This window comes from Sarcophilus harrisii, chromosome 5 (assembly GCF_902635505.1).
Source record: "Sarcophilus harrisii chromosome 5, mSarHar1.11, whole genome shotgun sequence".
In the NCBI taxonomy this organism is placed as follows: Eukaryota; Metazoa; Chordata; class Mammalia; order Dasyuromorphia; family Dasyuridae; genus Sarcophilus; species Sarcophilus harrisii.
The window spans coordinates 9,984,564-10,044,246 of record NC_045430.1 but is presented as its reverse complement, the minus strand read 5'-3'; the positions used below and the strand labels follow the sequence as shown (position 1 = coordinate 10,044,246).

Here is a 59,683-nt window from a genome sequence, read left to right as displayed (position 1 = left end):
TTGGGTAGCTGACCCCTCTCAGCCATCCGGCTCTATTCCTTGGGATGGGAGGGGGCTATGTCGGGGGCAGGACTCCTTGGTACGTTGCTCCCCTCAGCGCACTCGGGCACATGCGCAGGGACTCCGGGGGCCCCTCGGTTCTGCTTCTCCCGGGATTTGGGGAGTCGCCCCATCCCTTCCCACCCTGCCCTTGGAGGGGGAGTCTTTGGGAGGGGGAGAGGCCCCACCGCGGCCCGGGTGCTGCCCGCTCCTGTGGGCACCAGCTGTCAGCCAAGCAGATGGCCCCGGAGGCTGAACGGCCTCGCTGGCCTGGAGCCCAAGAGGGGCTGGGGCACGGGGCCAGGCCGTCCTGCTGCCAAGGGAACGGGAAGAGGGAAGCGGGGAAGGAGGCAACTTTTCTGGGGGAGGGAGGGGCTCCTCCGGGTGGTCCAGGGACCTGCAGGAGGTGGCGCTGAGATCGGGGGCACCCCTCACTTGCCTGGCATTCAAGGCCTTCTAAACCGGTTCCAGGCAGAGCCTCCTGTTCATCCTTCAAGAACTAGCTGGAATGTCACCTCCTCCAGGCAGGCTGCCCTGACCTCTCTCAGCTAGAAATGGTCTCTGCGTTGTCTGAGCCCTCATCCCCCTGAGGTCCCCTCTCAGCCCTGCGCCCGTCACAAGCGCTTGGGTAACGCTTTTTGTGGGGCATTCTGGTCTCTTCAAGGAAACTCTGAGCTCCAGGAGGGCGGGGGCCTTGCCACTTCTTAGTGCCCCCCCCTTCCTGGGACTGAATTAGTGATGGAGGGGCAGGAACTGACAGGGTGGGGAGAGATGGAGGGACAGAGATGGAGAGAGAGAGAGATACAGAGACAGAGATAGAGAGACAGAGACAGAGACAGAGAGAGAGAGACAGAGGGAGAGATAGAGACAGAGACAGAGAGACAGAGCAGGAGGGAGAGAGACATAGAGACAAAGAGACAGTCAGAGACAGAGAGACAGAAAGACAGAAAAAGAGACAGACAGGGAGACGGATTTCAAGGTTATGCGGAAAGGAGAGGAGTGCGGATCTGAGTGTACCGAGTAGGGGGCTCCTGGCTGGCACTCCCCCCCCGGGGGCTGCGGGCCCCTCTCTCTGGGTGAGACCTGACCGAGAGCCCCCCGCGAGGCTGTTCCCTGCAGGGAGACCCCCAGCTCTGGGAGAACTTGTGAGGAAAACGCTTAGACGCCGCTAAGCTGCCAGCAGCCTCACCCCTGGGGAGGCCGTGTTTATTGAGGAGGGAAGGGAGGTTTATTTACAAAGGAGAACCGGGGACCCCGGCAGCTGCAGCTTTGTGCTCTGCAAAGCCCCCACACCCTCCCAGCCCCTTCCCTCCATTCCTGTGCCCGGCCCCCTCCTCCCCCCTCCCTCTGGGGTCTGCCAGCCAGGGTCTGGCTCCCACAGCGGCAGCTGTCCCTGGTCCTGAGCCCCTCCTGGGGCCCCTCTGGGGCCTGTCCCTGCGGGAAGCGTCTGCCCTCGGGCTGGGGGAGGGGACACAGCCCTTCGGAGGGGGCGCTCCGAGAGGGAAGGCAGCAGTAACCAGGGACTCTCGGGACTTTCCTGGGACCGGCCCCTCGTTCTGCAGGGGAGCGACCCAAGGTTCCGAGGGAGGCCTCCAGGCCGGGAGCAGCAGCCAGGCCATGCTCCCCTCTCCCCTTCCCCAGCCCTTTGCTGTGGCCCCCGCCGGGAGCCCTCACACCGTGACCTCAGCCTTGCTGTTGGTGGGCAGGTGGCGCGGGCCCCCGGGGGGCTGGTGGCCGAAGGCCTCACTCAGCTGCTCGGCGCTGAACTGCCGCTTGGGGCCCGTGGGCCGGGGGCCGCCGCGGGGCGGGGGAGGGCTGGGCCCGGGGCCCGTGGGGGGTCCTGGGGGGCACCCGAGCAGTGGCCCAGCCTTGGCAGGTGGGGGGCCCCGGGCCGGGCCCCGTGGGGGGCCGAGCGCCGCTCCTCAGCCCTTTGGCCCGGGGGCCCGGTGTGGCCCAGGGGCAGCCGTCCAGCAGCAGGGGCAGATCCTTGTGGTGTCGGGGGACCCGCGGTGGGAGGGACACGGTGCTGGGCACGGGCACGTCCACGGAAGGGAAGCGCTTGTAGAATTCTCCAGGAGCCGTCTCTGCAACAGGGAGGGGAGACGAGCCTGGGTGAGCCGTGGACGCCGGGTGGGAGGGGGGCTGGAGCGGGGTCTGGGCCCCTTGTGGGGAGTGGGGTGTAAGACGGGAAGGGACGAGGAGCAACCCCAGGGCTGTGTTCCTTCCTGGAGGCCTTGGGGAGCTGCTGGAGTTTGTTGAGTAAGGAAGGGAGTGACACGGTCAAGCCTGGGCTGGGCCGGCAGCGATGGGGACTGAGCTGGAGCCTTCAAAGCCTGGAGGCCGGCGGGGCATCGGGCCGGGCCAGAGAACCTGGGGGCCTCGGGAAAGGCAGTGACTGGGGTGGTCGGGACCGAGCCCTAGAACTGGCTTAGGGGAACAGATGCAGCTTTGTGGGGCGGGATCCAGGGTCAGGGCAGCCAAGGCTGCCGGGCAGGGGTCGTCCCCAGGTCCTCATGGGCTGGGAAGGGGCCGACCGCACCCGGTGGGACACTCACCGAAGGCCTTCAGGGAGTTGTACTTGGGGTAGTCGGGCTGCAGGGTCAGGCTGTTGCCCAGGTGCAGCCGGGATCCGTGGGAAGGGCCCAGGCCCAGCGTGGGCAGCATGGGGGTCCCCAGAGGGGCGTTGTTCAAGTGCTTTTTGTCTGGAGCGACAGAAGAGGGAAAGAGGGCAAGTGGTGCTGGGGTCCTTCCTTTCTGGGGTTCTCCCATCGGGTCCTCCCCCGGTTTCCCCGCTGGCCCTCGTCCCCAGGGTACACTGGTCAGCCAACAACCATTGCCCCTTTTGTTTGTTTGGAAATGGGGGTCGTGATCCCAGGGTCACCAAGACTGAACTCCTACCTGGGGCCACTGGCCCCTCATGCCCCTCAGGGGCATTTTCCACCGGCCTCTCGTGCTAAAACGATGGTTCCTGCCCTCGGGGAGCTCCCATTCTAATGGGGGAGAACCACATTTACACAGAGTCAGGGAGGAGCGACCTCAGAGGGAGGGCTTGGAAGATCTGGAAGGGCCTCCTGCGGAAGGTGGGGGCTGCGGCGGCCAGCCTAGGGGGGCAGCCCCGAGCCCTGAGCCCCGAGCCCAGAGTTGGAGGGTGTTATTCGCAGAGCCGCCGGGAGCTCTGGGGCACTGGGCTGGAGGGTGCATTTGGGGAGTGGGGGGTAACAAGATGGGGGAGGGAGAAGGGGTAGCCCCAGGATTTTGTATTTCTTCCCAGAGCCATGGGGAGCTACTGGAGTTTATTGGCTTTGGGAAAAGTCACTTTAGTGGCTGAATGAGACTGCCCAGCCTCAGGTGGGCAGAGAGGGAGAGCCTTGGGGCAGCAGCGCCCAGCGGCTATAGCAACCACTCAGGAGCGAGGTGATGAGAGCCTGCTCGGGGTGGGCGCTGGGTCAGAGGAGAGGATTATGGGAGTGGAAGGTCCAATGGACAGGACTCGGTAATGGCCTGGATACTGGGGGGAGGCGAGAGAGTGAGGGCACCGGGGGAGCGCCCCGTGTCAGCCTGGGCACCGGGAGGGCGGCGACGTCCTTGAAAGGAGAGGGAGGGTCTGGGAAGAAAGCGCAAAGCTTCTCTTGGGCCTTTCCGCGGTCCGCGGGTCAGCCCGCTGGGGACGGCATTAGGCAGTGGGAGGTGGGGCAGCAGAGAGAGGAGGGCAGTAGATGGGCACAGGAAAGGGGCCGTCTAACCCAACCTTCTCGTCTTCCAGATATGGACACGGAGGCCCTTTGGAACTGGACCCTCGGACCCTGACCGCGGGGGTTTCTCTCTGGGACCTTAGGGAGCGCCAGGGGCCGGCAGGAAAGGGAGCCGCGTCACCAGCAGCAGATTTCCAAGAACGACCTTTCTCTGCCTTTCCCATCGGCCCTGACGACCAGCTCTGAGTGACCCGCCATCAGGACACCCCGCGAAGGGCAGCCGGGAAAGTGCCGACCAACGGGTCCTTCCGCAGGGCAAATAGTCCCCCCCACAGCGCGTCTGCCCGTTCCTTTACACACCATCCCCAAGCCCGGGATCTGAGGGAGCCAACTCCTCCCCTCTCTGTCCCCCCACCCCGGCTCGGCTCCCCTCTCCGGCCTCCCTCCTCCCCGGGTGGAGGCGCCTCCACCCTGCGCGGTGGGGAGCGCGAGGGAGGCTGTCCGCCATCTGCATCTGCACACTGCTCCCCAGCGGTGGGGGCAGTGGGGCCGACGGGCTCTGTCCCGGCTGTTTCAACAGGTCGGTCAGAGTCCTTGGGGAGAGAAAGGTGTGGGAGGTTCTTGGAAGTGGTGGTGCTGCCTCGAAGCTCTTCCCCTCCTCCCTCCTTCCTCCTTCCCTTCCTCTCCCTCTTCCTTCCTTTCTCTTTTCCATCTTTCCTTTTCCTTTTTCTTCTCGTTTCCTTTCCCCTTGTTCCTTCCTTTTCTTTGCCCCTTGCTGATCTCCCTCCTTTCCTCTTCTTTCTTCTCCTTCTTCCCCTCCCTTTCTCCTTTCCTTCCTTCCTTCTCCTCCTTTGCATTCCTCCGCCCTGAATTAGAGAGGTTTGAGCAGAAGGAACCTTGCAGAGTGGAGCCCAAAGCCCTCATCTTAACATGGAAGAATGGAGGCTCAGAGGAGGCGCACAGGGAGTAAAAGGTTGACCTGGGATCCACAGGGATCCTTTGACACCAGGCCCCGTCAGCCCCCACTGCCTTTCTCATGGTTCTCTCACTAGCTTTGAGTCTGGCCTGGGGAGAAGACAAGCAGCTGTTCCTTCAAGCTCAGCCTGAGCAGGTAGAAGCCCAGGCCACTGAGCCTCAGTTTCCCCTTCTGTAAGATGTTGGGGAGGACGGTCACTCCTGCCTTTCCTACTTCGTAAATGGAACGGGAGCAGAGAAACAAGTTTCCTGGGGCTTCCCCAGCTGCCCCTCTGGGCTTGGGTCTGGGGCTACCCTCCCGATGTAGCCGGCAGTTGATGGAGGAGGAGAGGGGAACCCAGAGAGGCTGGGGCTAAGGAGAGGACCCCGGGGGCATCCGATGGGAGCTGCTCTGATTGGAGCAAGTGGCTGGTATGGGCTGAGTGACTTAGGGATGTCTGCTCTAATTGAGTAGTGTATTGTGTGAGGTGTGGTGTGTGGAGTGTGTGTGGGTGTATGAGTGTGTGTATGTGAGAGTGTGTGTGTGAGTGTGTGTGTATGAATATGTAGTGTATGTGGGTGTGTGTGAGTGTATGTGTGTGTGTGTATGAATGTGTGTGTGTGAGTGTGTGTGAGTGTGTGTGTGAATGTGTGTGTGAGTGTATGTGTGAGTGTGTATGTGGGTGTGTGTGAATATGTAAGTGTGAGAATGAATGTGAGTGTGTGTGAGTGTGAGTGTGTGTGAGTGTGAGAGTGAGTGTGTGTGATTGTGTATGTGAATGTGAGTGTGTGAGTGTGTGTGTGAGTGTGTATGTATGAATGTGAGTGTGTGAGTGTGTGTGTGAGTGTGTGGCGCCGAGGGAGCCTGTCGAGTCCTGTTCCCGGCGGAGGTGACGGCTGCTCTCGCCTCTCCTCCCAGCTGCTGCCCTGATTAGAAACCAGTGATCTGCTTTGACACTCAGACCCTTCTCTCCTGGCAGATGGCACCCGAGGCGGAGCGGGAGCCAGGCGGGGGGAGGCAGGGTGCCGACATTCACAGCTCGGCCTCCACGCCCGGGCCTGGGCCACGCAGGCTGGGGGGAATCGCATCCAAGCCCTTGTTCTTGAGATGAGGGCACCGGAGTCCAGAGAGAAGGCGAGAGATTTCCCCAGATGGCAGGGCTAAGAACTGGCCGGAGAGTGCGCAAAGCCGGCCCCTCTGACCCCACACCCCGTGGCCTCCCCGCTCCGAGCTTCTCTGGCATATTGTACGCCCGTGCTCCCTTTTACACACCTCCCTGGGCATCCGTACACACATGGATGCAAATGTACATCCGTGTTTGTGCGCATTGCACGTGGGTATAGTGCATACAAATTATAAGTGTATATAGTATACAAATATTCTAACTTCAAATGTGCAAAAAGATCAGATTTTTTTTGGAAGATCAATTTAACAGAGTTTTAAAATCAGAGTCGGGTAGCAGTGGACAGAGCCCCAGCCCTGAAGCCAGGAGGACCCGAGTTCAAATCTGACCTCAGACACTTAACGCTTCCTGGCTGTGTGACCCTGGGCAAGTCACTTAACCCCAATCGCCTCAGCAAAAAAAATAATAATAATAAAAATAAGAGCCTACTACATGTGAAATAAGGGCACAAAGACAAAAAGGAGCCATCCTTTGCCCTCAGTGAACTTACATTCTACAAAGTATAACGAAGGATTTTGTGCCAGAAGGGACTCGGTCCAAACAAACAAGAATCCCTCTCTAACATCCCTGACAAGAGCTCAGCCAGCCTTTGCCTGAAGATGTCAAATGACGGGAAGCTCACTACTTCCCAAGGGAGGCCATTCCACCCTTAGGCAGCTCTCATTGTTAGGATTTTTTCCCTGATAGTAAGCTAAGATCTCTGCAACTTCCCCACACTGGGCAGTGCTGCTGTGACCCAAAGCACATCTGGGTACTTTGCCCCATGCCCCGACTTCACTGGCTTCCTTTGTGGAATTATGGGTAGGGCTGGAGCCCCGGGAGGGAAGAGGTTGTTGGAGGGAGTCGCCCCAGGAATCCTGGGGCAGGGGTGGGGGTGTTTTTATTTTTCAATGCATGGGAGAAGAGGAACATATCCCAAGGGGAGCAGCCTGGAGTGGGTTCAGCCCCAGAATCCATCCTCCCAAGCCTCCTTTCCCATATTCTCTCTTGACTTTTGGCTGACATTTTCATCACGGTGGCTCTGATCCAAACTTGCTACTTCACGTCGTCGTAAAAGATGTCACTTTCAGAGAGAGGATGCTCAATAACCAGGAGGAAAAAAGGGGGGACAATTAGTGGGTATCTAGAAGAACCAGCTAGAATTGGCCTGAAGAACTCCCCCAAAGGGACCCCCCCCTCTCAGTCTTCTGGCCCGGGGTTCTCTGCCCCACTGGTGATTCTGGATCTAGTTGCTTCCAGGGAGAATGTATGGGTGCGGTCATTATAAGGTGTTTTCTGGCAGGTCACTTCCTCCTGAGCTTAACACAAAGCTTCTGAGGACCAGACTTTCCTCTCGAACCAGGGCTGCAGCTGATGACCCTGAGGCCGGTCTCTAGGAAGCTGGCTTTATCAGCAACACCTCCAATATTTTACCAATATTAGCTCAATTTGATTCTTATAACAACCCTGGGAAGCAGATACTTAAGCTCTGTTTGCCTCAGTTGTTTTATCTAGAAAACAAGGATAATAAGAGTCTGTTTCCTGGGATTGTTTCTGATTCTATGTGACCCCATTTATGGTTTTCTTGACAAAACTATTGGAGTAGCTCACCATTTCCTTCTCCGGCCCATTTTACAGACGAGGAAACTGAGGCAAACAGGGATAAATGACTTGTCCAGGATCACAGAGCTAATAAGTGTCTGAGGGCAGATTCGAACTCAAGTCTTGCTCACTCCAAATCCAGCACTCTATTGACTGTACCAGTTAGCTGCCAGTATTTGCTTAGCCACAAGTAGCTTGGCACAAAAGCCTGATGTTTAACACCTAAACTGGCAGATCAGTGCTGAACGGTTCGGGTCATTAAAAATCAGTCCATCAGGATTGCTGTTTTCCCAGTTAATGCACCTGGAGCCAGGACAGGTCTAGATTAGCAGTCTCATCGGTGCCCAACCATTCTTTCTGCCAGATACACTGCTTTGACAGAGGCTCAGTGATGGAGCTTATTCGCCCCAAGACGCTCAGGAGACAAATCTCCTTAGTGATGTGTTGAGCAAAAGAGAGCATTTGTTCATCTCTTTAGCCTGAGGGGATGTGGCAAGAGTTGAAAATGCTGCAAAACCCAAGGGGTTTTTGGTTTTTAATGGTTTATTATTTTTACTTTAAGGGAACAAGTATTTTTTTTTATCAATCTGTCCCTCCAATTACAAATTTAAAAACAAAAACAAATGCCTCCCTTTGTAGCTACATAATCTGGCTGTTTAATCTATCTATCTACCTATCTATCCATCCACCCATCCATTCACCCTTCCTTCCATCCATCCATCTATCTATTCATCTATTTATCCATCTATGTCCATCTCTCCATCCATCTATCCTTCCATCCATCTATTCATCCATTCATCTATTTATCTATCCATCTTTTTGTCTATCTATCCATCCCTCCATCTATCTATTGATCGATTGATCTATCTAACCATCCATCTATTTATCTATCTTTCTATCTGTCTGTCTTTCTCTCCATCTACTGCCTGCCTGTCTGTCTATCCATCTCTCTACCCATCTATTTATCTATCTATCCATCTCTTTATCTCTCTATCAATCTATTTGTCTATCTGTGTCCATCTGTCCATCCCTCTATCCTTCCATCCATCTATCCTTCTATCTATCTGTCTGTCTATCTATCTATCTATCTTATTGTTTGTGGATTTTAATGCCCAGATCTGTTCAGGAAGAAGAGGAAAGTCATTAATTAATTTAGAGTCACTTTAGAAAAAAAATAATGGGAATTTTTCAGTAATAATACTTTCCTCAGTTATCTAATTGGACCCTTTGAGCAGAGTTTTTTCTCTTTCTTCTTGAACTAACCAAGAAAGAAAAGGAAAAAGAAACAAGGAAAAATGTAACGCAAAAATGCTTAGCCAGAAGGTCTCTTTCAATCTCAAGATTTTGTTGCATTGGACATAAAATCATGAAACGTGATCTATGAGACATAGATTTCCAAGTTATTCTGGGAATAAATTATGATGCTTGCTTTTATTGAATTTCCTGCGGAATTTTTTCTTTTCTTTTCTGGATATGCTTCCCCTGAATTGTTTAACTGGGAATTAAGAAGGGAATTTGTGCAAAAATGCACCAAAATCTGAAAGCATCCTCTTCTTATTCTCCTCTTTTCTCTCTTTCTGCTGATCCCATGAGTTCTCACTCTGACAAGGAGGAAGTTAGGGAGTCGAGGAGGTGCTCCGAACCTACTGTCTTCATATCACTCCTCTGCAGTAGAAATGCATTCAGATAGTCAGCATTTCCCCCTTCCGTGAGCCAAGCATCCAGAATGGAAAAATAATTTTATCTCAAAGCAAAATTGAATGGGAGTGTGATTTGTGAATAGAACCTATTTCTTTTATTTATTTATCTATTCATTCATTTCTTTGTTTGCTTATTTATTTATTTATTTGGAATAGAACCTGTTTCATGTTCATTCTCCTTCAACGCAGCAGCTATAAGATGAAGCTGATTTCTATTTTTCTAAAAATCATTTGTATATTCTAAAGTGCCTAACCTACTGTGAATATCTCTGTTGTCTGATACTTAATATTATTATTATTATTATTTACAATTTTTAACTGTATCAAAAATTTTATCACAGAGCCTGGGCAATTAAAGTAATTTCCGGCCTTCCTTCCCTGGATCATTCCCAGAGATTTGGGGAATCTTTAAATGATAATTTATTTATTTATTCATTTGTGTATTTGTTTTTGCTTAAGCTCAAAAACACCTCAATCCTGAATTCTTTCTTGTAGCCATGGCCTGATCAGAATAGTCGGGAGGGGTGACAGGACCAGCCCGGCACCCCCTGGCTCTGGCAAATCATTCGGATTTGCATTTCTAGCTTCTGGTATGTCAAGAGTAAAACTGTTTTGGGGAAAAATACAGAAGCCCTTGGAAAAATTGAATGTTTGGAGGAGTTTCTATAAGAGGAGGGAAAAAAAAAAATCATGTAATCATCCAGAGACCCACATTTTACTGAACATTTCAATGAATCTCTGAATAAAATCATTTGAAAATTGGGCTTTGGATTTTAAAGTTCCTGATTGTGCCGCCATGAATTTTGTATACTTTCATACCAGATTTTGAGATTGGTTTTTTGAACAATTTCCATCCATATGAAGAACTTAAAAGAGTCTCACACATAACCCACAGCAAACCACTCGTAGCTCTACCTTGTAGCTACCTTGTAGCAAATGGGAGAACAGTGTTTCCATAGCAGTTTATGGAGGGATTTGGTCCACATTTGACTAGTTCTGCTGATTCTCTGTCTGTCTGTCTTTCTCTGTGTTTTTGTCTATCTGTTTCTGTCTTCTTCTAACTCTCTCTCTCTCTGTCTTCTCTTTTTGTCTGTTTCTCTGTGTGAATCTGTCTCTGTCTTTGTCTCTCTCTGTTTCTGTCTCTGTGTCTCTGTGTCTGTCTCTCTTTGTGTCTCTGTCTCTCTTCTCTTTTTGTCTGTCTTTCTGTGTGAATTTGTCTCTTTCCTTGTCTGTCTTTGTGTCTCTCTCTCTGTGTCTTTGTCTCTCTCTGTCTCTGTATGTCTCTGTCTCTGTCTTCTCTGCCTCTGTGTGAATCTGTCTCTGTCTCTGTCTGTCTGTCTCTCTCTCTATCTCTTTCTCTGTCTGTCTTTGTCGCTGTCTCTGTCTCTCTGTCTTCTCTGTCTCTGTGAGTCTGTCTCTGTCTTTGTCTCGTTTCTTACAGAAATCTAACTCTCCATCTCTGTCTTTGTCTCTCTCAATCTCTGTGTCTTTGTCTCTATATGTCTGTCTGTCTCTGTCTCTCTCTCCCCCTTTTTCCTTTCCTAGGATACAACATCTTAAAACTGGGGTCTATGAATTTGTTTTAAAGAAAGATTTTTATAATAACGTCAATACAATTGCTTCCCTTTGTTAAGCTTCTGTTCTCAGTTTTAAGCCTTAAAAGCCTGATTCTGAGAAGGGATCCAGAATCTTCACCAGCCTGCCTGCACAAGGGGTCCAGGACTGCTGTAGAACAGAAAAGGGAATTCTTGGGACTTCAGAAGGTGATCCATGCTAACAACCACTGGACACACTCAGAGCCCAATCCCAGTCCAAAGTGAATCCCCATGTTCTCCAATGGGCAGTACCTGCCCCCTACTTCTGACTGTCCTAGCCAAAGATAAGGAAATGTTTACTGGGATGGTCAAGATTGACAAGGCAAGGAGACCTAGAAGATTTATTGCTATCATGTCAACAGAATTGCAACTTGTCCCTGGAAGTCTTGACAGAAACGTAGTAGAGGGACAGCCAGTTGGTGCAGTGGGGTAGAGCACCAGCCCTGAAGTCAGGAGGACCTGAGTTCAAATCTAACCTCAGACACTTCACACTTCCTGGCTGTGTGACCCTGGGCAAGTCACTTAACCCCAATTGTCTCAAAAAAAAAATGTAGTAGTAAACCACCTTCCATAGCCCTGGGCATCTCCCTTCTGCTACTCAAAATATCTTCTTCCAAAATTTAAATATTGTTTCACTTGAAATGTTTTCCTTTCCAGACCAGACGGAGCTGGAACTGTTAAGCAGAGACCAAGATAATCCAGATGTGGATTGAGACAGAGGACAGAGGGAGAAGAGCCGTGGGAAATGAAGAACACAAGGAATCTCTTCCCTGGGAGTTTATGGGGACATGGCATCTCCATTTGTGGCGTCTGCTCCCCTTGCTAGCGCTATCAAAAAAAAAAAATCTTTATCTTCCCCAGCTAGAAGTAAAGCCTTACTCAAAACAGCCGGCACTTCCTAAAACTTCTTACACTCTGAACACGGCATGTTTTATAATGAGATTAAGTGTTTTGTGATACATTTCTTACAGAAAACTAACTCTACTTTAGCCCATAGAAATGACTTTCCCCCATCACTTTCTATGTAAGATTTCAGCATCAACCATGTTTCTAACTGCCCATTTATGAATCTGTTGTTTTCATTGGACCATGCTGTGTGAGAATAGGGAGGAGGGGAGTCGGATGCTTTTAGAAGAGACTTTGTATGAGCTTTGTGGGTAACAAAAACGGATATTTTCAATGATTATTATGTATTGCTCTCCATCTGCAACCTGATTTCAATACCAAGTCATATGTAAATATTCACTTAAAATTAATAACTACTTTTTGATTGACTTGTAAGCAGTAGAACTTATGGTGGGAGAAGGAATATCTTGAGATTCTAGAGTTGATTTAGCCGTTGCCTACAATCTTTCTTTGCATTCAGGTAAAAAGTTGTCAAATTAGTGATCTACCACATGGGAAATACTAAGAGCTGTCTATCCGGAGCTCTGTTCTAGCACCTCCAATGTTGCATTAATTCCAGCCTGATACTGATTTCTGGGAGAGTTGGGAAGACTCAGTTTTCTCATTTTTCTTTTCTTTTTTTTTTTTTTTTTTTTTGGCTGAGATTAAGTGACTTGCCCAGAGTCACACAGTTAGAAAATGTTAAGTGTCTTATTTGAATTCAGATCTTTATGATTTCAGGGTTGGTGCTCTATCCACTGCACCACCTAGCTGCCCCCATTTTTCTTTTTAAAGAGAAATTTCCCACCTGCTAGGCCATGAATAATTTGAATAATGAATTCCTTGAATAATGAAGTGTTCTGGCTCAGTCCAAAAATATCGATGATCTTTACCTAAGACCAAACAGAGCTCTGGATTCTTGTCCCATCATTCCTAGAATGACTTTTAGACTCAGGGTGGACAAAAATGCTGGATGTTGTTAGAACCACATCTCTCTTCTTCATCCTTTGGAAAAATTCTCCTAACCATAGTAACTATGATTGCTCTTAATGCTTCCATCACTATACATCACTGAATAACCAACGATGGAGAGAAAACCCTCTAATAATTATCCATTTCCTAGTAATTGCCTGTATAAATGCTTCAGGAATCCTGGGTGAGTCCATATGGTGCTGCTGAGTTTGCAAAGAAGACAGCCGAGAGCATGAACCGATTCAGAAGCCCCCCCAGAGTCCAATTCTGGTTTTCCTGCTCTCTCGGAGGACCCACGGGTGGTCTACCTCATGTCTCCTAACAACTACCGAATGTGTAAAATGAAATCAGGACATACGGGGAGGGGTGGAATGCTGTAGGGCCTGTGACTGCTGGGATTCATTCCCGACATTCGTTATTGGTTCTGTGACTTTTTCTTCTCTACTTTACAAGGATATATTGACTTTTTATAATTTTGTAATCAAAAGTGCATCGTTCTTATTCTGGGGAGTGTACATTAATTGCTATGTCTTATACACATAATTATATATGAGCATAATTGTACCTATGTTATTTTCATATTTGCATATATGCAATTATAGATACATAGATACAATTATATGTGCTCATATATAATTATTTTATATGTAACTGAAAACATGTATTTCATATATCTTCAGCATTTATAGATATGCATCTATGTATGTGTGTATCTATTTACCTGGGGATACATGAATAATCTCCATAAATTATGTATATATGCAAATATGCACATATGTAATACATAGGCTCACATATACATGCATGTGTGTATATATATGTGGAGAGAGACAGACAGACAGACAAACAGACAGAGACAGAGAGACAGAGACAGAGAGAGAGACAGAGAGAGAGAGGAGGGAAGGAGAGAAAAAGAGAGAAAGAGAGAGCGCCTTTCTTAGTATTTTTGTGCATTAGAAATTTTCTTTTCTCTATAGAACCTGAAATGGGTTTTCCCATTATACAATCCCAAGGGGAAAAGCGAATCCACATCCAAAGCCAATTTCCTGGCATTAACCAGTTAATTCAAGAGATAAAACTATCTGGCCATAAACCTTATGCCAATATTAATTGGCTAATATCCTTTAAGTGTTAATAGTTTCTTGATTTCACCCCAAAACTCAGGAGGAGCCAAGAAGGTTCCTTGCTCTTTCCCTTAATAATAGCTTTATAGATGAGTATCTCCTTGAACTCAAACAACCTCCTATCACCTGGAATTATAGACAAAACTCTCCAGAATCTTCCCTGCCCCCTAAGTTCTTTGTTAGCTAACCTTGAATATCTCAGTTATATATTCTCACTTCTTTGAACCACCATTGCCTTTGATGATCCCAAAGCAAGGATCAGAAGCTGAGATAACACCTCTAGCTCATCAACTGCCATTCTAGAACTCTGAAAAGAAAGGGACACCTTTGCCACTCAGAGATAGGAATTTTCCTCTCCAAAAGGGGAAAGCTAGGGAACCATCTTTGAAGGAGCTCACATGCCATCACATCATCCCACAGCCCTGCCTCCTCCACCAACTCCAGCCAGCTGTCCTTTATTATCCTTTAATAAATTATCTTTGGGGGAATAGAACTTCCAGACCTCGAGCTGTATTATAAACCAACAATCATCAAGACCATTTAGTACTGGTTAAAAATAGAAAAAGCCGATCCGTGGTACAGGCCGGGAAAGGAAAATATCAGAAACAATGAAACTCAATCACCCAGCATTTGACATGCCCGAAAACATCAATTACCCGGGAAAGAAGCCCCTATTTGACAAGAAGAACTGCTGGGAAAACTGGAAAATAGTCTGGCAGCAATTAGAGTTAGATCAACATTATGTAACAGTGCACAATAAATTCTAAATGGATACATGGCCATTAAAAAGAAAAAGAAAACAAAAACTAAAAGAAACTATCTCTCGCAACCCCATATGGGTAGGATGGATTTTTGACCAAACAAGGATTATAGGCAATCACAAAAAATCAAATAATTTTGACTACGTTAAGTTTAAAAGCTTTTGAACGAACAAAATTAATGCAACTAGAATGAGAAGGAAAGTGGTCAATAAGAAAATCTTTGTACCTAATGTCTCCAATAAGCATCTGGTATCCATGATAAATAGAAAACGTACAGAAATATATTAGACCAAACCCCATTTCCTAATTGAGAAGTAGTCAAAGGAACGAACAAATGATTCTCAAAATGGAAAGAATGGGCAAAGCAACAAGAGTATGAAAGAACGTTTGAAGTCAATAATAAGAAAATGCACATCAGAATGACACATGATGCTCAGGAAATTGTCAAGGATGACAACAATGAGAATAGGTAATGCCAGAGGATTTGTAGAGATGGTGGACACACAGATGCATTGTTGGTGGAGTTGTATATTGATCTAACCATTCTGGAAAGCAATTTGGAATTATGCCAAATGAGCAGTGAGGTAGTATAGTAGCTAGAGCACTGGAAGACCTGAATTCAAATCCTGTTGTATGACCCTGAGGAAGTCCCTTAATCAGGTTTGCCTCAGTTTCCACATCTGCCAAATGAATTGGAGAAATGAATGGCAAAGCACTTTGGTATCTCAGCCAAGAGAACCTCAAATGGAGTCACAAAGACTCAGACACGACTTGACTGATCAATAACAAAGAAACTGATTCAAATGTCCATAGCCTTTGACCTGGACATTCCACTGTTAGACAGATATAAGGAGGCAAGATGATTTTTTAAAGCCCCTACACGGCATTATATTTATAGTAGAACTTTTTGTGATAAGAAAGCCCTGGAAATAATGACTATATCCATCCATCAGGGAATGGCTAAACAAAATGAGGTACATGAATGTGGTAGAATATTACCACGGTGTAAGAAATATACAATTTACAAATTAAGAAAGAACATTAGCAAAAAAGTTGGGACTGACTGCTAGGAAATGATAATGAACAAGCTTAGCCCCACAGGAGCCCATAAATCTTTCCCTTCTTTGTACAGGCCGGCATGGAGGACTGAATTGAATATCGAACTAATCTGAGATGTTGGCTAGTTTTATGATTTTTTTCCCTTTGTTTCTACCTTTAAAAAAATTCTTGGAGCAGCTGGGTGGTACAGTGGACAGGGCACCAGCCCTGAAGTCAGAAGAACCCAAGTTCAAATTTGACCTCAGACACTTAACACTTCCTGGCTGTGGGACCCTGGGTGAGTCACTTAACCCCAACTGCCTCAGCAAACAAAACAAAACAGATTCCTTTTAAATTGGGCATGGAGATCCCTGCCTGTAATCCCAGCTACAGGGAAGACTGAGATTGGGGGATCTCTTGAGTTTGTAAATGCAGTGAATGAAGCCAGAAGGGCGTCTGTACTCAGTTCAGTATTAATTTGGTGGGCATCCAAAGGGAGGGAGGCACCGAGTCACCTAAGCAAAGGAGAACCAGAGGCAGCTATATGGTGCAGTGGGCAGAGCACTGGCACTCAAGTCAGGAAGAGCTGAATTCAAATCTGGACTCAGACACTTAATCCCAATTGCCTTGCAAAAAAAGGAAAAAAAAAAAGAAAAGAAAAGGAGACCCAAATAAAGTCAGAAACTGAGCAGACTCTGGGGCCAATGAATTGTGGATAGGGCCTTCGAGTATCACCCACCCCTCCTACCTGGGTCAGACAGAGAGTTTGTCGTCGAGTTATATCTGACTCACCACGTTCCCATTTGGGGTTTCCTTGGCAAAGATACTGGAAGGATTTGCCATGTCCTTCTCCAGCTCATTTTACAGATGGGTAAAGTGAGGTAAATGTGGTTAAACAACTTGCTCAGGGTCACACAGCCAAAAAAGATAAGTCTTCCTGACTCAAGGGCTCTATCCACTAAAATGAAGGAATTGAAATGGGTGGAAGAAACCACACACTTTTCCTTTCATTTTTAAGCAAATAAATTTTGCAAAACTAACCAGCATATTAAAAGAACTTTTTAGACATTTTAAAAATGTATTTTAATATGTATTATTTATTAAATTGATTATATTTATAGTATAATAATATTTAACCATATAAATATTCAATTCATTTTTAAATATTTGTTTAATGTTTATTAATTAATTAAAATTAATGTTATTCATTTTAATATTTGGTTTTTATTCATTAATATTAAATAAATCTTTGTTTATTTTGCTAAATATTTCCTAATTACATGTAAAAAATTCGTAATCAGTTTTTAAAATATTTAATTCCAAATTCTCTCCCTCTCTCCTCTTCTTTCTCTTTCCTTGAGAAGGCAAGAAATATGATCTAGGTTGTACATGTGAGGTCATGAAAAACATAGTTCCGTATTCATCATTTATGTGCAATAGGCAAAGAAGGGAGAAAGGGGTGCATGTTTTCCTTTGGACCCAGCCTTGGTTATTATCGTTTTTTTTAAATCTCTTTTGGACATATAAGTCATGGATATCTTTTTTTTTTCCCTGAGGTAAATTGGGGTAAAGTGACTTGCCCAGGGTCACACAGCCAGGAAGTGTGAAGTGTCTGAGGTCAGATTTGAACTCAGGTCCTCCTGACTTCAAGTCTGGTCCTTTAGTCACTACACCAAGGTCATGGATATCTTGAACCCCAACCGATCTTCTCTCCCTCCATCCCAATGTTTCCTAAATCTCTTCTCGTTGTTTCCTTTCTAAAACTTTAATGCTTGCAGCAATCTACCTCTGACCCCTCTCCGGGTGAGCCTGAGCAGAAGAAAATATCCTGCCTCTAGGAGTCGCTCAGCAGGGATGAGAAAGCTGGTGGTACCTTTGCCAGAAGTAGGAAAATCAAGAGGGAAAAAGATACTACATTGTGTTTTTGACATGTTGAATTTGATGCAGGTGGGACATCATCCAGTTAGAAATACCCTGTAGGCAGATGCCGATGCCTCCCTGAGGTTCGGAGCCGGCGCAAAGAATTCTGGGAGTCATCTGGATAGAGAGAATGATTCAACTCTTGGTCTCTGATGAGATGGAAAACAAAGTCTTGGCTTTCAAAGCCCCTGGCAATCCCCCTCCAGTCTGCCTTTACAAGCTGCTGGTAGGATATTCCATCTCCATCTCCCTGCCTTTCCAGACTGTCCCCCATTCTTACAATGCACTTTCTCCTTCCCACTACCTTACACAGTCCCTAGCTTCCCTCTAGGTTCAACCAAGAGCTATCACCTCCCTGAAACTACCGATTCACCAATGGAAGCTCCTTGAGGGCAGGTTTTATCGTGAAACCCCAGTAGATTAGTACCTGACATCCAGTAGGAGCTTAATAAATGCTCATTTAATGAATTAAAAACCCTCTCAACTCTACATTCTAAGTTCTTAGTTCTAAGGACCCCTTCAACTCTGACATCCTCGTAGGGATGAAGAGGAGAAGGAAGAGGATGAAGATGATGAGGAAGAGGAGAAGGAAAAGAAGGAAAAGGAGGAAGAAGAGGACCAGGGAATGAAAAAGAAGAGGAAGAGGATGAGATCTATAAAGACATTCTCTGGCCTGTGTTTCTTGTGGGCTGAGCATGCATTAAGTACCTAGTGTGTACCTGGCAGTGTGTGTGTGTGTGTGTGTGTGTGGAGAGAGAGAGAGAGAGAGAGAGAGGGAGAGAGAGAGAGAGAGAGAGAGAAAACAAGAGAGAGAGAGAGAACAAGAGAGAGAGAGAGAGAGAGAGAGAGAGAGAGAGAGAGAGAGAGAGACGAGAGAGAGAGAGAGAGAGAGAGAGAGAGAGAGAGAGAGAGAGAGCCTTACTGCAGTTGGGAATCAGCACCTGTTCTACACCCCTGGTTGCATCTTAGGGAGTGGCTGGGATTCAGGTCAAGCAGTCTGTCCTCCAGGAACTTACACTCTCCCTCAGCATCAGCCGGCAGCCCTGAGCCTTCCAAGCCCGGCTGGAGAGGCTCCTTCCTACCTTTTAGAGGTAGAAGTGGGAAAATGAGATTATAGGTAAACTGAGGACTGCCCTGGGGATTTGGGCAAAGGGAAATCCAGAAGAAGCCCCTTCTTCCATCCCTGTCATTTCCACAGGAGGTGTTTCATCTCCTCCCCCACCCCTGGTGATTCCCTACTTTTAGCTGACACCAGCTAACTCCCTAAATGACCTTGGGCTTCCCCTCCCCTTCCCAAAGCTCACTTACTTCTCTGTAAAATGGGTTCTCTCCCTTCTTCCCCAGGAGGGGTGTTGGGAACATTTTGTTACCCCAAGCATCCTCCGTGAGGGCCGGCCCCACCTGCTGGGTGATCTTGAGTCATGTCACCTCCAGGGCCTCGTCTCCAACGTGAGGGGGCTGGATTGTATCATTGCCGAGGTCCCTTCCGGCTCTGACATAGCTTTAATCTATTCTAAGGCCCCAAATGATATGGAAATTTATGTAAATTGCCCGGCTCCTCTTGAACTTTGGGAAAGGGGAGTGGGGAGGAGGACTTTGAAGGAAGAGAGATTTCCAAGTGGAGTTAAGCCTCGCTAAGCCTCCCAGCCTAGTAAGGCTCAGTCCCTGCCTGCCTCAATCCCTATGTTGAGATGCTGGGATGGAGGGATCCTGAATCCATCTTCCCATGGGAGAGAACAGCAAAGACCCCCCCAGAGAACCAGGCTCACATCTGCTCTTGTCTGCCCCATCCACCTGGAAGTTGTTTCTCTCCCCCAACTCCCCCAGGATGCAGTAGGGCTTGTGTGTGAGCTGGGAAGGGACATGAAAAGACCAGCTGGACTCTTACCTGGTCCAGGAAGCCTTTCCTTTCCAGCCTAAAACTCCACCCCAGGAGAGAAATGGTTTAAATCATTTTCCTGGCCTGGCACTGAGTCCTAAAGACCACCAGAGAGCAAGACAGTCTGTTTGGTATCATATCCGCCGGTGCTTAGCAAAGCACCTGGCACATAGTAAGCCTTTAATAAAAGGTTTTTTTTTCCTGTTTACTTGTTTATTCGTCACCGTCCAATACAACCTACACAAGTTTAACCAGAAAAAAAAAAACTAAGACAGGAATGGGGATTAGTGTCTTCAAGTATCAGAGAGCAGAAGCAAATCTTATAGACTCAATGTCTAGGATTGAATCTTCAGAGACTTAAAGCCAACCCAGCATTCCCCCAGTAGGGAAACTGGGGCCCAAGTGGAAGCGAGAAAGAGACAAAAGCAGGGATGGGTGGGGGGTTCCTGACAGTGAGAATCCCTGCCTTCATGGGATTTCATTTGACTCTCATTTTTACCAAAAAAAAAAATTAAGAATTTTGACAAATTTCTCAAAGAAAGGAACTAAGTTCTCCAAAGTGACAAAGGTGTAGAAAGCAAAACCAGGATTTGAACTTGGGCCCCTGACTCAGGAGTCAGGACTCAGTCTGCTACCCTAAAATGATCAGTTCTATTTGAGATGTTGAATGGGCAGTGGAGACATTTAGGAAATGGTGTCCCAAATGCAGCTGGGGATACAAGTCCGGAGCTCAGAGGAGAAGCTGGGCTGGAGACAGGGATCTGAGGATTTCCCAATAATTTCCCAAGAAGTAGTAGTTTGTCATGGGACAGAGTATAAAGGGAGGAGACAAGAGGGTCCAGGGTAGAACCTTAGGAAATATCCACGTTAAAAGGCTGGGAAGAACACAGAAGAAGGACCAGATGGTGAGGAAAGAAGTAAACCAGGAGAGTGGGTTATCTCAGCCAGCATTTGAAGAAAGAAGGGTAACTAGGAATATGGGGGATGGTTTTGGAATGGAAAAGGTGGAGTCATTAGCTTTAGAAAGATCAAGGAAGCTGAGAAAAGGTCATTAGATCTAGTAGGTTAGGAAGTTCCTGTTCATCTTTGAAGGAGCAGATCTTCAAGCACTTCAAGGAAGTATAATAATTTATTAAGCACCAACTGTATACAAAGGCTTTTGCTCAACGCAAAGGTTACAAAGACAAAAATGATAGGTTTTCTTTTTTGTCATCCTGTCATACGGTGTGGGGACTGGAATGTTCACGGCTAAAACTGATACAAGTTAGAATATAAAGGGTCAAAAAGGGGGAGATGTCAGTCTAGGAGGGAGAAATTCTTATGAGGTTGGGGAAAATTGGGAAAATCCTCAAGGAAAATGGGAGGCCTTCAAAGTAGAGTGAGATTTCAATAATTAAAAATGAAGAAAGTGTATTTCAGGTATGGGAAAATGACCATGGCTGGGGGTGGGGAGGATTTCCATGGGGGAAAGCAAATGCACAGATTTGGGAGAGAACAGGAAAAATTTGAGCAATAGCTGGTCATTCACTTTGTCTGAAACAGGGATTGTGAATAAGGCCCAGCAGAAAACAGAGTGGATGGGGCAAAATCTAAAGCAATAGTATAATTATGGTTAGAAGTTAAGAGGGAGCTGTGACCTGACCTAGGAAATATGCTGGGTTTTAACCCCACAAGAAATATAAAATGAATGAAGGTATATAGCCTACGAACCAGAAAATAAAATTCAAATAGAAGAAATGTAAAACAACAATAGTAAAAAAAAAAAAATCTCAGAAAAAGCACAGTAAAAGAAAGTAAATAAAAATAATTTGGAGAGGAGGCAGGAAAAGAAAATTTTGAACCAATCACTTAAATGGGTATGGAAAGAAAAAGGACAAATGAGAAAGAGAAATAGATAACTAAGGAAATGAGAAGTAAATGGGAATGGGGAGAAGATAGTCTCTGGAGATAGCGTAATATCAAAGTAGTTTAAAGAAAACTAATTGCAAAGGCAAAGTATGAATTTTGAGGAAAAATAATTTTTAAAGCGTTACTACAGAAGCAAATGAAAAAAATATGAACCTAACAATCATAACATCAAATGTTAATGGATAATAAAACAAAAGAGAATGACATTAGAAACCTAAAGAAACAAAATCCATTGGTCTGTCGTATACAAGGAACATATTTAAAAATTAGAGACATATAGAATCAAAATGAGAAGCTGGAACAAGATCCACCATGCATCGGATGAATCCCAGAAAACATCAGTTATAATCATACTATTTTTTTAAAAGGGAAAAATTAAAAGTCAAAATATGAATAGAGATAATCAAGGAAATGGCATTATGCTTAAAGGAACCATAAACAATGTAGCCATGGTGATACCAAAAACATGCATCAAATGGCATAGTGGGTAAATTCATAAAAGAAAAGTTAACTACATTTTAAAATGTATAGATAGTAACATAATAATAATAATAACCCAAAATCTATAGATAGTAATATACTACTAATAAGAAGAAGAATAATTTAATATTCTATCAGAATTGGATGAATGTAACAGAAACATAAATAAAAGGGGAAATATGGAATTGAACAAACTGATAAGGAACTTGATGCTGAAAGACTTATGACATATTCTGATTGGGAATATTAAATAATACATTTCTCAACCCACAAAGAACCCTTTATAAAAAGCAGATAATTTGCTACAGCACAGAGAAATTATAAAGAAAGGTAAAAATAAAAAAGGAAGCAATACTAAACATATTTTTAAAATTCACTACTAGTAATTAGTATAGGTAGTATAGGTATCAAAAGATATAGACCTAAGTGAAGATTTAATAATGACAGATTGAATAATGAATGGATTACAGAATAAATCATAGGAATAATTAGTAATAATGTGAAAGAAAATGATAATGATAACATACAAAATTTATGTGATACAGCTAAATCAGTACTAGGAGGAATAATTATATCCCTGAGAATATATAAATATATAAAAATAACAAATAGAATACATTTCTGAGAAAAACAAAATAGTAAAAGATAGGATTAATGAACTAAATAAGAAATAGTAGAAAATTAGAAAATATACAAATAAAGCACACAATAATCACAAAGTAGAAAGAAATTGGAAAATAAAAAAGATATAGAACTTATAAAGAAAATTAAAATCTGGTTCTTTGAGGGGGGAGAAACAAAATAAATTATAAAGCTTTGGTTAACCTGATTAAAAAGAAGAGATAAATCAAATGAACAAACTATCTAGCCCTCACTTCAAGAATACATTAACTTTCCCCCAACTACTTTACTGCTAGGTCCTATAGACCAACAGTATCTAGAAGGTGAATGAGTCAGAGTTTCACAAATTCCTTGAGCCATGAGAGACTGAAGGGGAAGGAGGAAAGAGGGAGTTGGGACAATGCCCTTAGAGACTCCATTCTGGACTATCTGGACATGGAACAGAAGGATGGTCCATAGTTATTGTTTAATTAATGACCATATGTGATGGGTTGTGGAGATCATCAGATTGTGAAGCCAAGTTGTTGATCAAGTTCGAGCAAGATATGAGTAAACTGTATTTGGCCAAAGGAACAAAGAATGGATTAAGCCTAAATCATACCTAGAGGCTGGTGAGACTGACAATCTCACCGTTTCTCTGCTACCTTCTCCAATCTTGGAGCAAGAGAAACTCTTCCCTTTAACACTTTTTCCTATTTATCTCTGTTTTTAACTACTTCTATTTTATTTCGTTTTTTTCTACTACTTGTTCACCATTTCCCCATCTAAATGAGTGGGAGGCAAGCTCTTGTCACCTTTGACAGCTAAAGCAGTCAAATTTTAGGAGTTTTATTTCCTTAATTAGAAGTTGTGTGGCTTGGTAGTTAGGGAACTGACCTCAGAATCAGAAAGACTGTCTCTGTCACATATTGTCTCATTTCTGCTGGAAAGAACCTAAATTCCTTCTCCACTCTGACCTTTAAGCTTGATCTTGCCTTCTCAATGGTGTCTCCTCCAGTGTCCGGACTCTATGAAGTAGATACCCATGGGTACTCCAAAGCATCTTGGGTCCTGCCATCTGCTTCCTGATGTGCCCTTAAGACTTCAAGTTCTTTCCATTTACCCTGCAGCTGTGCCATCCCACATATGATATCTCCCCAAATGAAAGTGTGAACTTATTGAGAGTAGAAACTTTAAAAATTATTATTATTATTATCCCCAACACTTAGCAATGTTCTCTCTGTATGTGTGATACTGAGCAAATTACTTAACTTCACGATGCCCCCAGATAGCTCTGTAAGATTATAAAGGTCAAAGTAGCAATCTTCATAGATTGCTCCTCAGGAGTTCCTTGGGGAAATGAGATCACGCAGGTGGGGTGACTCCTTTGAATGGCTGTCTTTGTCTCTAAAACTGTCAAGATGAGCAGGATGGTGGAGTAAAAACCTGGAAAGATTTCTATGAACTGATACAAAGTGAAGCAAGCAGAACCAAGAAACCACTGTACACAGTAACAGCACATTGTGCAATGATCATTTGTAAATGACTTAGCTATTTTTAACAATACAATGATTCAAGACAAAAAGATTTATGATTTAAAAAAAATACTATCCATCTCCAGAGTAAGAACTGATACAGTCTGAATGCAGATTGAAGCAAACTTTTTTTAGGTTATTTTTCTTGTGTTTTTTTTTTTAATTTAGGTGGGTGCTTTCTTTCACTACACGACTAATAAGGAAATATATTTTACTTGACTACATATGTATAATCTATTGAAATTGCTTGCCTTTTCAAGAATAAAATAGGGGAAGAAAAGGGAAAGAATTTGGAGCTCAATATTTTAAAAAAATGAACATTAAAACTTGTTTTTACATGTAATTGGAAAATAATAAAATTTGACAAGAAATAAATCTGTTGAGCCTGAGCTCTGGCTACTGTCATGTGCAGTACCCAGAGGTCAAATATCCTAATTCTCCCATGGCATGGACATCATAAAATGAACTATTGAAGGGGAAAGATATCCTTCTTCTGCTTTTCCTCTTTTTTTCCTAGCTCCAAGAAATGCACCTGTTGTCTTTTTTCTGTTGTGTGTTACTTGTTCTTATTAATTTCAATGTTGGGGAATGACCTCCATAGACACTACCATGAGCCAGAAGCCAGGATAGTAGGTGAGATAGTATGGATAGTCAGCCTGGCATGAAAGTTCTGAGGAGTTAGGGTACCTAAAAGTCAAGCCTGAGCTGGAGAGTGGACTTGGAATTAGGACTGTGCTTTAGCCAAACTATGCTATGAACCCAATTCTCTTTTCCTCCCCTGAGCCTAAGGTGGTACAAAGGACAAGATGGCGGTGGAGGAATTATGCCTTCCACAGGTTGAGAGAGTAAGTTGTGTATCTGTGATTATACCTTCTGAAGTAAATATTTCTGTGTAAAAATTAATCTGACTGCTAGAGACTAATGAAACTGGAACTACCCCCTGTATTTGAGGGAACAACCTCAGTGGTGCTGGAGCCACTTGGATCAAGCCTAGATACTCCCAAATCCCAAAAGTACTGGAGAATCCTAGGGGAAAACTAAAATCAAAGTTACTTAGCCTCCCAGATGGTGAGAATTATGGTTGAATCACTATTACAGAGTAATTAAATAAGTTATAAAGGAACTACCAAATGAAAAAAAAAAAGAAAAAAAAACTCTAGTCCAGAAAGATTTATAGAATAATTCTATCAAACTTTTAAAAAATAATACTTGTGCTACAGAAATTATTCTTAGAAATTGAGAAAATACTTTATTAAACTTATTTTATGAGAGAGATATAGTTCTAATACCTGAACCAGGAAGGGATAAAATATAGAAAGAAAACTATAGGCCAATAAAATTAATGAAAAGTAATTTGAAAATGCAAATGAAATTCTGGCAAAAAGACTATAATAATATTTCCAAATAATTACACATGTGGTCAAGTTGGATTTATATTAAGAATACAAGGGGGTTAAATATTAGGAAAACAATGTATTGTCTTATGTTAAAAAACAAAAACATATCAAACCATATGATTATATCAAAAAGCAGAAAAAGCCTTTGATAAAGTAGAGCCTTCATTTAAGCTAAAAACCTCTACAAAGCATAGGAATATAAGAAAATCTGATTAAAAATATACAAAACAAAAACTAGTATCATACATATTGTTTCCACACTGTTACTTGACATGGTTCTAGGAACTCTTATAACAAGGGTGATGAAGCTGAGCATGATGTTGAACCATTTCCATACATGTTTTCTGACCCCAAAAGGGCATGCTTGACCAGATTCTCCTAGTTGATCTCTGATTCTGATCTGAGTGGTTTCTCTAGTTGGGTGAGAGAAGAAAGGATGCTATGTCAGTGATGATTTGTTGTTCAGTTATTTTTCAGCTGTGTCTGACTTTTTGTGACTCCATTTAGCAAAGATACTGAAGTAGTTTGCTATTTCCTTCTCCAGCTCATTTTACAGATAAGCAAACTGAGGCAGATGAGATTAAATAACCAAAGTCACACAGTAAGTATCCAAGGCCAGATTTGAACTCAGGAAGATTGAATTTTCCTGATGCCAGGTTTAGTGCTTTATGCACTATGGTACCACCTAGCTGATTCTCTCTCTCCCTCTCCTTCTCTCTTTTTTTCCTTCTCTCTCCCCCTCTCTTTCCCTCTTTTTTTTTCTCTCTCTCTCCCTCCCTCCCCTCTGTAACAATGATATCCAAGACAAAAACAAAAGTTCTATATATGAGAGATTGTATATTAGCAGCCTCTTTTGTAGTAGGAAAGAGCTGGAGACAAAGTAGATGTCCATTGATTGGGCAGATAGCGAAATTGTGGCACATAAATATAATTGGCCACATCACAGGATCATAGATCACAGGCCTGAGAAATTAGTAAATCCATCTCCTTCATTTGACCCAGGAAGGAGACAAAGGTGTGAAGGAACTTGCCTAGAATCATCATGTTAACAAGTGCCTAAACAAGGATTTTAATCTAGCTCTTTCTGACTCCAAGTCTAGTATTCTATCCATTGTATCCTCTAAAAAATAATGACTATAAAAAAGCAACAGTGAATATGATGAATGTTTAGGGAAGCAGAAGAAAATGTATGTGAACCGATGCAAAATGAAATGAGCAAAATCAGGGGGAAAATAGGCACAATGTAAATAGAAGGAATCACTTCCACCCAAAAACCCATTAAAATCAAACATTACCACAATTATAACGACCAAACCTGGTCCCAACGAAGAGCTACGTAGGACAAGACATCTCCCTCCCTTCTTCCAGTGGAACACTGGATATAATGTCGGGCTTTGTTAATGTATCGGTTAGTTTTGCTGAGCTACTTTTTTTTTATTAATTTAATTCTTTGTTACCAAGGGGCCAGGTGAGATGTATCGGGAAAGGTAGTTGATGTAAAAACCAAAGCTGTCAATAACAGTGTAAAACACTTTAAAAATAAGTCAGTTCTGGAAGGATGCCCGACTCCTTTCTGCCATTCCAGAATCTGATAGACTTCCACGGCCAAGGGCTGGGAAGAAGCCGGGAGGACAGAGAAGAGCCCAGGAGACCGACGATGAGAACAAAGAGCTAGGGGCAGAGGCCTGGGTAACCCTAACCCTCCTTCTGAGCATGAGTCACCAGAGCCTTCGCCAGGAGATCACGCTTGGCTACAAGCTAAGGAGAAAAATCCAGCCTAGGGCCAGGTGATAAGGTCAGAGAAGAGCAGAAATTCCCCCGGCCCAGGGAGATGCTAGGTCTTGGGGAGTTGGAGACTCCTCTCTGGGGGATTTCTCTTTTCCTCAGCTCTTCCCTCTTTCTGCTTGGCCCCAGAGGGCAGAAGAAGGTGGGGGGGGGAGCCGGAGGGGGAGAGGGGAGGTGAAGGCAAATTTCCTGCTAGTGAGACCTGTTCCAAAGTAGAATGTGCTGCCCCAGGAGGTAGAGGGTCATAAGGGACTTCCCAGGAGGGAAGTGTGGGGGATTGCCCAGGCTGCAGGACAAACTTAGAAGGGGCTAAAAGGGCTCGGGCTCAGTCCAAAGGCTTCATTGCTCTCCAGCTGAAGAGAACTGATGCCGGTGGGGATGATGCCCAGGGGCAGCTGAAGAGATCCAGGGATAACTGTCCCTCAGTGCCCAGGGGGAGGGAGCACCCTGCATTGGGACCAGCAGCCCTTGGGCTGCATCTTTCTCACAGAACTCACAGAACCCTGGCTCAGCCTGCTTTTGACCAAGATTTTCCCCCTTCAACAACCCAGACAATAATCATCCAGCCTCTTCTTGAAACCCTGCAGTGACAGGGAGCTCACTACCTGGAATGGATCTCATCATTCAGGACTTCCTGATGTCTAAACCTAAATTGGTCTCTGCAATCTCACCCCCCTTGTCCTGTCCTCCGGGGCCAAGGAGAGCCAGGGTACGCCCTCACACACACTGCAACCCTTCCATCGGTTCACACAGGTGACTATCAGGCTGTCAGTCCCACCCCCATCCTCTGTTCCTCAAGTGAAACATCTGTTTCTTCAACCAATCCTTATAGCACATTTCTCCCCTCCTCTGTATCAATGACCTTGTACTGAACCATTACATCAGATGAGGTGTGAGTTGGCCAGAGGGCAGAGTTTCTCATCTCTCTGTTTCTGGAAGCTCAGAAATCCAAGACTCAACTAGCATCTGGGGGCTACTGCTTCAGTTTGCAGTCCACTGAGATCCCCAGATCTTTTCCAGACAAACTGCTACCCAGCCAGCCTCCTTCCCACTCCCCTTTTGCTTTATTTTGTGAAGTTAATTTTTTTAATCTAAGTGCAAAATTTTGCATTTATCTTTACTGAATTCATTTTGTTAGACGCCATCAAGTGCTGTCTCGTGATTTCTTTTTGCATGTTCCAAAGCACTTTGGATTGACGATCGCAGCATCCCCCTGAACATCAGAGCATCAGAAGCACACAACCGAGCTTCTGCACTCGTGTCTAAGCACACATCTGTGGATGCACCCGTGGGATTGTGCTTGTGCACATCAATGCTTGGAGAGCTTCCCTTTCTCCCCTCCTCAACTCAGATTTCTCCCTCCCCATCTCCTTCATCCTCGTGTCACACGAAGAGCTGGCCTTTCCCCTATTAAGAAAGACCCTCCACATGCCCAAAAGAGCCCTGTCCATCACATTTCCTCCAGCAGATTGCTTCTCTCATCCTCCCTCACTTACGGCTTCCTTTGCTCTTTGTCTACTGGATACTTCCCTGTTGCCTTCAAACATACCCATACCTCTCCCATCCTCAAAACCCCTCCCATGATCTTTCTATCCCACTCTTGTTCCATCTCTCTTCTGTCCTTTTTGATTAAACTCCTTTTCTTCCTTCAAGGCTCCCCTGAGGAGCCACCTTCTCCCCGAAACCTTCCCCGATTCCCCCGGCTGGTCTCATTTTTGCTGTCTTCAGATTTCCTTTGTCCGGCTTTCTCCTTGATATTCCATAACATTCTACCTGCATTTCCTTTTCTGGGTTCTTCCAGAACGGAAGCTTCTCGAGGGCAGAACTTTATGTGTCCCTAGTACCTTGTGCCCAATAAGTGATGGACAAAGCTTGAATGGAATGGCTGAAAACTGAGGGGAAGGGAGTAGGCCCTGGGTGTTGGAGGGCAGCTGAAATCAGATAGAGGTAGTTCTCAGATCTGCCCTTCTTTCCTCCCCTACCTCCTTCCTCTCCCCTTTTCCTTTCCCCTCTCTTTTCTGTTTCCTGTTTCACCTTTCTTTGGATCTTCCAGGGCCCCCATGCATTCGTGTAACTCCGGTATTACAGAAGCTCACCCTCCTGTCCCCCCCTCCAAACTCCCCAGAAACCAGGGCTGGAGCAGGCCCCCAGCACCTTGAGTGGGCCCCGCATCAGGACCGAAGCCAGAATGCACACCCTAAGTCTTCTCCCCACTCCAAACCTTCCAACAGCCATGCAGCAGATACAAGAAGGGTTATCTGTAAGCACACGGTTCCCCTCCCAACATTAACCTTCCCTTGGTATCATCAAACACAAATTTCTCCCCCGACCCCTGCTTCTATCCCAGGACACTTCCTGCACAGCTGGAGTTATTGCCACAGTTTCCTGTAGCAGGGAGGGGTTCTTTCCCACTTACTTTCTAGTTATTTGCTCCCCCCACCCAAAGGCTAGAGAGATGGATGAGAAGGGACATCCCCTCCCCTCCCCCTGCAGAAGGGCAACAGTCGATTTTTGCTCTGAGTCCCATGGAGAAGCCAGCTCTGAACACTAGGATAGGAAGGTCAAGAAGAAGATGTGAGGGAAACAGGGTATCAGCTGTCTCGGGCAGAGAGCCCAGGACACACGGGAGAAAGGTGGGGGAAGGGGTAGAGGGGAAGCAAGAAAATGAGAGGAAAAGACGGAAGGAAGGAAGGAGAGAAAGAATGAGAAAGGGAGAAAAAAGGACAGAATAAGGAGATAGAGAGATATGGAGGAAAGAAAAGGGACAGAAGAAAAGAGGAAGAAGGAGGAAGGATAGAGGGAAGGAGAAAGAGCTTGGAGAGAAAGCCAGGAAAGGAGGGAGAGATGGTAGGAAGAGGAGAAGGTAGGAAAAGCAGGGAACCTGGGGAAAGAAGGAAGGAAAGACCAAAAAAAGGAAAGGGAGGGAGAGAAATAAAAACAGGAAAGGAGGAGCAGATGAGAGAGAGAAGTGAGAGGAGAGAAGGATGGAGGAAGTCCCAGAAAAGGAAAGGGAGGAAGAAAGGGAGAGATGGTGTCAGAGGGAAAGGGAAGGAGGGAGAGGAGAGAGAGAGAAAGACACCAGGGAAGCAGATCCATGGCAGGAGAAATCGAAGATGCAGGTGGAAGGAGGAAGAAAACAAACCTAGAAAGAGGGAGAGGAGGGGGAAGGCCGACGAGCAGAGAGGGACGCACGGGGGCTTTCCGAGCAGAGCCCAGGCCACGTGGGCCCGGAGCTCTGGCATCGGGCCCCCGCCTCTGACCCGGACTTGGGAGGAGGGGCCGGGCTACTCACCTGGCCACGGCGCGCTCCGCCCGCGGGCTGTGCGCCTTGTCCAGTCCCAGGCGCGTGAGGATGGCGCCGAGCGCCAGCAGGGCCACGACCCCGCACACGCTGTAGACCGCTACGTGGGCCCGATCGCGAGTCGGGTTGGGTCCAGCGCCGCCGCCGCCGCCCGGGCCGCCGTCGGGGGAGCCCCCGGACGAGCGCGGAGAGCCGGTCTGCAGCCAGCTGGGCGTGTCGTAGTTGGAGCAGCGGCTCTGGTCCAGGCGGCGCGGGGCGTCCCGGCAGCAGAAGCGGTAGCCGCACGTCCCGCAGCAGTAGTGGTAGGGCCCCGTGCTGCAGTTGAACGGTGGGTCCCACTGACCCATCACGTCGTAATAGCCCAGGCAGCGGTCGCCGCCCGCCCCCGGGGGCTCGCTGGGCACCGCCAGCGCCTGCTCGGGCCTGGGGCTGGGGCTGCCGCCCGCACCGGGCTTGGGCTCGCCCTTGTCCTGAGCCTTGGTCTCCACGGGCGCCCGGGCCCGCGTCCGGCCCGACGCCAGTAGCAGCAGCAGCAGCAGCAGCAGCGGCAGCGGCCCGGGGAGCGGGCGCCAGGGCGCCGCTCTAGCCATGGGCATCCCCCTCGCCTCCCGGTCTCCTCCGGGAGGCCGCCCGGACCACACTAAGAGCCCCCCCGCATGGCGCCCCCGTCGCGCCCCTGCCCGGAGCCCCGGGAGGCCGCCAGGGTCGAGCCACTCGCTCACTCGCCTCTCCCTTCTCCTTCGCTCTTCGCTCCCCACCTCGCGGTGCTCTTTGGTCCCTCAGTTCTGCTCTCCGGCTCCACCTTTCCTCACCTTCCTCCTTCCTCTCCCTTCTTCCTTCCTTTCCCTTTTTTCTGTCTCCTCTCTCCCTCTTTGCCCTTTCTTGGGATCCCCCAAGTCTTCTCCCCGTCCCCCTTTTCCTTTCCTCCTCTCTCCGCTCTCCTCACTCTTTTCTCCCGTCCTCTTTCCACTTTCTCGCTCTCTCTCTCTCTCTCTCCCTCCCCTCTGATGACCGTCTAACAGGGGCCACGGTCGGGAGATAGGATTGGCCGGGCCTGACGTCCCGAAGATCCCCTTAGGCGGCCCCCCATGCTAGAAGCCTCTCACTTCGCTCTCTCCGCTCGCCTTCCTTCCTCGCTGGCGCTGGCGGAGACACTGAGCGCTTCACACCCGGGAGGGAGGAGAGGGAGAGAGGGAAGAGCAGTGGGGAGGAGGAGGAGAAGGAGGAGACAGGAGAATTGAGTGAAGACAAGCGACTCCCTCCTCCTCCCCTCCCCGGGAAAGGAGGGGAGGAGAGGCTAGAACTTGCCGGGATGTAGACTCAATACTAGCTCAATACTAGCGAGCTCCGGGGATGGAGCTGTCCAGCAGCACTGTGGGACAGCCCCGTGGGAACGAGCCGCTGGAAGCTTGGCTCGAGGGGTGTGTGTGTGTGTGTGTGTGTGTGTGTGACAGAGAGAGAGAGAGAGAGAGAGAGAGAGAGAGAGAGAGAGAGAGAGAGAGAGTTCCAAACAGAAGCCTGCGGCTAGCTCCTGGGGGGCTCAGCGTTCTGTGCTCTAAATACTCTAGACTTCTCTCGCTGCCATTTCCAGCCCACCTTCTCCGGGCTCAGGCTGGCTGTCCCCCATATTGGAGACAGCCCCTCCCAGCTCGTCCTTTTCTGGTGAAGTTCAGAGAATGGGAAAGATGGGGAGGTTTTCTCAGAGATCCCCGTGGCCCTAGTAGCTGGTACTTCTCCTACCATCCCCAATCCCCTCCAGCCTTTCCCCTTCGGTATAGGTATTCAGGGAAGACTCTCAAGATCTCTAAAGATCCTACAGCCTGAACCCTCTCTCTGCTGTGGTTACTGTGGGTGGTCTAGTCTTGGATTCAGGAGATCTGGTTTTCAATACATTCACACTTTTGCCTTCTGGGGTGTGTGATCTTCGAAACCATCTCACCCCAGAGTTTTCCGTTTCTTTTCCTATAATGTGGAAACAACAATTATTGTCAGGAAAAGGGAGCTGTGAGGAAAGGATTTTTAAAATGACAAGACCTCCAATGTTGGAAATTTACTCATGCATATGTTTTGTAAATAAAAAGTATAATAATAATTTTAAAATTACAGGAACTTGCTTGATTTTCCTAATTCTAATCCTTGGTTCTGAGGCAGCATTTCCCTATCTGTGTTTGACAGTGGCCTGTTTTCTTCTTATGAAACAAAAAGAAGGTGCTGGATGATCTCTCAGCTCCCTTCTAGCTTTGACCTTCCCTGTTCTAAGCTCCCTCCCAGTTCTGATATTGTTTTCAGACCCCCCTCCCAGCCCTGACACTCTCTGTTCTAAGACCCTTCCCAGCTCTCACATCCCCTGTTCTAAGCTCCCTCCCAGTTCTGACATTTTCTATTTTCAGACCCCCTCCCAGCCCTGAAACTCTCTGTTCTAAGCTCCCTCCGAGCTCTGTTCTGAAGCCTTTCTCCATTTTTTTTGTTCTGAGGTCCTTTCCAGGGCTGATATTTTCTATTCTAAAGTCCCCCCAGCTCTGCCATCCTGGGTCTAAGGTCCCTTCTAAGTGACATTCTGTGCAACCTCCACTCACGAGCCAAACACCCCTCTGGGAAGCCCCGGCATCGTTTCTCAGACGAGGCTGCATTACCTGAAGCGTAGGAGCTGAGGAAGCCCTGGCACTTTGGAAGGGTTTTCAGAAAACAAAAATCAACAGAGGGAGGGGAAATCTTCTGCTGGGCACTGTCCATAGTGACCACCCAGATGTCAGCACGGTACACTCAGACCGGAAGAGGCACAAGGACAGTCAGTGGACTGAAGAGAACCAGTACCTAGCGAAGGGAGGTTTGCCAGGGCTAACCCTTGCTCTGTACACTCGGCTGATTGTCACCATCTGGCTCACCCAGGGTGGCTTCTCCAGCCAGGGCTGACCTGCCAACAGGCAGAAACTTTCTGCCTCAGGTTGGTGAGGACCCTTAAATTGGCTCCGAATGAGAAGAGTCCCTCCTCCCCCTCCCCAGCACTGTCCCCTGCCCAAGGAGAACAGTCCCTTGGGAAATACTGCAAACACACTAGCTACCACAGCTTTTCCTACCGCCCAGGATCCTTCCAGTGGGACAAGGATGGTGGCCAGAGGATTCTGCCCTTGTCAAAGGGTGGTTTTCATTGGCCCTCAGCTTCAGGATCTCAGATCATCGATGGGGAAGTCATGCACCATGGGTCTAATTTCTTCATCCATCAGTTATAATAAATGCGTATTTATTTTGGGAGACAAGGTAGTGTGTGCTTATTATTTACATGTAAATGTGTACAAACACTCCTCGTGACCTGTGGGCCGGGTCATCCCCTCCTCACCTGCTCAAGCTCCGAGGACATACCCAGCCCTAGGGGAAGCCTGTCCCTGCTTCCATGCTAAGGAAGGGGGTGTTGATCGCAAGATCCAGAACTGGAAAGAACGTTAGAGACTCTCTAGTCCAACCTCCTTTGCACAAATGAGGAGACTGAGGCTCAAAAAGAGTGAAGGATTTATCCACTATCACACAGGTCATAAGTAGAAGAGCTGGGATTCAAACCCAGGACTCTGGGCAGCCTCAGCCCTTCCTCTCTCCCTTGGCAATAACTCTAAGAGGAGAAGGCTCTGGGACACTGAGCCATAATTACCCAGAAGCATGCAGGACTGTATATGTAGAATTCTGACCCCAATCATCCCTATCTCTTAACCCCCTAAATCTTCTCTCCCCAACCCGGTCTCATGTAAATCCCTTCACTTTCTTCCTTCCCTCAAATTTAATCCTTCTTTACTGCATCCGACTTACTCCCTTCTGAGCCTGGAGTAGAGAGCGCTTTCTGTTATTCAGAGCCCTCTCTCTGTGACTCAGCCAGAGTGACCCTAGAGACCTTGGTCCCTGGAAGAAGAGTGAGCTTTCAGGCCAGTACTTAAGGCAGCTGGCCTACCGTGGGGTGAAAGCATTGATCTTGGATTCTAGTCCTGCCTCGATTCTTAGCGTGTGAGTTGAGGCAAGTTACTCCCCCTTCCCCCCCACCAGTTTCCACTTATGTAAAATGAGGGGATTGGACTCCAGAGTCCTTTCTAGCTCTGCCATTCTCCGATCTAGAGGTTTGTGTTTGGTCCTCGAGGTATTAAGGAGGCTTCTTGAACAGGAAAACAACAGGGTCAGACTTCTGACGAGTCCTCGGTCGCCTATTAGGCACTGAGGCTGAGATGAAGTGGAGTGAGACTTGAGGCAGGGGAGTTATTACAGAAGGGTAGGCTGGAGCAGATAAGAGCCTTGATGAGGGTGGGTATGTGAATGGAGGGAACAGGGACAGATGGGAAATGTGAAGATAGAATCAACCAGAGAGCGGGAGAAGTGGAGGGGAACTTGGAGATGGCGAGCCTGGCGGGATGGCGGCACCCTTGACGGAAATAAGGAAGTCAACGAAGGGCAGGTTGGAGAGGAAAGAGAGTGGATTGTCTGGACTGCAGAACCGGAGATGCCCGTGGGACCAGTCACTTAGGAACATCTAATAAGCAACTAGCCGTGTGGGACTGCGGCGCCCAGAGAGGGGAAGGCTGGATTATTAGATCTGGGAATTGTTGGCATAAAGTCAATAAAGAAGTCTTCGGTCTTTAGCACAAATACAGATTTCATTAGCTTTTAGAGCCCTTGCAATCTGCTTCCAGCCTGCCTTTTGGGCTGATGACAGGGCTTTCCATTTTGTAATCAGATACCTTCCCCTGCTCTTCCCCCAGAGCACTCTCTTCTCCTCCACCATATAGAATCTCCTCCTTTTCTTCAAGGCTCCGCTCAAGGATCACCTCCTCCATGAAACCATTCCTGCCCCCCTCAGTTACTAGGGTCCTTCATCCCCAGACGACTTCGGATCTATTCTGTATTCATGTCTGTGTGTTTCTGCCGTTTCCCCTCGATGGAGCAGGAGCTCTGTGAGGGCAGGGGTTATTTTATTTTTGTCTTTCCATTTCCAGTGCCTGGAAGATTGTAGGATCTTAATAAACGATTGCCTAATGAATAACGTCCTTCCCGGCTCTGATTGGTTTTTCCCTCTGATCTTTTCCAGCTCTAATTTTAGGAGAGAAGGACATAGAGGTGTCAGCCAAGTCAGCTCCGACTGAGCCACGTCCCCAGGCCCCAGATTTGGGAGCCAAACCCTGACTCGTCTCCCTTTTCTGCCGTTCCACAGATGAGGGTTTGTTCAGCGCGGGTGTTCCCTTCACTGAGATGGGTTCCGGCCCTTCTCTGTCTTTGCGTGGCCAAGAAAAATCCCTCGTCTTCTGGGCATCCCATCAGATACCCAGATACCCAGAACGAACATCACCATGGCGGGCAGCGGGCTGTGCATCTGGAGACTTCCGACTCAAAGAGCCCCAGACTTAGGATGGGGGCACTCAGAGTCAAGCCGAAGGGCTGCCATTTAGTCATTGTTTGGGCTTTAGCATCATCCTCTCCAAAATGAAGGGCTTGAACAGGCTCGTTTCTGAGGTCCCTTCCAGCTCTGACATCCTTTAGTCTATTCTAAGGTCCCAAATGATATGGAAATCTATGTAAATTGGTCTATTTCCTGCTGAACTTTGGGAAAAGGGATTGGGGGAGGGCATGGAAGGAAGAGAGATTTCCAAGTGGAGTTAAGCCTTGTTAAGCCTCTGAACCACTAAGGCTAGTCTGCCACATCCCTTTCTCTGCCCAATCCCCATCCCGAGATGTCTGACTTCCACAGGGAGCTTCAATTCACCTCCCTGTGGGACAGAAAGGCAAGGGCCCCCAAACCCCTGAAAAGAGGGCTCAGATTTGCTCCTGCCCAACCCCCACGTCTGGAAATTGTTCTGTCCTATTGGGCCTTCCAAACCCTCTAGAATGCCAGGGAAAGAGGAGCCAGGTGACCCTACTAAATATATTGCTTTTTATTCCCTCTGAGACAATTGAGGTTAAGTGACTTGCCCAGGGTCACACAGCCAGGAAGTGTTAAGTGTCTGAGGTCAGATTTGAACTCAGGTCCTCCTGACTCAGAGCTGGGGCTCTACCCCATCTATTGCTTTTTAAAAGTTGTTTCCATGATGCCTTTATTCCCAGTGTCTAGCACGGTGCCTGGCACATAGTAGATGTTTAATAAATGCTTGTAAATTGATTAACTCATCTCCCTCCTTTCCACACAATCCTAGCCTCTTGTTCCAGATATTACCCACTAGTGAGAATTGGTCATGTTTATCCTGGAAAACAAGACCCTTTCCCTCTGCTCCTCAGTTTCCCCTGCTAGAAATGAGGGCTGCTCTAGAACACTGAGGTCCCTTTCCCTCCTGGATCTGTGCCCCCTGTACGATAATCCAGCAGGGTCATGCGGCTGACTTTGAGGGGATCGCCCTGGAACCTTGATGTCCTCGTGCACATGGTGGAGAGGTCAAAGCTGGCCCGGAGCAGACCTGACAGGGCGGGGTGAGTGCTCCAGGGAGGCACGTTTAGGAGGGACTCACCAGGAGGACAAGACCCAGCCACTCTCTGCATTTGGCAGATTATGGAATCGCTGTCGACCTTTCGCTAACCGCTGCCCCAGGAGAAATGAGCACACCAACTCAATTAGGTTCAATTTGCCGATCATTTAGAGGCCCCGAGCACTCGGCAAAGATACTGAGCCGTTTGCCATTGCCTTCTCCAGCTCATTTTACAGAGGAGGAAACTGAGGAAAACAGGGCAAAGTGACTCCCAAGGTCACACAACTAGTAAGTCCCTGAGGCTGGATTTGAACTCAGGACTTCCTGATTTCTGACCCGCTGCCCAGGGAGAATATAAGGGCCGGAATGAGTCATGAAACGAGAAAAGTCTCCAGTAAAACTGGTTTGAGAAAAATCAGCCCCCTCTTAAAGGGCCTTCCGCCATCATCCTTTGATTGGACAGACTCGGGCTGGGAAGGGAGGATGGTCAGAGGATGAATGGGGCCAGGGGGAGACACCAAGGCTGAGCCAGTGGCCCTAGGGACGGCCTTTAACAGAAGCTCCCTCTTGGCTGGCCCGAGGAGTCTGAGAAGAGGGAGGACGGCCAGCTCCTGGAGCCATCCAAGGGGAGGGAACCTCTTCTCTGGGAGACGCAGCAGGTGCAGCTTCCTCCAAGGTCTCCACCGCTTCTTGGCCCCAGAAGGCAGAACTGGCAACGTGGGTGTTTAAGGGGAAGGTAAGAACTCTCTACCTACAGAGCTGTTCTAAAAGACGTATGGGCTGCAGGGGCGGGTGGGGGCTTCCAGCCAGGTGGATGGGCCTCCTCCAGGTGAGGCTTCCTGTTCAGTAAACTCAGAGGTTCTGTCTTAGCCTCCTCTCAACAAAGCTCCCACTTCCCACTTCCTCTAAGGGACTTCCAAGCAGGGTGGGGATTGCCCAGGCCACAGGACAGCTCCAGGAGGCTCATGGGGGGCTGGAGGGCTGGGACTTGGCCCCTGACCTCAGGCTGAGAAGACCTGGGGTCTGTGGGGAGGGGACTTGGGAAGCCGACTGAGAGTCAGGGCTGCCTCTCTCCATGCCCTGGGGAGGAGGCTCCCTGCACTGGGGCCAGTGCCCCTTGGGAAACATCTTCCTTGCAGAACCTCAGAGCCCGAAGGGAAGCCTCCTGGTCCGGCCTGTTTCTGAAAGGCTTACCCTCTCCAACAACCTGACAAGGTATCATCCAGCCTCTGCTTGAAGCCCTCCAGGGAGAGGGAGCTCACAACCTGCAATGGTTCCCATGTTCAGAAGGATTTCCTGATGTCACAGTTGAATTGCACATCTTCCCCGTCCTCTGGGGCCAAGTGGAACCAGGCTAAGCACTCCTGTACTGCAACTCTTCAGAGACTTGGAGGCAGCCCCCAGAGCTTTTTTCTCCAGGATAAACATGCTTATTTGGTTTGCTTTTCTTTTTTTATTGTTTTAGCTTCTCTGGTTATATGTGTATGCTAACTTTTTAAATACACATTTCTTAATGAATATATTGGGAGAGAAAAATCAGAATAAAAGGGAAAAACACAAGAGAAAAAAACAAAACAAAACAGAAAAAAGAAGTGAACGTAGCATGTGTTGATTTATTTTCAGTCTCCTTAGTTCTCTCTCTGGATGCAGAGGCCATTTTGGGTCCAAAATCTATTGGGATCGCTTTGGATCACGCTGAGAAGGACCACATCTTTCATAGGTGATCATCGCACATTGTTGCCGTTACTGTGTACAATGTATTCCTGGTTCTGCTTGTTTCGCTCAGTGTCGGTTCATGTAAACCTTTCCAGTCCTTTGTATAATCAGCCTGTGCATCATTTTTTATAGAGACTAATATTCCATGACCTTCATGTACCAAACTTGTTCAGTCCTTCCCCAACCGATGGGCAGCTACTCAGTTTCCAATTCTTTGCTACCACAAAAAGCTACTAGAAACATTTTTCACAAAACATGGCCTTTGCTGTCCCGTTAGCCCTTCGCCAAGGGATACTCTCCAGCTGGTCCACGTCCTTCTTAAACTGAAGCCCTTGGGTGGGTAGAATGCCAAATCAAGAGTGAAGAAGATGAGTTCAAATTCTGCCTCAGACATTGGCTTGGCTGTGTGACCCCAGGCAAAACATTTAAGCTCTCTGTTTTAATTGCTCATCTGTAAAATGGGGATAGTAACTGCACCTATTTTTCAAGGTTCTTATGAGGATTGCATGAGATGATATTTATAAAATGCTTTGCAAATTTTAAAACTATTGTTATTATATGTTATATAAATAACACACATTGTAACACTTTATTATAATAAATACTATATTATATACATTACATAAAATTTATAATTGCTATATACATAAACATAAACATATACATAAATGCATTCAATTAAATATTTATATTTAAATTATAATATATAATTACGTATGTATCATATAATATTCTGGTAAACAATATATTCTAATATCCCATGTAAATTTATATTCTGAATATTGTCTACAAATGCATATCTAAGTTAGGTTATTGTGTATAATATCATGTTATTTGTGCTGACTGTTTTTATCAATAAATCATCTGACCCCGGGGCTCCAGATTCACCTGCTGAGGTCAGAATACACTCTCTCTCTCTCTCTCTCTCTCTCTCTCTCTCACACACACACACACACACACACACACACACACACGCCTCCCCATAAGCCCAGTCGCTCCCCACAATCCAGAGCCCAGACTCCTTGGTATTTAATCATTGGGGACACGCTGGGACTCCTTGGCTTTCTCCAGGTGTTGGGTATTTTTCTGCACGGACGCTTCCTTGTGACTTTCCGTTAGATGGTAGAAAGGCTGATTTTTGGTGCCTGAGGGAAGGTTCAGTGCCTGGCACACAGTAGGTGCTTAATAACTGCTTTGTGATTGACCGACTGAGGTTGCTCCTCAGCCTCAGTGTTCCAGTTTCCTTCCTTCCTTTGTCTGGGGGCTACCTCAGAGGACGGGGCTCATGCAGATTGGGGGGCACCTGTCTGGAGCCGGGGTCCCCCAGCCCCCATGGGTTCCCACAATGCCTCTGTTTATCTCCCTCTGGAAGGGGGGGCATGTGGGTTTGTCTGTGGGCTCCGGGTGCCCCCCCCAGCCGGCCTCTCTGGGGGGAGGGTCTCTGCCAGGTCGGACCCCAGGGAGGGGCAGGGGAGGAGGGAGGCTCGGCCCGAGGAGAGAAGGGTGGTGGCAGCCTCTGAGTCTCCGGGGCACAGGCAGCGTCCCTTCAGCTTTGCTTCCCTGTCACAGGAGGAGGCTAATGAGGCCTGACACGGCCTCCCCAGCTCCCCCGCCCCTCCTCCCCGGTGCCTGCTCCGGCTCCCCGGGGCTCCTGACAGGAGAAGGCCCAAGGACGGGGCCTGCCCTCTGCTCCTCCACAGGATCACAGAGGCTCAGTGCTAGGAGGGACCTTGGAGGCCACGGGATCCCACCTGTCCTTGAGCAGGGCTCCTCACCACCACGTGTCCCACAAAGCCTCAGCTGACCTCTGCTTGAAGTCTTGTAGTGATGGGGAACTCATTACCTTCCAGGTAGCCCATCTCAGTGCGGGACAGCTGTGATTGTGGTATCTCTGGATGCTGCAGTGAACCTCCTCCCCCCGCCCCCCGTCCCTCTCGGATCCCCTCCGCCATCTGGACCCTACCGTCCTTTAGCATCCCTTCCATCCCCCACCACCCGAAAAGACACAAAATGGTGCTTGGAAAGACATTGGAATTTTTATTTCCTAGCATCTCTGGCTCAGAGGACCTGAGTTCAGATCCTGCTACTGGCTGCCTATGGGACTTTCCCCTCCCCACCAAAAACAAGACCCCAGCAATTACTTTGTGTATGTCATTTGTTCTCTCTGTCTACCTGCTTATCTATCTATCCATCCACCCACCCACCATCCATCCATTTATCTCCAAACATCCACCATTCATCCATCTATCTATCTATTTATCTATCTGTCTGTTCATTTGTCCATCCATCCATCCATCATCTCTTACATCATCCATCAATAACCCATCCCTCATTGTCCATCACGATTATTTCAGTTCTTTACTTGTTGTTGTCCATCCATTGTCCATTTTCCACCATATCATCCAACACATCCATCATCCGCTTTCTTTTCCTTTTTTTTTTTTATCTATCACACTTTTTTTTTTTCATCTATCTTATTTTTTTCTTCTTCCACCATATCCCTTTTTCTTCCTCCACCCTTTTTATTTCCCCTTTCCCATTTTTATCTATCCATCTTCTCTTTTTATCCATCCATCTTCATCTATTCATCCATCCATCTACTTCCCCCTCTCTAACCTTTCTCCATCCATATTTCTTTCTCTTTTTACCCTCCAAATTCCTTTCATAAAACCCCACACAACAACCCTTTCACAAAAAACTACCCCCCCCTTTCCCCCGGAAACCGCCCCACCTGAAAAGGTCTCCCCCCCCCCAAACCCTTTTCTTATTTCCCGGCCAAAACCCAAAATCTAAACCCCCTCTTCCCTCTCTCCCAAAACCACAAACCCCACTTTCCCCGGGAAAACCAAAACTCTCCCCTTCTTCTCATCGGCAAAAACAACACACTCCCACCCTTCTCCAAAATCTTCCCCTCCCTCCAAAACCCCAAAAAAACCCACCCCCCCGGCAAAAACCCCCAAAAAATCCCACCCCCCCCCAAACCCCCTTTCCTTTATCTTCCTTCCCTCCCCCCCACCCCCCTACCTCCCCCCCGCCCCTCCCCAACCCCCCACTCCCCCAAAACCAATCCGTCCCCAAAACCCCCCCCCCTCCCCCCCCTCCCCCACCGCCCCGCCCCACCCCTGCATCCGCCCCAAAAGCCCCCAAAAAACACCTCCCCAAAAACATGCAAAACCACCCTAAAACCACACACCCCTCCAAAACCCCCCCAAACCCAAAAAACCACCCCCCTTCCCCCAACCACCCCCAAATACCCAAAACCCTTTAAAAATAACCACCCAAACAAAACGAAAAACAAAAAACTGAAAATCCCCCCCAACTCCCGAAAACCTCCCCAAAAGAAAAAAACGCTTGAAAACTTTCGCCAAAAACATCCATCACCCCCAAAGCCCCATTATCCCGTAAAATGGAACTTGTACCGCCCAAAAACAAAACAAAAATAATAATCAATCTCCGGCCAAAACCACCCATTTCCCTCCCCACCCCAAACCCAAAAACCCGTCCTACCAAAAAACAATTCCGTCCCAAAACAAAACAAAACAAAAAACACAAAAAAAAAACACAAAAACAAAAAACAAAAACAAAACACAAAAACAAAAACACAAAACAAAAATACAAAACAAAAACACAAAAACAAAAAAAAACACAAACAAAAAACACAAAACAAAAACAAAAAAAAAAAAAAAAAAACACAGAAAACACAAAAAAAAAGAAAAAAAACACAAAACACAAAAAACAACTGAAAACCCAAAACTTTAATCTTTAAAAGCAAAATTTGGAAATAGATAATTTAAAATTTAAACCGTCCCCCTCCCCCTTTTTTCCCCCCTTTTCCAATCCCCCCCCCCCTAAAACCCCCAAACAAACCCTTTCCCGCCCCGCCCATCCCCTCCCTCTAATGAAAAAGCCCAGCCCGCTCCAAAACAAAACCCCATCCTCCCACCCCCCCCCCACCTCCCCTACAACCTTCCCCCCCCCAAAACCCCAAAACCCCCGGCAACCCAAAACCACTCCCCCCAAACCTCCGCCCCCAAAACAAAACCAAAATGTTTTCCACCGGGAAACTTCCTCTCCCAAAAGAAAACAAAGAAAACAAAAAATACAAAGGGGCCCTCCACTCCCCCCCAAAGGTAAAAAAAAAAGAAAAAAAGAAGAAAGAAAAAAAAAAAAAAACAAAAAAAAACAAAAACCCCCCCACACTTTCCAACCGTTTAACTTGCCGGCCAAACCCCCTCCTTGGGCAAACGCTTCACCCTCCCCGAAGCCCACCCTTCCAAAACCCCTCCCTGCCCAAACCCCCCCCACCCCCCCACCCCCTCCCTTTAACCCCCCCCCCCCCGCCCAAAAAAACAACCCCCCCCCAAAAACACCACCCCCCCTCTCCCTCTCCCCGCAACCCCCGCCCCCCCACCACATCCCCCTTTCCAAAACCCACCCTGCCTCCAAAACACCGTTGTCCCTAAAACCCCTGGGTTCTTCTCTGAGCCTCTGTTTCCTCCTCTGACAAATGAGGAAGGGGCTCAGGTGACCTTTGGGGGCCAAGAGAGACTTGGCTCTGGGCATGAGAGGAGATGATTTAGGACCCATGACAACTAGAACTTACATTCTTGGGGCTCAGGGGTCGGGCTTGAGGTCACCCACCAGCAACAACCGTCCTCAGTGCCTTTAAAAATCTAACATGGGTTGAGTCCCCAGGACGGCATGGTTTCTGCTCCTTTTGATCCCAGTCCTGGCATTGGAGCAAAAATGTCTTGGGTTGATCTGTGCAAATGGAGGGACTGGGCAGTGTGAGCGGGGTGCTGCCTCGAGGGGCTCCCGGGTGGGTGTCAGAAGGGGATTATGGACCCCCGGGCCCACCCTCCCCAAACCCGCCTCAGAAAGTGTCCCCATTGGGAGGGGCTGCAGCACCTCAGGTTGGCCTTCCGGGCCCCCTGTCCAGCCATCTGGCTCCCTCAGCCCGGCAGGCCCGATGGGGGCGCCTAATTTTCTTGGGGGAGGGAGGGGACTTGCTCCCCTCACGATGGAGGCAGGGGGGTTCCCCCCCCCCACGACCCACCCACCCTCTGTCCAAAAGGGACTCATCACCGAGGCGGGTGGGAGGCCGCCCAGCTGAGCTGGCTGAGCTTTAGCTTGGTTCCACAAGCAGGCTCCTGGTGCCACCTGGTGGCAGTCTGTGGTTTGGATGGGGGGGGCAGATAATTGGCCCCCGCTCTGCCCCCCCTCCACCCCTGCACCCCCATCCCACACTCAAGGCCCAGAGGTCGGACCCCAGCTCTGTTCCGGGGCTGCTCACCTCCTGCCTCCCGTGTGACCTTCAGCATCTCACATAACCTTGGGAGGAGGGGCAGGTTGAGGTTTCAGTGTCTGCTCCATTCTGAGGGGCTCCAGAACCACCGAGAAGGAGCACTGAGTGCGGAATCTCTTCCCAGGCCCATGAATGCAAACTGAAGTCCTCCTTGTCCAGTCAACCAGTGTCCAGGGAGTCCTCCCCTGAGTGCCCCAGACAGTGCTCGGCGCTGGGGGGACAAAGTCTCCCCTGGAGAGAATCAGAATCTGAGCTAAAAGGTCCCACCTAATCCCAGCATCGGAGTCATCCCTACAGAGGAGCGTGGTTTAAGGGAACAGCCACAAGATTAGGGGATGACCATCTCTGAGGGCCGGGGCTCTACTCAACAGTGAGGTGACTCAGGCAATCCCAATAGCCTTGGGACGGAGAGAGCCACCTGCACCCAGAGGGAGGACTGAGTGGGGAGCACAACACAGCATTTTCCCTATTTTTGTTGTTTGCTTGTTTTTTTCTTTCTCATTTTTCCCCTTTTGTTCTGCTCTTTCTTGTGCAGCAGGATAAATGTGGAAATAGGTTTAGAAGAGTTGCACATGTTTAACTTATATTGGATTACTTGCTATCTAGGGGAGGGAGAGAAGGAGGGAGGGAGAAAATTTTGGAATGCCGGGATTTTCAAGGGTGAGTGTTGAAAACTATTTTTGCATGGATTTGGAAAAATAAAAAGCTATTATTATGAAGAAGAAGAACAAAAAGAAAAAGAAGAAGAAAAGAAAAAGGAGAACAAAAAAAGAAAAAGAAGAACAAAAAGAAGAAGAAAAAGAAGAAAAAGAGAGAATCACTTCCAATGACAGGGAACTCCTTACCTTTCTGGGAGCCCATTCCACTTTTACACAGCTGCTTTTCTTTGCATCAGACTGAATCCAGCTACCCAATATTTCTAGGAGAATACGTCAAATCCTTCTTCCCATGACTGTCCTTCAGATACTTGAAGGCAGTGATTCTAGTCTTCCTAAGTCACTTTTTTTTCTCCAGGCTAAACATCCCTGCTTCCTTTAACCTATCCTCATTGATATTGGGGTCACCTCCTAAGCCCCTAAAAGTTTTCTCCAGACTGGCTGTTTTATAGAATTCTAGAGAACATCAAAATTGAAAGCGATTTTAGGGATTATCTCATCTAACTCATCCCCTTTTCATAGATGGGAAAACGAGTCCCAGAAAAGGAGAGAGTTTAGTTAAGTCTCAGGTCGATGATTTGAATCCTGGCCCTATCTAGTGTCCCAATGCTGCCCCCCCCCCCCCCCCTGCACTGTGGGAGGGCAACACTTCCTGTAACATCAGACTTTCTTCATATTGGTTCCTCTGATTTTTAAAAAAATTTTTTTTAATTTTTCCCTGAGAGATCTTGTCCTGAGAGGAGTGGCAAGAGATGCTGGGAGGCCGGGTGATGAAGATAATAATCAGAATATATACATGGTGCTCCAATTGGGGTCGGAGCAGGTTCTGAGGAGTTCCAATCACCCTCTTCCTCCTCCTTCCTCCTGCGGGGCACCTAGAACTCCCAGTTTTCCAATCCCTTCTTGGGATCCCGAATCTGAGCAAAACGAGTCTGTTCTTTCCACGCCTGCGAGTCCCTTCTCTGAATTCCCATGAAATGAGGGGGCTGACTGCGATCATCTCGGGGGCCCCTTAAAGGCTGCTGGAATTCTATGAGTCACCCACGGAGAGTCGACTTTCCGTCGGGAGCAAATCATAATCTGCCCTTTATTTCCCAGCTCTCCCCTCCCTTCCCCCTGAGAGGTCCCGGAAGAGGAGCAGGCCCTGCTGGGGATAAGGCATCGGAGCTGAGTCATTCACCCAGGATGAAGACGGAGGGCGCACCTTGTCGTCAAAGTGAGAAGGAGCCTTAGCATTCACTGCTCAGTCAGGGGAGACCAAGGCAGGTCCGGGGAGGCTTGTCCGAGGTTGACAGGAGCTGGGGAGCACGGGGGGGGGGTTCAGAGGTAGGTCCCCTGGCTCTGTAGGCCCCCCCGCTCCATCCCCTCCCACTGCAGCCTCTAGAATCCCTGGACGAAAGGCCGGCAGATCCTCCACGGCCTTCTGGGCCATCCTCCCCTCCGGGAACCAGGCAGTCCTAGGCTTCCACCCTTTATAGCTTTTTAAAGATCACCAGATATGGGAGACTTCCAGCCCATCTGGGAAGCCCCAGCCACTGAGCCAGCTGGACCTTTGTCTCTCCCACCCTTTTCCCCTCCAGTAACTTCCATTCCCTTCTCCAGCAAAACCCACAGGAGCAAGTCCTGGCTCAGCCGTCTCTGTGTGACCTTTCCCCCTCGTAGCCTCAGTTTCCCCTGCTGTAATTGGAAAGGGCTGGTTGTCCCAGACAATCTACAAGATCTCACTGGGCCCTAAAAATCCTGACACTGGCTTCTCTTTGGACACTTCCACATCCTTTCTGAATTCTGGGCTTCCTCTTCCAGCCATGTTTGCAAGGGGGAGAGGAAGTTACAAATTCAGAATTAATAACCCTGGAGAGGCCCAGAGACGTTCGAACCTAACTGTGACCTGAATGACCCTGAAGCTCTAGCTTGTCCCCTTGGTCCTGGGCTCATCGTGGGGGCTTACCCTCAGCCAAGGAAGCCACATGAGACGTTTGCTGATGAAAATCCTGCCTTTTGCAAGGGCTAAAGTCAAGAAATTCCCCATGCATATGTTTTGTAAATAAAAAAGGTCCAATAAAATTTTAAAAAAGGGAATCCCACCTTTTGTGTTTGTCACATGGGCAGCCTTGACCACCTCCCTGCGCCACAGTTTCCTCGCCTGTAAAATGGGAGGGGAGCTGGACTAGAGGCCTCTGAGGTTCCTTCTAAGCTTAGATCTCATGGTCAAAGGGTGAGAGAGGCTCCCCACATTTCTGTGTTGTTCCATATTAGTCAGTCAGCATCAATAAGCATTTATTACACACTTTTCTGTCCCAGGCACTGTTCCAAGCTCTGGGGAGACAAGAAAGGCCAGAGAATTCCTGCTCTCCTGGAGCTCCCAGCCTAATGAGGGAGATGACAAAACTATTTGATATTATTTGATATATATATTGCTGAGGCAATTGGGGTTAAGTGATTTGCCCAGGGTCACACAGCCAGGAAGAGTTAAGTGTCTGAGGCTGGATTTGGACCAGGTCCTCCCCCTTGGGCTGGTGTCATCCACAGGCTACCAATTCCCTAAATTTACGATATTTGATGATAATTCATCATTTAAAAGGAAAGCAAATGAATAAAAACGTGAGTCAACTCATCCTCACACACCCTACCTTCCTTCCTGTGAAATGTGACACAGTATTTCCTCGACTAGGGGACATGTGTGTGTGTGTAACTACAAGAGCAGAACAGCCCAAAGTGTAAGGTGATTGCAGGGAGTTGGGGAGCCCCGGCCTGGGTGGACTGTGCAGGGGACCCACACCATCATCCAACATTTATAGCTCTTAGGCACACTGCATACGTCTCTGAGTTCAGATCCTGACTTGGGCATTGACTTACCATATGACCTTAGGTGAGTAACTAAACCTGTGCAAAAAGAGGGGCCGGTTCCTTCGAGCTCTGCAGCTGTGGCCCTCGGGGTTCTCAGCTCTGGGTTTGTGGTGGGAAGGGGAGGGGGGATTGACCACAGACCCCGGCCTGAGGGTGACTCATGCCCCCCAGCAGAGCAGCCAGACTGCCCACCCTTCCTCCTCCCTTCAGGGGAGGAAGTGAAAAAGGGCCTCGGAAAGTTACAGAGAGAACCAAGACTCGATCAAGTTCCCTTCTCGCCTCCCCTGAGGCTCCCTTGGGGCTTCCTGGAGTGCCCAGCCTCTCCCCTGCCTCCCTCCAGGAAAATCCAGGGGAGGAGCGATCTCTGAAGGCCCGGGTGTCCTTCGTAGCCTCCAACCTGACCCTCTGTTACAGGGAGAGACCCTCTAGCCTCTCCTGGAGGACGCAGAGGATATTTGGGGGGGGGGAAGGGAAATGTCTACAGCATGGAAACACAAGAACAGAAACTGAAGCAGGGTCAAGTCAGGCTCAGTCTTGTGACTTGGTTCCTTGGGAAAAGGATTCTCTTTAAGGTGATCCTTGAGGCTGGGGGGGCCCCGACCCTTGCCCTGTTCGTCTCCCCAGCCCGGCCCAGCAAAGCCCGGGAGAGCAGCCTGCGGGGCTGAGGAAAGCACGAGTGGTTCAGAGCTCTGGATGATTCAGCTGCCAGTGGCACCAAAGACTCGCTTTCTCTGACTCCCAGTTCATTGGATCAGACGGCCGCCCAGGGATGACAGAGCTAAGGCCTGTGCAGCCCAGGCCAGGAGGAAGCAGAGTGAATGAGGCTGGATCTGTCCAGCTCCTGAAGCCGTCCCTCTGTAATACACAGCCGGTGCTGAGGAGAAGAAGGAGTCAAGGACCTTGCCATTCTGGGACAGAGAATGTCTGTTTTTATCCTGGTCTCCAAAGCACTTGCCCCAGTGCCCGGGAATGAACAATATGCCCTTAATAATAATAACTGAACACAGCAGAATCCTGCAGCAGGAGTTCCCTCCACTTGGGGAACACAGCGGTCAATAAAATTGAGTTCTAGCTGAAGAGCGGGGGACTCCCAAACCTGGATTCTTGGGCCTGTCCGGCGAGTCCTGAGCTAGAAACAGACTAAAAGTTTGCCTTGTCCAGGAGGATCTTGCTAAAAAGTTTGATGGAGGCTAATGGTGATGGGAATAGAAAGTCACTATTTACCTGTGTTCTGGTGAGCATTTAATGACTCAGTGTTTCTAGGAAAAAATTACTAGCAAATAAAGCTTGACTTGTTCAGGGAGGAATCTCTCTAAAAAGTTAGATGGAGGCTAATGGTGGACGAGAAATAGAATCGAGAAAGTCACTGATTCATTTCTCTGTGTTCTGATGAGTATTTAATGACTCAGTGTTTCTAGAAAAAAATATTAGCAAATAAAAGCTTGATTTGTTGAGGGAGGAATCTCTCTAAAAAGTTTGATGGAGGCTAATGGTGGACGAGAAGTAGAACCGAGAAAGTCACTAATTTATTTCACTGTGTTCTGATGAGCATTTAATGACTCAATGTTTCTAGAAAAAAAATTATTAGGAAATAAAGTTTTTTTTAATAAAAATGCATCTGTTCTATTTCTCTTGCACATATGCATGGGAAACTCTAGAATTAATCTCCTTTCATATCGAAAAGGGAAGGCATCCTGCAAACCAAGGATTATGAGGGCTGAAAAAAGTTCGGGAATCTGTTTTCTACCCTGCTCAGATTAGAAACCAAGGCCCAAATGCAGTGGCCACAGGCAGCCGCTGGATTTCTCTGAATTCCTGTGTTTTAGAAGACTGAGTGCTAGGACTCTATGCTCAAGATACGCAGGTTCTAGACTTCATCAGGTTAGAATCCTCTTCTCTAAATCCCCGTGCTCTAGGATCTAGACTCCTATTTGGGGGAAATCTCGTCCTGCAATGATGAGTTTCCCGGAGGTGAGAACGGCGTGATAGAGACAGTCCATAAACTTCATTCCTTCAGCCCTTCCTTTCACGTTTTTCAGAGGCACTAGAGCCCCCACCTGGTCTCCAAATCCCCCTTTTATTTTCTCGCTAACAATCAATTTGTAAATATTTATGTGACACAGAACCAGACACCAAATATTCCCTGTACCCCAAGGATCTGCCCACCTTGGGTTGGGAACCTTTATTCTAGAACGATGGCTTCGATTGCATCGATTACTATACTATAACAGTCTAGAACACAGGAGCTTGGATCATCACCAGAGAACGTGGAACCCTAGACTATGGAACTGCAAGAGAATCATGGGGGTGAGGGCTTTGGGAGGTGGCGGAAGCTGTACGAGAAGCCGGCGAGGGCTGGTGGGTCGGGGGGAGAGACTTGGGACCGGGACTCCCCTCCAACCTGGGCTGGTACAATACCTAGGGCCCTCAAGTCCTTTCCCTCCCTGGAAGCCGGGCCCCACCTGGCCAGTTCACTGGCTGCACCTGTAAGGGCCCGATTTTTCCCCAAGAGCCCTGGGAATCACGGGTGACCCATCCGGACTCTCCAAAGCCTCCTGGGCTCTCACTTCCTTTCCATTTCGAGGTGGCCATACCTGCTTCTGAGCCTGCTTTGGCCTGGGCTGCCCGGGGCCATCCTGCCTCAGGAAATGATGGGAGGGGAGGCTTCTGGGCTTTGCGGGGTTTTGACCGGAAGGTCCTTTGGGGACGGCCACAGTCACGGGGAAGGGAGCTTCCCAAAGGTCGTACGGAGAGCCCCCAGCCTCCATGGGACTTGGATTCCCTGTTATACAGAACAAGTAGAAAACAGACCAGACGGAGCAAAGGTCATAGATCTGAGAGAGGAGGAAACTGAGGCAGGAGGGATCACCCGGGAAACCAGAGCCAGGTTGGGCGGATGCCTGGTTAGAAACCCACTCCTTTGCTGAGCCCGGCCCCCAGGCCGGGCGTGGAGCAGAGGGGAAAAGGGTCAAAAGGAGAGGCTGGAGCCGGAGGGGCCCAAAGGGGCCCCAGCCACAGTCTTTGGCTTGGAGGGGTGGAGCCCGGCCCCCTTGAAGCAGCTAACCGGGTCGGGAGGATTGTCAGGGAGAAGGGCTTGGAAGGCAGACCAGGAAGGATCATCCCCTTGGGGCCGATGGGAACTTTACAAGTATATCCTCCCACCCCCAGCCCCTCCGTTTGACTCAGGAGGTGAGAAGGACTGGCCCGAAGTCCTGTAACTATGGAATAGCAAGATTTGAATCGGCTCTTGTGACTTCTCCGCCATCTCTGCAGGCAGACCCCAGAGGGAGGAGGTCGGCGAGCTCCCGGGGGGAGCGGCCCTTTCACAGCCAGGTCCTTCCGCTACAGCTCCGAAGTGATGGTCTTGGTGGTGACGAGCACCATGGCCCCCAGCTCTGTGGCCGGCACCGGGAAGTTGGGGCAGGGCACCGAGGGGGGCTCAGCAGCGCCATCCACCCTGCAGGGGGCTTCATTTCTGTGGGCTGTTTCCCGTCTGCAAGGTTTGGGTTCCGAGGGGGGGTGACCCTGGGGAAGAGCAAGAGCTGACGAGAGGGGCGGGGGAGCCCAGGCTTCCCTTTTCCTCCTCCATTCCCTTCCCCCTTCTCTTCCTCCTCCTCCATTCTCCCTTCCTACAATGCCAGAAATATGAAATCTGAGGACCTGAGTTCAAATCTCCTCTGGAGGCCCTGTCTTCTCCATCTACACAGTAAAAACAAGGTGGACTAAAGGGCCTCTGAGCGTCCTCCTGTTCCCGATCTCGTCACTCCCCAGCTGGGCTGTCTCCTTGCATATTGGGGAAGTCACTGCCTCCAGGAGCCTCCTCCTCTTGAGCTGAGGGAGCTTAGATGAGCTGACATCTAGGATCCCCTCACTGAGAGGCCTCTGGAGGAAGGAAACCCCTTTGGGACCTCCCAGCATGAGGCTGACCCCTCAGTCACAGCATCAGGAGCGGGAGGGAGCCTTAGGAATCGCTGACTCCGTGTCCCATCTCTCCTAAAGACCCCAGCTCCCCAGCTCAGGGATGGAGCTCCAAGGACTATAGTGTGTTCTGGGATCCTATCACTAGAGCTGGAATAGATCTCAGACCATGTGGAGTCCACTCCCCTATTTTTACAGATTAGGAAACTGAGGCCCAGGGAAGTGATGTGATTTTAAGGTTTTCCAGCATCAGAGATGAGATTTGAACCCAGTCCGTTGCTTTCAGAACCAGTGTCACCAGTTTCTACCATTTCACCCAGTCTCTCTTGGTCTGTCTGTCTAGGACTCCGATTGACAGAAGGGGAGCAGAGTATGGGCGGCCGAGGAGAGTTAGTCCTCCCAGTGCGGCCTCCTCACTCACCCTGGGCTGGCCCCATGCCGGGGCCGGCCTCCGTGTCCACCGGGGCTCCGGCCGGCCGTCTCTGCAGCACCCACACCAGCAGCCCATACAGCAGGGCCAGCACCACCGCCAGCCCTATGGGGATCCCAAGCAGGAGATAGGGGCTCGGAAGCAGGGTGAAGAGTGACGTCACCGACGTGTTGGCCACTTGAGTCGTCAGCGTGACTGTCTCCGAGGGGCTGGAGATGTTGTCTGGGGACAGAGAGAGACCCGGAGCTGAGATGCTCGAAACATAAGGAGAAAGGCAGAGAAAGAAAGAGACAGAGAGACAAAGAGAATGATAGACAGATAGATAGACACAGAGACATTGAGAGACAGAGACAGAGAGACACACAGAGAGATAAAGAGAAAGAGACAGAGACAGACAAAAAACAGGGAGATAGATGGAAAGGCAGACACAGAAAAAGGCAAAGACAGAGAGAGAAAGAAACAGAGAGAACAGCTCTAAGGAAGGCTTTTTTGGTCCTATAAGTTAGGGAGAAAAAGGACAGAGACAGAAATAGAGAAAGAGAGACAGAGAGAAATTGAGATTGAGAGAGACAGAGACACACACAGAGAGAAACACAGAGAAAGAGAGACAGAGACAAAGAGAGAGACAGAGACAGAGAGAACAGCTCTAAGCAAGGTTTTTTGGTCCTATAAGTTAGGGAGAAAAAGGACAGAGAGAGACAGAAAGCAGAGAGACAGTCATAGGAAGTCACTGATGGAGCAGGAGTGGATGGGAAGCCCAGCCTGCCCCAGCCCAAACAACTTCCTCTTCATCTCCTAAGAGGTAGAAGGATTCTGGCGAGACCCTGGAAAGCAGAAGCTCCCTGAGCCAGAGGCAACAAAGTTAGCTCCTTAGCCCCAAGTTTTCTGAAAGGGAAAAAGCCCCCCCCCACGGGCTTCCTCTCACCCATGAGCCCACACTCAGGTGTGCTCATATAGCCACATGTATACCCTCCCCCCACACACACACACGGTCCTTATCTTCTCTGCTCCAGCTCTGCCAAGACATCTCAGGGGAAAGGAGAGATGGGGACGGAGAATGAAGGGAAGGACAGATTTTGGGAGAGAACAGGGAAGAGAGGGGCAGAGAGGAGGAAGGAGGAGAGAAGGGGAAGAGAGATGGAGGGGGAAAAGCAGAGGGAAGAGAAAGTGACACAAGACAGAGGACAAGAAAGGGGCAGAGGGAGGAAGGAGGGAGGGAGGGAAGGAGGGAGGGAAGGAGGGTAAAGGAGGGAGGAAGGGAGGCAATTTCTCTCCCTCTGTACCAGCTGACTGAGCTGCCCAAGACATGGAACTAGGATCCCTGAGTACTTGGCTTCCCAACAATCTCCACGGGGAAGACATGAACTTCTGTCCTTTCCCACTTCTCAGACTTGTCTCTGTCTCCCATCCCTGCCCTTAAGCCAACGGGTTCCAATATCACACTGTGGGGTTCCCAGCCTGCCCTCTGGTTCCATCCATTCTTATTCTCTGGACAGTTGAGGATGGAGCTCCAAGGATTATGGTACGTTCTAGTATCTTGTAGCTAGAACGGGAATGGATCTCAGATGATTGGAGTCCACCCCCCTATTTTTATAGATTAGGAAACTGAGGCCCAGAGGAGTAATGTCATTGTGAGATTTTCTAACATCAGAGATGAGATTTGAGCCTGGATCCTCTGCCTTCAGAATCATTGCCCTCGGTCTCTCTTGGTCAGATTGTCTAGAGCTCTAACGGAAGGGAGCGAAAAGGATGGACCAAGCCAGGAGAGTGAGAGCCAGCAGTTGCCTCCTGCTTGTGAAGCACAGCTGGAGCCACCGGAGAGCTGTCCGGTCGTTCTCACGTTCTGTCTCACCTACGGCCTCCCAGGCTCTAAGGGATTAGGGCTGCCCCATAATGCAATAGGCTGCTTTGTGCCAGAAAGTGTCTGAAAAGAAGCTACATGATAGGGATGAGGTAAAGGGGGCTCCTGTCCTGAATGGGACCTTGGACTAGATCATTCCCCAAATCCTGCTAACTCCAACAGTCTATGATTCATGGATCCTGGAAATAATGGAGGTGAGACAGAGGAGGAGGAAAAGAAGGAGGAAGTGAAGGCGAGAAGGGGGAGGAGGAAGAGAGACAGAGAAAGAGACAGGAAGGGAAATGAAGAGAAAAACAGAGAGACATTATGAGAGAGACATAGGTGGAGACAGGAAATAGAAACAGGTTCTCTGGTCCTTGGGTTTTCATAGGTGGGAAAGAAGGGGGTACCCTTCTAATGTGGCCCTCTAATTCTTTCTTCTTTCTTTGCTGCAAAACCCATGGCCTTCCTCCTCCTCCACTTCAATCTGAGTTGATTAGCCTCATGGTAGATGACCGCTCCTTTCTCAGCAGTCATGATACAGCTCCCTCCTGCTTCTCCTCCTACCTCCCTGACCGCTCCTTCTTGGTCCATAGCTTTCCTGATTCTCTCCTTTATCCTTAGTGATCTCCCTCGCTCCTGCGGCTTCGGTTATCAACTCCCAGAGGCTCCCAAACCTTCATCAGCCCTCCCTTCTTTCCCCAAAGCTCAGACTTTGCATTTCCACCACCTCTGACCCTCTTCTCTGGGTGGCCCCCAAGTCCCTATAACCCAATATATTAGAGTCATCGTTCTCTGTCCTGATCTTGACCTCTTTCTAGCAGAGGGCATCATCCCTCTGTTCCCGGACCCCCGAGGGCCTTTATAATCTGCCTCCAGCCCATTTTCCCAACCTTCCTACTTCTCCTTCATGGACTCTCCACTTATAAGATTAAAATTATTGAGTCAAAAAGGGCCCTGACCCATTCCTCCAATGACCATTTTGACAACGGAAACTGAGAGATGGGAGGACTTGTGGAAAGTCGAGGGTCAGGAGGCACCCACATCGGAAGACACATCCCCGGACTCCAAATCTGTTGGTTTTGGTCCTTTTCACATCTGACCTTTTTGGCCATTTGGCATCTTTTAAAAGAGATGCAGAGCCCATTTCCTCTTGGCCATTTTACAGAGGGACACCGAGGCAACTGGGAATGATTTACTCACGGTCACATAAGTGTCTGAGGCCAGATTTAAACTCAATTCTTTATGACTCCATGTCTAGAGCTCCTTTTTTTTTACAGAGCTAGGATGGCTGAGTTGGAGACAGCTCCTTTTTTATTCCGCCTTTCCTTTCCACCCTTTTTCCACACACTCCCTATACCTATCCTGTCATTTCCACCGTTGGAAACCTTCTTCCTTGAGGCCAACGGATGCCTCCATTCCTGAACTTCCGACTTCCCTTCATCCCAGGTAAAAAACATTTTCTCCCTTCTGAAATTTCTCCGAGCACTTTACTGGAACTCTCCTCTACATTTATCCCCCATTCTCATTAATCGCCATTTTGTGTGGATCGGTATCCCGCCCTCTACCCTTCCTCCGAGATCGTAAGCCCCTTGAGGGTTGTCCCAGGCCCTTTTGGATGAAATCCCCAGGGCAGAAGCCTTCAGCCAAATGAGGAGCCCAAGTCAGCCTCTCCGTAACCTCCTCCCATTGCTCCTGGTTATGCCGGAGTGGGGGGGAGCGGTGGGCGACTAGGAGAACAAAGCTCTTCTCTCTTCTCCAAGACAGCCTCCAAATTCTGGAAAACAGTCATCAGTTCCCAACCTCCACCCACCCCCAAGTCTTCTCTTCTCCTTGACAAACGGGCCCCGTGCCTTCAGCCGAACCCGGCACGGAACGTAGGGAGAGGGGGGAAGGGAGAGGGGAGACAGGGCAGAGAGAATTGGAGCATTACAGAAGTGGGAGAGGAAGAAAAGGGGAAGGCGAGAGAGAAGTGGAGAGGAAAGGAGGGAAGATGGGGAGCAAAGGAAAAGGAGGACAGGGCCCAGGGTGAGGAAGAGGTGGGGAGAAGAGGGGAAAGGGAAGGAAAGGAAGGGGGGTTTTTGGGGGGTCTGGGGGAAAGTTCCCATTGGAAGCACAAGGAAGGACATTTGGGAGCCCGGCAAGACCCGTGGCATCAGCCAAGAAAGGGGCATTTCACGCTGGCCCCTCCGGATCCTAGTCCCAGCATCCTTCTTGACTGGCCGCCTGCAGCTGCAGCTCGCCAGCTGCCCAGGAGACTTTTGAAGGCGGGCGTGCTGGGACCCCAGGAAGGAGGGGGCGGGTTTGGGGACAGCTCCCCCTCCCTGGCCGGCTCTGGCCAGAGGCCTGCCTTCCCCACCCCCAGTCCCAAGGGACCTGGGGTTAGGCCTTGAGGGCGGCCCCCAGCTTCCTCAAGTCTCTAACTGCATCCCTCCCTGCCTCTCACAGTGCCAGTTGTTCCACTCTGAAGCCTCCTTTGGGCCCCTGTCTGTCTCTGTCTCTCCTGTTCTTGTTCGTCTTCTCTGTCTCCTCTCTCTGTCTCCCCTGTTGTCTCGCCTCTGTCTCTGCCATCGTCTCTGTCTCTTCCTGTCTCTATGGGCCCTTCATTATGGAGACCCTGGAATCCCAAGGAAACTGGGGGTGTCCCAAGGAAAATTACTTTGTGACGGGGAGGTCCCCTTTCCCACTGGGCAAGCATTAGTTAGAAGGGACCCCTCCCAGGTGAGCAGTTGGACCTGACGAGAAATCAGATCTTTTTAAGGAGAGAATCTCCTCCCTGAGAGTCGACAACGGTCTGACTTCGAATCAGAACAAGGGAGGCAGCAGAGATCCAGGGAGACAGAAAGGGAGAGAGACAGGGAGAGGCTGAGAAAGGAATATGGCTCACGGACTGGGACTAGGGATCATCGAGACAGAGACAGAGCAGAGAGAGAGAAAGAGAGAGACAGAGAGACAGAGACAGAGACAGAGAGACAGACAGACAGACAGACAGAGACAGAGAACTGGGGGTGGAAAAAGATGTAGAAAAGGGGGAAAGAAATATTACAGCTGGGATGGGAGTTTCAGGAAATGATCAGGTAGGGAACGGGACGGAAGAAGAAACAGGCAGAGAGACACACAGAAAAAGAGAGACACGGAGAAACAGAGAGACAAAGGGAGAGACAGAGACATAGTGACAGAATGAGACACAAAGAAGCAGGAGGGCTGAAAGGAGACAGGGATAGAGAGAAACAGGGACAGAAACAGAAAGAGAGACAGACAGAGACAGGAACAGAGAGAGAGAGACAAAGATAGTCAAAGACTGAGAGGGCCTGGGTGACCTCCTCTGTTCTTCCTCCCAGCCTCCCCCCAGCCACACCTGAGTCTCTGTTTGCCCCGCTCCCTCTCCAGTCATGGGCTACCCAGCCTTCTTCCTTTGTGACAGACTTGTGGTCTACACTGGCCCCTCCACCGATTACAAACCCTTTCAATGTCTGCTCTCTCCAAGCAATGGATCCTTTTCCGGATCCCGTCCTCCTGGAACTCTCTGCAGCTTTAACAGTTGATTATGGGGGTGATCAAGAGCCTAAGCAACCCCCTCTCTGGAGGAGTCTAGCGGGATCTGGATTCTCTTCCTTCAGCTTCAAAGATGCCCTTTCTCCCAGTTCCCCTCCTACCTCCTTGACCATTTCTTCTCTGTCTCTGTCTCCCTGCCGGCTCAAAGGGGGTCGCCTGGCCCCTTTCCTCCCCCAAGGTGTCCCCAGGGGTCCTTGGGAACTGCCTCTTCCCCCCGGGCTAACCTCCGGGCTGACCTGGCCAGCACTTGTACAGGCTTTTAAGTTTGCCGAGTGATCCACAGAAATGATCCCCTTGGAGCCTGCAACAACCCTGTAATCACCCCTCTTGGGGATGGATCCATCCCGGGGTTGGGGAAATTCAACAATCAGTCGGCCCCCAGTTTTCCTACAGTCAGTGCAGGGGCCCTTCCAGTATGTCGGGGGCCCTGGGAACTCCGAATCAGGCATTGCCCTTCCACCCACCCCAGCTCAGCTGGGAGGCCCAATAAATGATCTTGGCCGGTTATTTTTTAAGCCGGACTCCCCTTCCGGGGAGCTGTCCCCGCCCCCTCCCTTTCCTTCTGACTCCCCGGGAGCCCTTGCCTCCCCCCTCTCTCCCTGCTCAGGATGGGGACCATGGCCCACTGACTCGCCACAGGAAGGTGTGTGGGCTTCCTGCTCTGAGGGGCTGGGTTTGAGTTGGCAGGAGTGGGGGATGGGGGAGGATACCAGGAGGGATGGGTGCTGGAGTACGGGGTGATTGCCCCAACCCAATGGAAGGAAGAGATGGGATGGAAGCTGGGCCAGCCCCCCCCCCTACTTTTGGTAGCCCCAAGGGAGGGCAGGTCTTTCCCTTTGTCAAAACTGAGACGGAGGTCACCACTGCTAAAGGTCACCACTGGCCATGGTGGAATGCTGTACGGTCTCTCATTTGATTTTCACCACAGGCCGGGACTCAGGAAAGGGGCGACTAGTGTCCCAATTTTACAGATGAGGAAATCGAGGCGGGCAGCCCCGAGTCACACAGAGAGGGAGCATCTAAAACCCGACCTCAGGTCTTTGTGACCCCAGATGCAGGGGTCACCACCTGCTCAACACCATCCTGCCAAGCTACATTCAAGGAGCAAAGGGCAGAGTCCCGTCTTCATCCTGTGGGGAAGGGGCGAGCAAGACTTCGACTGGGGCTGGGAGGGGCCCAAGTCCCAGGGACCCCTTTTGGGGGCCCGAGGTTAAGGGATCACACAGCAATGAGGGAGCAGAGCCAGAATTGGCTCCCAGGCCTCCCGAGCTTCCTTCATCCAGTGCTCGTGCCTCCCATCACATCGACTTCTGGAGGGTCTCAGTGGCCCAGGAGGGAGGCGGCTCATCCCCGGAGTGGGCCCCATTGCCAGGAAGAATTAGTAAGTGATTGGTGAGCTAAGGGACGTGAAAATTAAACATGGGGAACGGGCCGAAAAATGGCCCGGGGACAAGAAAGGCCAGGGGAAACGGGGGGAGGGAAGGAAAGTGAGGCACCTCTCTGTCTTTTTTGTCCATTCTTTCTTGTTCCTCTTCTATCCAGTCAATTTTGGTATCCTCCTTCCATCTATCTTCATTACTCTATCCATTTTCATCTTCTTTCCATCTCCTTTCTTATCTTCAAATCTCCTCCTCCTCCTCTATCTATCTCCTCCTTCCTCCCATTCTCCTTCCATTTTTTCTCTACTCCATCTACCTTCCTTATCATCCATCCATCCCAATCTCTTTGCCTTTTCAGCTGCTAATAGACCTGTTGAGACAAAACTAAAACATTGGTAACACAGACCCAGAAGGAAGAGCTGTCTCTGTCTCTGTCTCTGTCCTTGTCTCTGTTTCTCTCTGTCTCTCCCCTCCTCTCTGTCTCTCTGTTTTTTCTCTGTGTCTCTGCCTTTCTCTCTGTCTCTGTCTCTCTCCCTCTTTCTCTCGCTCTCTCTCTTTCTGTCTGTTTTTCTCTGTGTCTCTGCCTCTCTCTCTGTCTCCATCTCTCTCTGTCTCTCTCTGTCTCTCCCTCTCTCTCTCGCTCTCTCTTTCTGTCTCTGTGTCTCTGTTTTTTCTCTGTGTCTCTGCCTCTCTCTCTGTCTCTCTCTCTCTCTCTCTCTCTCTCTCTCTCTCTCTCTTCTCTCTCTCTCTCCCTTTGTCTCTTTTCTCTCTTTCCCCACACAAACCCCCAAAACCACCCTCTTAGGGGCAGGGCTCTCTGGTTCCTTTTCCTTTCCAGGGGGGCCCCTGTCCCTGAAGGTTTGGGTGGGAGGGAGGGAAGCCATCTCTTCACTTTTCAGATGTTGTGACTATTTCCAAAGTTTCTGGGCCTTCAGGCCCTCCCCAACCCTGGCCTCCTCCGGGAGTCCCGGCCCCCCGGGACCCCCGCCTGGAGGGAGGGGGCACCTCAGCTCAGAGCTGGCCGAGGGCAGAGGATCCTGGATCCTGAGGGGAAGGAATGCTGGAGATCACCGATTCAGATCCTTTCCTTTTCCCATGAGGAAGCCGAGACCCAGGGAGCTCCCGCTCCGGCAGAGGGTGCTGGGCCCATGTCTCGGGCTTTCCATTTTGGAAGGGTCTGAGGTCAGGGGGGGACTTCAGATCATTAGTCCTCCCTTGGCGGACTCGGGCGGATCGTCTCCTTTCCCATTCCAGGCAGAGGAACCTTTAACAGGAGTGA

General features: G+C 48.8%; 2 protein-coding genes across 2 annotated transcripts; both read right to left on the bottom strand.

Moving 5' to 3' along the window:
- Positions 1-1,208: 1,208 nt before the first annotated feature.
- Positions 1,209-31,532, bottom strand: SHISA8 (shisa family member 8). Its single transcript, XM_031940113.1, has 4 exons — positions 30,322-31,532; positions 4,202-4,324; positions 2,595-2,878; positions 1,209-2,123 (listed from the first exon to the last, which is right to left on the bottom strand). Exons 1-4 carry the CDS (start codon positions 30,924-30,926, stop codon positions 1,783-1,785), a joined length of 1,353 nt encoding a protein of 450 aa, XP_031795973.1. The 5' UTR covers positions 30,927-31,532; the 3' UTR covers positions 1,209-1,782.
- An 18,826-nt stretch (positions 31,533-50,358) lies between these two features.
- On the bottom strand, positions 50,359-57,474 carry TNFRSF13C (TNF receptor superfamily member 13C). Its single transcript, XM_031940112.1, is given in 5 exon segments — positions 50,359-50,775; positions 51,618-51,866; positions 52,864-52,920; positions 55,618-55,820; positions 57,262-57,474. Coding segments are annotated over 5 exon segments (873 nt in total). The 3' UTR covers positions 50,359-50,624.
- Positions 57,475-59,683: the final 2,209 nt, after the last annotated feature.

What these genes read in the sequence shown, in the direction of transcription:
- SHISA8 (XM_031940113.1), bottom strand. Translation starts at nt 30,926, where the DNA reads ATGCCCATGGCTAGAGCGGCGCCCTGGCGCCCGCTCCCCGGGCCGCTG. An exon ending in GCGGAGCGCGCCGTGGCCAG is followed by an intron (nt 4,325 to 30,321) that starts GTGAGTAGCCCG and finishes TCTCTCCCCAAG; the next exon opens with GACTCTGACCGACCTGTTGA. An exon ending in CAACTCCCTGAAGGCCTTCG is followed by an intron (nt 2,124 to 2,594) that starts GTGAGTGTCCCA and finishes TCCCTGTTGCAG; the next exon opens with AGACGGCTCCTGGAGAATTC.